The following is a 72,089-nucleotide window of genomic DNA, read 5'->3' as shown; positions in this document are numbered from 1 at the left end:
AAGTTGAAATTTCAAGATACTAAGTTGATAAGATAGCATCTTGTATTCCAAGATAGTATCTTGAAATTTCAACTCAGTATCTTGAAATTTCAACTTTTGTATCTTGAAGTTTCAAGATAGTATCGAAAAAAAATTAAAAAACACATGGCCCTAAAAGGCTTCCGTAGTCTCGTTTATCTGCCTAAACAAATTTCCATTTGGCCCAAAAGGCAAATTGTGGTGAAAGTTATATGAATGGACCACTGAAAATCAGTGCTGACACACGATGTTCGCGAAAAGTGTAAGCATGTCCTGCTCTACCGGTACCACATTATATATAGTTTCTCTTGGTTTCTTTGATTTCCAAATCCGGTGGGCAGATTGCATGCACATAAACATTTATCCTGATATTGTTGAAAGAGTCATCTATATATATCAAACTGTAGTGGACCAATTTTTGCATTGATGTAAAAAAGTGGTCAAAACATCCCATTCGAATGCAAATAGAAACAGATCAGCTTGGAGAGGGGAACAGGTAATACCCATGGAGATTCCTATCACTTGTCTACAATTTGCTTAATTCTACCTGTGTCATATATTGTATGACAGCATTAAATAAGGCCTTGCTTGATTGTTGTCAGAATTATTGTTAGTCGTGCTGAGGATTTGGTTGTTCATTTATTGGACACTGCAATATCTCCTTTTATAGGGATTCTTTGAAGGTTGGGACTCCAGTATAAAGCTGGTATGGATTTATTCATAGATACATTAAAAAATCCAAGAGTAGGTAGAACTGATTCATGATTTTCACACGTTTCCTTTTCAGACAAAGGACTGGCTTTGTATGTTGGATTAGTAGATTTCCAATGAATGCCAAGTGCATTGTGCAGATAATTCATGTAATGTCCCTTATATAACCTAATTACAAGTTTGATTATTTGTTGTTTAACGGCGCACTCAGCAGTATTCCAGCTATATGACAGTGGTCTGTAAATCATCGAGTCTGGACCAAACAATCCAAGCAATTGGGATAAGATGACATGCATCAACCAAGTCAGCGAGCCTGACCACCCGATCATGTTAGTCGCCTCTTACGACAAGCACAGTCGCCTTTTACGGCAAGAAAATGGTTGCTGAAGACCTATACCCCTTCATTTTTATAAGCGAAAGTGATGTTTTTTATCTTTGTCAGTTGAATCCCTTTAGCAACTGTATTATGTGACACTGATCCTTCCTATAACAACCATACGATGGGACTGGATTCAGCATACACCTCAACAGCATCCATGATTTTTTTGAAGTCATTGTCCCACTCGCACCGTGAGAAATAATTTTGCTGTTGTTTGACGCCTCAGTACACTATTCCAGGTATATGACTGGAAGCAAAATATTGAATCTGGACCAGACAATCCAGTGACAGTTACCGAGCCTGACCACTCGATCCATTAAGTCGCCTCTTGCGACCAACATAGCATTCTAACCTGGAATCACCACGTTGGTTGGTTGGTTGTTTGGTTTGTTGTTTAACGCCGCACTCAGCAATATTCCAGCTATATGACGGCGGTCTGTAAATAATCGAGTCTGGACCAGACAATCCAGTGATTAATATCATGAACATCAACCCACGCAATTGGGATTGATGACCGTGTATCAACCAAGTCAGCGAGTCTGACCACCCGATCCCATTTGTCGACTTTTACGACAAGCATAGTCGCCTTTTACGGCAAGCAGGAATTACCACGTAGTGACACTAGAGTTGCATATATATGACAGTTACTTGGTGTACATTATATATGAGTTTTAGAAACTGTGTTTTCTTGACCATAGTAACAAACCTGATTTTCGTTCATATGTCAAAATGAAGGATCATAGCTCAATTTGATGAATGATTTATGCTGCCTCGATCTCACCCTAAGACAGTTCCTCGCCTTTGGAAACGAAATGAACCGATCAATCAACAAATAGGAACATAGAAGTTGAAGGACTTTCTGTGTTGACAGTATCAGATCATAGCCAAGAGCATGTTATATTTACTGGAAGTTGGTTCTGGTACTAAGAATATGATATGTCGAAGGAGGCTGACAATATTGAAATTGCTTGAACCGATTCATATATTCTGTATCCTATGACTGAGGCAAATATTCTACTCAAGAAAGGAACCAAAAGATAACAAATATGCTGGAAGCAAAAATGAACGAATTTCAAAATACAGAAACAATGAAATAGTGAGACATATGCAGAGATAGAAGACAGTGAGGTAATGATACAAAGTAAAGAGCGAATTAAAATTTAATTTATATCAGCAGTATTTCAGCCTCTGCTGGTATGCAAAGGAAGAAAACAAATAGTCAAGAGAAAAAATACAATTTAGTAAGAGACATATATAACGAAAGAAAACATTTTAGTAAGAGGCATAAATAAAGAAAGAAAACAATTTAGTAAGAGACATATATTTTGAACGGAAACTAGTTAGTTAGAGGAATCTGTTAACAAAGAAAACAATTTAGTAAGAGGCATATATTATGAAAGACAATAATTCATTTAGAGGCATATGATAAGAAAAAGAAAGGAATTTAATATGAGGCAGGAGACCCATGCAAGGAAAGAATGCAATTTAGTTAGAGGCATATATTAAGAATGACGACAATTTAGTAACATACACGTGACAATAGGAAGAAGATTTTAGTAATGAGTCACGTAGTAAATGGACATCGATGTAAATTGATAAATGTATTTAGAAAAGTAAATGTTGGTGGAAGTCACTGAAATAATAACAGCAGTGACGTCATGACATGTAAAGTGAGTGAGGTTTGAACAATATCTCAGTAACATCAGCTCGCTTATTGCAGGAGGAAAGCCTCAAGGTCTTTGATGTTCACGTTGGTGAAGTCCACGAGCACATGTATGGTGGTGACAAACAAAGAATCATTGTCAGGTATAGTATGGGATTCCAATGCACGATCACATGCTTCTGGGACGCCTTGTACAAGGAACCCGAGTGCTTTAGACCATGTTTTCACCACCAGTTTTATCACTATTTTCCCTTTCATGCCCTATGGAATCTCAGCAGATAACCAAGATTGATTGTTCTCTGGCGTTGGTGCTTTTTTGCATGTAGGGTTGACCTATGTCATCATATCATTCTAGGGTATTTTAAAACTAGGTAGCTGACAGGATCAACAATATCTAGGTGCAAAATACATAGGATCAAGTCCGAAGTTTCTCCGCAGGTGCCAAATGTAAATTGATAAAGGGAATAATAACTTGATGCCAGCTGCATCCTTGCTGGATGTAAAACTTTAAGCTTGAGACACATTCCAACGAAATTACAAACCGTGTCCTGATTTCGTTCTTCCGTTGAGAAAGGATTAAGTTGCATCGTTGTAGCCCAGTATACATGTTCTATTCTGCTCCAATATTTGACATCTATATTAGAGATACCTTGTGCATAAAGTCATATATAATATGGTTTGGCATGGGGTGATTGCCACCAGAAACAGTTTACAAGGTGATGTAACTGTTATCCAATCATTCTACCATTGCATCGGAAAATACTCGATTCAAATTGGCCAATCACAGGTGTAACCTCACAATACACGTCACAAATACATGCTGCATAGTGATTGAGCTGAAATCTAACATCACTTCAGCGGTATCTTAGCCATACTGTGACGAGGATAGAACTATAAATCTGTATCAGACCCGTGAAGATCCGGGGTAGAATATGTCTTCAGCAACCCATGCTTGCTGTAAAAGGCGACGTTGCTTGTCGTAAAAGGCGACTAACGGGATCGGGTGGTCAGGCTCGCTGACTTGGTTGATGCATGTCATCGATCCCAATTGCGTGGATCAATGGTCATGATGTCAATCACTGGATTGTCTGGTCCAGACTGGATTATTTACAGACCGCCGTCATATAGCTGGAATGTTGCTGTGTGCGCCGTTAAACAACAACAAACCAAAAAACAAACCATCTATCTGTATCTAACTCTGACGGCACGAATTCAATTTTGAAATCGGAAGCTGCATGTAATCGTATTGATTGAACATACAGTAAATGTATCTGTTAGATATGATACCGATTATGGTAAATCTATTTGTTATCCATTTATTTACTTATTCGTTTTTATAAAAAAGAAATAAACTGACGACCACATTGATTTATGAGACCTTGAAATTGTTACATCGCAAAAATGTAGGAGTTGAAGTAATTTCATGTGACAGTACGATGACTGTGAAATCAAGCACCCAAATATTGCATTTGCGTGTGGTTATAAATACAAATACGATATTTTGAATATATTGTACATAGGCTAATGGTTATTCTGTCGAGAAGTATATTTGGAAAGCTTCGCCACATAGTTACCATGATATGATGCCACAGTTAAGGTTTGTTTGAGAAATGAATGAATTAAATCCTTTTTTTTAGTAACGGGTACTCAAAGACAGATTTACTCCAAGTTATATCCGAAATCAAAACTGACGATCAAATGTTTGTGGCAGCCAGCATTAGATAATTCAGGTATGTACTTTATCAAGAGTAATTTGATATTCTAAATACTTTCCATACTTCATAGTTATAGTCAGCTTTCAAATTTGTACCCAAAGTTACAGGACACTTACTTTATCAGATACACAAATATACTCACGTTCACAAGAAACTTGTATTTGAAAATAGAATTTCTAGAAATAAAAAAACAAAAAACATTGAACTTGAAATTACAGAACGATCACAACAACGCAGTCTGTTTCAAGAAAACAGTATTAGTAAAATCCGTGTTGTTCTTGAGAAGGGAGACACGTATCAAACACGTGACAGAGAGTGGGAAATTAACACACCGGCATTGAAGTTATAAATAAAGTTCAGAACAAGCGTAGAGAAAGATAAGTGTGGTACAACCACAACACAAATGATAAGGTAAAGTTAGGAGAGACCTTATCATGATCCGGATGAGAGCAAACCGCACCAAGGGGGTAAGAACTTTCGCTTGTTCTCGGGACACCGGTACAAAGCTAATACATCGCTACAGAGAGATTGGGTGGCCATGTGACAGAACGAGCATACACTGAAAGGTTGCAAGGCCACATGACGGTCAATATCTGCAAAAGCTTCATCAAGGGAATTGCTTCGTAAATGGGACATTTTCAACTTCAAATGGATCACCGTGACTGTGCACCAAAAACTAGGATGGAAAAACAATCATGGACTGCGAGGGCTTTGCGCTGATAACAGAGTAATTGACAAAAAGGACCTGCATTCCGATGAAGGCAGAATCCGTCTCTACAAGCTGATGGCAGAGGATATGAAATACTCTATCAATGTATATGGGACGCACGAGGTGTGAGGCAGATGAGATGCTACTGCCATGCACCTAACGACCTAACAAATCATTTATTATGATCCGTGATCTGTTCTGATCACATAATTCATCAACAGACATCAGGTCTTCTTTTTCAACATGATAACCAAACCACACGAACTGTTCGGAAACACCCGGAGCATTGAAGTGTTATGTACATGTACCTTGGCAAGCAAGTTCACCGGGCAAGTCCCCGATATGAGATATTTTGAACTAGATCGACAAATTCGACGTCGACCACGCACTCCTCCCAACAGGGTTCAACGACGCATACCTCTTTGTGAAACTGGATAATTGTAACGTAATACAAAAAGTAAATACCCTAGTTAAAACCTGTATACAAATCTCATTGACTGTTAGAATGATACGACCTGAATACCAACGTCTTTCCCGAATTTCTGCTGAATACCAGTCTTATACGCACACACGCACAATACCCGACAATAACTTCGACATGGAACGATGCGTTTATGTCCTATATCGAGAATATGATACGTTAAGGAGCACGATTTCCTGACCCGTGAGTTGCCTCGTTTCTGTCACACAGCCCATGCTTGGAGTGATGTTGGTCGTCAGCCCACTTACGATTATAGAAGTATTGATGTCTCAGGTTTTTAAAGAAGTATATGAGGCTTTATAAAGTTAGCACAGTAGACACGGTTGAAGAGGCATTGCTTTATGTAGATGCATCATGTAGCAGCGGGGTAAAAAGTTTATTCATATATATTGCTATAGTCACGTCTAAATTGTTCGAACACCTGGTATCATCATTATTTCATGGTGATTTATGAACACATTCTTATGATTGTACAAGGGGCGGTCGGGTAGCCTAGTGGTTAAAGCGTTCGGGCTCGATTCCCGACATGGGTACAATGTGTGAAGCCCATTTCTGGTTTCCCCCGCCGTGATATTGCTGGAATATTGCTAAAAGCGGCGTAAAACCATACTCACTCACTATGATTGTACAATGGACTCTCCTTGTTACCGAGATTTCGTATGATTATAGAAAGTGTTTGTTGATTAAATTTATTTGCTCTGGGGTCTGTAACATACTAGCAATATACCAATATGTCGGCGCGGACGCTGATAAAAGCAACCAAGTGATCGTTCGAGAAGAAACCTAAATTGAAATAATATGAGTGTAGATATCAACGTTGTGATTATGATGAAAATTTGTTTTCGTTTATATTATATTATGATCTTTCTTTGATATTATGTCTTATGTGTGATCATAGTACGTTTAAGGCGGCTACAATCATATATATTAATATTTATCCTTGGTAAAAGCAACAGGGCGCATATTCTACAAGGACCCATGTTAAGATATGTCGTATTCAACTGTCTTTACCAAAATGCTGGAACGGAATAATTTTAAGTGTAATTCAACACAACATAAAATATTAATGTGATATAAAATTCCAACGTCGGTGGCATCCTCCTTGACGTTGATGGCGATATTTGTTGACAGCAACTGTCCCTGTCTGACGATGTCAATGTTTCGCATTATCAAGATGGTTCGCATAACAAGAAGCGCAAATATGAACGGTAACAATCGGGTTTGCTGTTAGAGAAACTAGTTTTTAGTGCAAGTAAAGTTATGGATGTTCGGTGTGGTTGGTTTGTTGTTTAACGCCGCACTCAGCAATATACCAGCTATATGACGGCTGTCTGTTAATAATCGAGTCTGGAACAGACAATCCAGTGATTAATATCGTGAGCATCGATCCACGCAATTGGAATCGATGACATGCATCAACCAAGTCAGCGAGTCTGACCACCCGATCCCGTTAGTCGCCCTTACAGACAAGCATAGTCGCCTTTTACGGCAAGCATTGGTTGCTGAAGACCTATTCTACCCCGGATCTTCACGGGTCTTATGGAGGTGAAGTAATTTATGGATATCATGTCACGACTCGCACATATCGTGAGGTCAGACTGAATAGCATGATGAATAGTATTTAATGTTAAGAAGACCTGCGTGTACTTGTGTTCATATATTAAAGGATATTAATAACACGTGTACCAATACGCGTTTAGATCCTAAACATGTTTAGAGTTTTGTAACAATTTTAAACATGCGTTGTGATTCTAAACAATTTTGTTATGTGTGTGTGTGGCCTAGATTAAAAAAGGCAGTGGCCAGCAGTTGGCCTTCCATGATGGTTTCAAATCAAAGAACTAACCCGCTGACCAATCCTGGACACCAGGTTCTGAAGATGCTCTTCACCCGGAATCAACATGCCAATCAATCCATCAAACCCCAAATCACAAATGGAATCTTTTGTGGCAGATAATCGAGATAGAATATTCTCTGAGGTTGATGTTTTATATCTAATTAAAAACTAAAACTCTTTTAATATTATCTCAAATATACTTATTAATTACAATTAGGAACATTGTCTACACGTTGCGGAATCGTATCGGGATACTCGCAAGTCAGATCGTAGAGTAATATGCACTATTTGTTTATTCTCCCCGAAAGTCATAACAATAAAAGCGCCAAAATCATAAGAAGTCTCCGCTAAAAGCTAAACGAGATTATGCGAAGAAGTTAGATGTGTTACCCAAGTTAAAGTTTATTTTTTATAAAGTTTGACATTGGCGCGCCAAGCACTTGGGCGGTCACCACGTTGACCAAATGATATTTTCACTGATCTCGAAATCAGTCTGGTGTCTCGGTTAATCCGGATTAAGAGGGGGTCGTCTCCAAATCAAAGTGTAAATAATTCAGGGTTCAATAAATGTATATGCCATACTGCATAGCCTGCATGAGGGTATACATGGTTGAACGTTTTGAAAGCTGTATTGAGGCTTTGAATGTTATACTCTTGATTAACAACATTTGAGCAAAAGTCGTATGACACTCTTTGAAATCTTGGTTGAAAGAGCAGGCTCGACTGCACCTCAAAAGTTGACAAACGTAGACACGTTGGGTTTGCTGGAACATTGCTCGACATAAAGGGAAAGTTGACAATTGGACAGATAAACTCGGCCCTCGTCATACAGTCTTGTGGAGAGTTTGTTCAGGCGTGTAATAAATTTGAGGGCAATTGACATAGGACGATCCTTTCCCATGTAAATGAAAAGACATCATTGATAGAAATCGTTTTTAAATCATTAAAACGCTTCCCTTTGAAGGGCAGAAAGAAGTTCGAGTTGGTTTGATTTTCAGTCAATTCGTGTCCCACGCCCTGCGGCGACACAGCATTCTTTGTGTTGACAAAGGAGAGCATATCGACGAATTTACACTCTTTGAAATGTAGCACGTTAACCTGTGGTGTTAGTAGTAGTTGGGGTTGTCAGGGTTGTTGAAGATTAGTTTCTTGTGTAGATGGTGTCATTGTAGAAGTATGCTGTCGAAGTAGCTGTCGTAGTAGTACTAATAGTGGTAGGTTAATTATTGCTGCATTACTAGTTGTAGTTCGGGCACATTAGGAATCAAGAAAGGTCTATATGTCAATTTATTTATATGAGTAACATAACCACTAACATCGCTCCCTAGATGGCGCTTCAGTTTCATTCCGTTAAAACAACATTAGTTCACCGAATTAAGCATCAAATGATACCGCAATGGGACTTCTTTTGCTTTTATGCAGATTTAAGTATCTCATTTAATCTTATTACCAAATATTTGTATTTTAGAAATATCACCGTAAGCTAGAGACCACTGCGCGAATCAGACTATTTCATGAACATGCGTCTCAGAATCTCTTATCAAATAGTGATCATACATGACAGGGTGTTTGCGAAAACGTAAGCGCAATCGTCTCAAACATAGAAAGCAACTTAGTTCTTCCCTTTAAAACATACGGGGACATATAGTACAAGTCAAAATAGGGAATTGCAGCAAACATGTTTTTATACTGATGCGTCAGATTTGGAATATCCAACGAAAAGCATTACGTGTTACTGTGAATGCAAATAAACTGAACAATATAGTCAAAATTGTATATTAGGCATTTACTAATATATGTTCATAGACAGAATGAACCCATTCATCGACTTTTAGTACCATGAAATATTCATTCATTCCTTACAATTTATTACATATGCCTTTAATTATTCAGAAATCGTATTGTGGCACGTCTAAAAAGATACTGTCAAATACTGAGAAAGTCATATAATATCTATAGTAAATAGAACATACCATATGACCTATTCGGCCTTGGACCATGACACCCCACCAGTGTATATGATGGAGCAAAAACCAACAGAAACTCTCTGTGCCAAGAACAACAATGTGCAGAACGATAATGAATTCGCAGTTGTAGGTCCGAGGCTTTGAAACTCAAATCTCAAATGCTAAAAAAAACAGTATAATCTTTCTGCTGTCTGCTCAAACCATATTTCTTCAAGCGACCCATTACAAGTTTCTTACATTATCATCCATCACGCAATTGTTCAGGTTGGACGTTAGACGCTATATAAAACCAATATTAGCATACGGACATCAGTCCGACACCATAACTCGATGCATGATTAGTAAAACGACAGTCTTCTAATATACATTATAAAACGTTTAAATTTCCACACCATGTATACCCAGAACACGTGCCATTATTATCCATTGTGCATTCCAATTTTCATCCTCACTTAAGGAGTATTCTCCCAAGGCGTCCCGTTAGGCTCTGGAAGGCTTTACATTCGTTAATATGAATACACAATTCCAAAGATGCATGCTGCTGCAGTGGCGCTATGACTGCTTGCATGATCGGGACTAGTCCTGCAGCGCTTCTGTGATACACGCCCGTAATGGATTTTGGCAGTGTTTCCATGAATTACCCCCAAAAAACATTAATCGCGCGATCTTGGTTCAGCCACAGACACTACAACATCTAATAGGATCTGTGGACCTGTAGAGTTTTTGGAATGTCTGCCTTCACTATTTCTTAGACGTTGATGCGTATATTGACTATCAGTATCAACACACGTTCATTTATAGTACCCTACACCTGGTGTTAATGGGTCTTTAGGGCGACTCGAATGTAATTGAATTACTTATTACTTCCTATTACCAGTTAGGGACGCATACACGATTGGTTTATCGATCGTCTGTGATCGCATGGGTTACGATGTAGATTGAAACAGAAAATAACGGTTACCTATTTCGCTTCTAATGAGTATTTATGGCTTTGAAATAACAAAACAACTTCCAGACTGATATAATGCACAAAAGAACAAGTTAGACTGGCCTGTCATTAACCCTCCACTTTCTATTATGGCAAAGAAGTGCGTGAACTCCGTAGTCAGTAGTATTTCAGTTAAGCTGTCGGGCAAAAGACTGGAAAACTGCAGTTGACCAGAGGCAAGGTGAGGTGAAATTGGGTTTAACGTCTCGTCCAAGATTAATGCACTTATATAGCGACGTGCATGCTCATATATATGTGTGTGTGTGTGTGTGTGTGTGTGTGTGTGTGTGTGTGTGTGTGTGTGTGTGTGTGTGTTGCTGCTTGTACTAGTACGGACTGATGCCGATTTATAGTGCTAGCTCACTGAGATATATATAAAAAGCACAGTAAAGTTCTAACTCTCAGGCACAATATAGTAATAATTCAATAAGTGGAGTAAGATTGAACACAGTTTTAATAGGCTAGCGCTTTCAACTCGTGCCACGTACAAGTCTCATCAGGCCATGTTTGAAGAGTTATCGTTGTCGGAAGGTGTGAAGTATAAAAAGTAAGATAATTAGACCGTTGTAATGACACTGCTGTTCGGGTTTCAGAAAGTATCTACTGAAAAATAATAAGAATCAGTTTTTGTTTTGGCTGTGCGTTCAGCAGTGATGTAGGGGACATGACTCTCGTGGTTAGAATTGGTCCCCAGCTACAGAAAAATGTTCATGGAAGGCGACAAAATGCTTCGGGTTGTGAAGGTTGTTCATACTACATCAGACCCGTGAAGATCCCGGGAGAGAATAGGATGTCTTTAGCAACCCAAACTTGTCGTAAGAGGTGAATATGCTTGTCGTAAGAGGCGACTAACGGGATCGGGTGGTCAGGACCGCTGCCTAGATCGATGCTTATGATGTCACTCACTGGATTGACGCGATTATTTACAGACCGCAGTCATATAGCTGGGATATTGCTGAGTGCGGCGTTAAACAACAAACAGAATATAAGTTTAGGACACACAAACAACAAACGAAACTCAAACAAAACTCATGAAAACTCTTGATAAATGAAAAGCACAACCACAAATTATTTTTGAAACTCCCATCTTAATGCTAGTTATCGGGACTGAAGAATAAGCAACTCAATACATAGCATCACGTGGCCTTACATCGTACATCCGTCCAGTAAAAAACAACTTGAAACCATAACAAAGTGATCATGATAACATCAGGTATATTTTCAATATGGTGTGCATGGTTGTCACATTCGTCACCACTCGCCCCTTTCCGTAACCTGCAAGAAGACTCGTCCCCCTATCGATGATTGTTACGTGCGAAAATACGACAAACCAATCAGACTGCGCGTATGATTTCAAGTTCTTCGTCAAAGAATCCCTCAGAAATAATTTTAAATTTTACATATGTCTTGCATCTAGAAATATACACAAGACAAAGTTAGATGTGTTCAATCTTACTGTTTAATTCCGCACGTCCAGATGTGCTTTAAATTGCATGTGAAATATATATGATATATGGGGAAATATATGTGAACCATTACATAACGAGTTGACAATTGTTTTAGCCCGTTTGCGCTAAGACGGAGCCCGGTCGCAAAAATGGCAATGAGAGGGGCACAAGTCGCTATTCGGCTGGTCCCGGAATAACACGAGTTGGTCACGAATGTGGTTTTCACAAGATAAACTTGTGGCAAATCTCTAAACAATAATTTCCATCCCTGAGCCGTCGATGATAATCATGTTGCTCAAATAACAAGCGGCACTATTCATCATAATGGTTAATGACATATCATTGTTATCACTGGGGCTATTTCCTAGATATTATATATGAATCTGTTTCGGTGCATACGAACTATTTATTCGCTAATTACCGATAACAAGCTAAGCGAGAGATTGATGTTCACCTATCCAGTAATCAATTTACGGTTAATGACACACCATTGCTGTTAGTGCGGCTATTTCCAAGATATGTTAAATGCATAGGTTTTGCTGTCTACGAAATATGTATGCCCTAATTACCTATGAAAGCCAGGCGAGAGATTGATATTAACTGTATACTGGCAGAACAATATTGTATCTAAATACAATGTACTGAAACACCGTCGTAATAATGCACTCCAGTGTTTGGTCAACTGTTCAGCGTCGGTCGTTATCCTGTTTGAGGGTGGTACGTCTCCTGAGTCGTTATCCTGTGTTTGAGGGTGGTATGTCTCCTGAGTCGTTGTCCTGTTTGAGGGTGGTATGTCACCTGAGTCGTTATCCTGTGTTTGAGGGTGGCATGTCTCCTGAGTCGTTGTCCTGTTTGAGGGTGGTATGTCACCTGAGTCGTTATCCTGTGTTTGAGGGTGGCATGTCTCCTGAGTCGTTATCCTGTGTTTGAGGGTGGTATGTCTCCTGAGTCGTTATCCTGTGTTTGAGGGTGGTATATCTCCTGTGTCGTTATCCTGTGTTTGAGGGTGGTATGTCTCCTGAGTCGTTGTCCTGTGTTTGAGGGTGGTATGTGGCCTGAGTCGTTATGCTGTGTTTGAGGGTGGTATGTCTCCTGAGTCGTTATCCTGTATTTGAGGGTGGTATGTCTCCTGAGTCGTTATCCTGTGTTTGAGGGTGGCATGTGGCCTGAGTCGTTGTCCTATGTTTGAGGGTGGTATGTCACCTGAGTCGTTAACCTATGTTTGAGGGTGGTATGTGGCCTAAGTCGTTGTCCTATGTTTGAGGGTGGTATGTCACCTTAGTCGTTATCTTATGTTTGAGGGTGGTATGTCACCTGAGTCGTTATCTTATGTTTGAGGGTGGTATGTCTCCTGAGTCGTTGTCCTATGTTTGATGGTGGTACGTCTCCTGAGTCGTTGTGAAGTGTTTGAGGGTGGTATGTCTCCTGAGTCGTTATGCTGTATTTAAGGGTGGTATGTCTCCTGAGTCGTTATCCTGTGTTTGAGGGTGGTACGTCTCCTGAGTCGTTATGCTGTATTTAAGGGTGGTATGTCTCCTGAGTCGTTATCCTGTGTTTGAGGGTGGTACGTCTCCTGAGTCGTTATCCTGTGTTTGAGGGTGGTATGTCTCCTGAGTCGTTATCCTGTGTTTGAGGTTGGTATGTCTCCTGTGTCGTTATCCTGTGTTTGAGGGTGGTACGTCTCCTGAGTCGTTATCCTGTATTTGAGGGTGGTATGTCTCCTGTGTCGTTATCTTATGTTTGAGGGTGGTATGTCTCCTGAGTCGTTATCCTGTATTTGAGGATGGTTTGTCTCCTGTGTCGTTATCCTGTGTTTGAGGGTGGTACGTCTCCTGAGTCGTTATCCTGTATTTGAGGATGGTTTGTCTCCTGTGACGTTATCCTGTATTTGAGGGTGGTATGTCTCCTGAGTCGTTATGCTGTGTTTGAGGGTGGTATGTCTCCTGAGTCGTTATCCTGTGTTTGAGGGTGGTATGTCTCCTGAGTCGTTGTCCTGTGTTTGAAGGTGGTATGTCTCCTGAGTCGTTATGCTGTATTTGAGGGTGGTATGTCTCCTGAGTCGTTATGCTGTGTTTGAGGGTGGTATGTCTCCTGAGTCGTTATCCTATGTTTGAGGGTGGTATGTCTCCTGAGTCGTTATGCTGTGTTTGAGGGTGGTATGTCTCCTGAGTCGTTGTCCTGTGTTTGAGGGTGGTATGTCTCCTGAGTCGTTATGCTGTATTTGAGGGTGGTATGTCTCCTGAGTCGTTATCCTGTGTTTGAGGGTGGTATGTCTCCTGAGTCGTTGTCCTATGTTTGAGGGTGGTATGTCTCCTGAGTCGTTATGCTATTTTTGAGGGTGGTATGTCTCGTGAGTCGTTGTCCTGTGTTTGAGGGTGGTATGTCTCCTGAGTCGTTATGCTGTATTTGAGTGTGGTATGTCTCCTGAGTCGTTATCCTGTGTTTGAGGGTGGTATGTCTCCTGAGTCGTTATGCTGTGTTTGAGGGTGGTATGTCTCCTGAGTCGTTATCCTGTGTTTGAGGGTGGTATGTGGCCTGGGTCGCTATCCTGTGTTTGAGGGTGGTATGTCTCGTGAGTCGTTACCCTGTGTTTGAGAGTGGTATGTCTCCTGGGTCGCTATCCTGTGTTTGAGGTTGGTATGTGGCCTGAGTGGTTATCCTGTGTTTGAGGGTGGTATATCTCCTGTGTCGTTATCCTGTGTTTGAGGGTGGTATGTGGCCTGGGTCGCTATCCTGTGTTTGAGGGTGGTATGTCTCCTGAGTCGTTATCCTGTGTTTGAGGGTGGTATGTCTCCTGGGTCGCTATCCTGTGTTTGAGGGTGGTTTGTCTCCTGGGTCGCTATCCTGTGTTTGAGGGTGGTATGTGGCCTGAGTCGTTGTCCTGTGTTTGAGGGTGGTATATCTCCTGAGTCGTTGTCCTGTGTTTGAGGGTGGTATGTCTCCTGGGTCGCTATCCTGTGTTTGAGGGTGGTTTGTCTCCTGGGTCGCTATCCTGTGTTTGAGGGTGGTATGTCTCCTGTGTCGTTATCCTGTGTTTGAGGGTGGTACGTCTCCTGTTTCGTTATCCTATGTTTGAGGGTGGTATGTCTCCTGTGTCGTTATCCTGTGTTTGAGGGTGGTACGTCTCCTGGGTCGCTATTCTGTTTTTGAGGGCAGTACGTCTCCTGTGTCGTTATCCTATGTTTGAGGGTGGTATGTCTCCTGTGTCGTTATCCTGTGTTTGAGGGTGGTACGTCTCCTGTGTCGTTATCCTATGTTTGAGGGTGGTATGTCTCCTGTGTCGTTATCCTGTGTTTGAGGGTGGTACGTCTGCTGGGTCGGTATCCTGTGTTTGAGGGTGGTATGTCTCCTGTGTCGTTAACCTGTGTTTGAGGGTGGTATATCTCCTGTGTCGTTATCCTGTGTTTGAGGGTGGTATGTCTCCTGTGTCGTTATCCTGTGTTTGAGGGTGGTATGTCACCTGAGTCGTTATCCTGTGTTTGAGAGTGGTATAACTCCTGTGTCGTTATCCTGTGTTTGAGGGTGGTATGTCTCCTGTGTCATTATCCTGTGTTTGAGAGTGGTATGTCTCCTGTGTCGTTATCCTGTGTTTGATGGTGGTATGTCTCCTGAGTCGTTATCCTGTGTTTGAGGATGGTTTGTCTCCTGGGTCGCTAACCTGTGTTTGAGGGTGGTATGTCTCCTGTGTCGTTATCCTGTGTTTGAGGGTGGTATGTCTCCTGAGTCGTTTCCCTATGTCTGAGGGTGGTGCGTCATTTGATTGCAAACTTTCTCACGACATTCATGTTCACAGTGGGTTTTTTTTAAGTACAGACAGCGCGCACAAGGGCATTTGATTTAATGACATATAACCTAAGTTTATAACCCATCTCAGATAGCGAGTGCTTTTCAGACGACGTTGTTTGCTACCATGTGTTCCTTCAACCTTGGCGGGTTTTCTATCCTACTCTCCCCACGGTCAATGATCCATAGGACAATGATGAGGTGAGGTGAGGTGAAATTGGGTTTAACGTCGCGTCCAAGATTATTGCACTTATATAATAATTACATGTGTGTTTGTTGCTGCTTGTACTATTCTGGACTGATGACGATTTATAGTGCTAGCTCACTGAGATACCATGCCGCAGTTTAACATGAATACCCCACTCAGACACAGTATACTGACTCCGAGCCGACCAGTCCTTGTTTAAGCCCCTTAATGCCGAGCGCCAGACAGGGTTACAACAAGTACCATCTATAAACGTCTTTTGGTATGACGCGGCTGGGGATCGAACCCCGGACCTTCCGCTCTCCGGGCGGACGATCTACCACTAGACCACGGAGGCGGTGACAATGATGACAATACAGCACAATAACCTTATATTCTCACCGAACGATGCTTTATATCCATTCCAATTGGAGCAGCTGAGAGAGGAAACCTCCCATAGTGTGACAGGCTCCCTATCCATTGAGATGACACCAGTGGGGAATCAGTATTACATTATATCCTCGCCTATTTACATGTACGAGACGACGTAGTAGATCGGGATGTCAGGATTGATGACTTGGTTGATTGCTCGTAGTCTCAGTCACTGGTTTGTCTGGTACAGCTTCGATTATATACAGGCCGCTGCCATATACCGTAAACTACGGTTATAACGAACTGGAAGGGACCACTGATTTTAGTTCATAATAACCGTAGTTCGTTATAAGCATATATACAGCATGCAACAAATGGCCGGGACTAAAAAATAAGTTCGTTATATCGGTCAGTTCGTTATAAGCGTATTCGTTATAAACGTTGTTTACTGTAGCTGGAATATAGCGAAGAATGTGTCGTTATACAACTTAAAATTGGATCACATGGAGGTGATTGGGCGCGAAATTGGAAGCCGAGTTTGAAATCCGCTTTATTTGTCATTTTGCTTCATGTTCATTTTGCTTCATTTGTCATTTTGCTTCATTTGTGATTGATGAGTCGTGAACTGATGGGACACATTACTGCATCTGGTTGTTGAGCATCGACATCATTTCATTTGGTATTTGTAAGAACAATTAAAACATCACGTATATGCTGCGCGATAATTTTCAAACAACTAATACAGCTATGAGAGTAGCCTCTCTTTCATATTGTAAAAAGGTGATAATGGTTCCTAGCTTATTACTTGCCATTATCATGACATTATTATGGAGGTGAACGAATATGACATAGTTGAAGAGCTTAGAGCCAAAAGGGGTAGAGTTCTGTTCTTCTTGTAGAAAAATTATTGTATATTTTCACTGATAGGTTTTTGAAATATAGCTACTTAATATTCTGTAAAAGGGCCAAAGTCAAGTTCCAAAAGGGCCAAAGTCACTTTGCTGGATTTTGTCCCTTTTAGCTCTCATTGCTCTCATTTCCGTGTATGATTGAGACATGCTGTTCAAGAAATTTTGCAAGTTCGAACGCATTTTGTTTCAACAAAGTTGAGATTAGTTTAAATCATTTAAAAGACCTTCAATAGTATGTATTTGTACTTTCAGTAGTAGTTTATCAATCTCACATGTTAAATCCCATGCAAATGCCGGAGGGTAAAAGGGCCAAAATATAGACATTGGCCCTTTCCACCCTTACACAAATTAATAACGTAAGTTATACGTATGCTGTCAAAATATGTAAAAGTTTAGGAATTTGTCGGTGAATAAAAACTGTTCATTAGCATGCATATGGTTATTGTTTCCATCACTTTTCTCAAAACAGACTCCACATGACATTGGCCCTTATTGCTCTAAGCTCTTCAATTGCAATTGTGATGACAGTGTCATGACGTATCACAATGGGGTATGCAGTGAACATCGCGTCAATGTTAATCAACGTCGATAGACTGTATGACCATTGTAAATATGAAGCGTCTACGACGGACTCGAGTATCAGCTGGCGTCCCGGTATAAACTCTCCTCCGTACAAATTCTATCCCCGGAGATTTTATACTGGTACAGATTCTCCCCCGGAGAATCTTTTCTGAAATAAAATCTCCCCCGGGCGGATATATTTCGCGCCCCCCTCAGTATAAAGTCTCCCCCCTGATTATTCGGTTTGTTGCAATGTCTTTAAGTACTATATTCTTTAAATAGTTATCTTTAATGTAAGGAGGGTTAAAATAATAAATTATGAAATACGGTCATAATGAATTGATATTTCAGCATTTTTTATTTGGTAACTGTACCTTCAATCCTAAAATAATTATAAGACATAATCATACCAAACAAATATGAATGCAATGACTTATAAATACATGTAATTCAGAAATCTTATTAATCCTCGCAAACATTCGGTTTTAACACTAACTGCGGAAAAACTGTCAACATATCCACGTGCGCCTCCAGCTCAGGCTGTTCGTTATACTCTGATTTAAGATCCCAATGCGCGTAAAAGGTGTGACAGTGGTGGAAATTATATGAGTGAGTGAGTGAGTGAGTTGGGTTTAACGCCGCTTTTAACAGTATTCCAGTTATATCACGGCGTGTCAGCTTAATGTGGGAGGAAAGCCCGAAGTGATGCAGGTCTCAGACGTTTACCACTTTGGTGAAACCCACGAGCACGGGTATGGTGCTGACAAATTTAAAGCTAGAAACATAATTGGGGAGAACCGGGATTCGAACCCACAATCATAGGTTTCTTGCGTGCCCAAAGGACGCAAATCTGAACAGCGAATCGGAAATTATATGAAATAATCACTGAACATCTGATGACACCAGGCGTTCGCAGGAAAGGTAACCATGTCCTGCCCTACCGGAAGCATCCGCTACTCACACAATGTGCAAACAAGAACGTGTCTGTTGCCTGACGCTGCACAGCAGTACTCTTGTTATTCGACGGCAGCCTGGAAACTGTTGAGCCTTGAGTAGACAATCAAGTGATGAGCCAGGCAAGCCAGTCACACGACACAGCGTTTACTGGTTTTGTTGAAATTATAAATGAACACTCTACTAATATCATGAGCATCTGATACATTGTTGATGTAGCGTGAGGCAATAGTTCTCACCACACTGATTTCGAAAAGATGACTGTAAATGATTAATAACATATATATCTTTTATCTTGGAGGAACTTGCTTATGGCTCCCTGTCATGAGCCATGAAACGTGATTTGTGTGAGAGATCGAAGTGTCGACGTATTCCCTGTGTATGTACTTACAATCGGTGGGGCTGAGAGAGACAACATTATCGGCACAACGTTATCGGAACAAGGAGAGAGAAATAAGTTATAAACTTATTCACCAACCCCCGTCAAGAGGATAAAAAACAAATGTTGATTTAAGATGTCTGACATTTAGCGCGCCCAACAAGTAGAGGGTCAACAGGTTAAATCATGACAGCGTGATCAGCTTAGTCGCCTTTGGCACATTGAAATACTCGGATATATAGGAAAAGATATAATATGAATGAACTTCGTTTTAACAATTAAGAGAGACGTTTCGATGTAGGTTCTAACACCGTTATTAAGCGAGTGATGTACCGAGTATGGTTGACAAGCATATATACAGTTAAGAGGCAGTGTTTATACAGTTGAATTGATTAGGATGTGGTTACACTGGAGTGGAGAAGCCTGCTTGATAACGGTGTTAGAACCTACACCGAGACGTCGCTCCTAATTGTGATAAAGAAGTTGTTCATCCATATATCTTATCTTTACTTAGTACTCCAGTTTCTACATGCCTCTCAAAGAAGTTACTCTACTGTAATGCCAAAGTCTGAATACCATCGATCTGTTTTATAGAAATCCCATTTAAAGTAAAACCAGAGTTGGCTGTTGGCTAATACTGCCGAGGAAACTGTCCATTATTTTAAAAATAAACGATGAGTGGGAATTGTTTATCGCAAATAAAACACAGCAGGGAGAATAAACAATGAGGGGCACAGCCCCGAGTCGTTTGTCCTCCCTGCAGTGTTATTGCTAAATCACAAGCCACTTCCCTATCGAAAATAACGTTGTCCAATATATGGCGTCATCAAGTTGCGAGCGCATATTCGAATCTTCAGAAATGACGTCATGATAGGACAATGTTTTATCGTGAAATAAACCACACTTCGATCTTCATTGTTCAATGCGATTTGTAGCGTAGGTATCTTATATATGAAAATAAGAAATATCTGCTCAATTGAGTGTCCATTGTACGATTCCGACTCAATTATTAGCATGTGATCCCCGGCCGCGTCATACCAAAAGATGTTAAAAGATGGTACTGTTTGGCTCGGAGTCAGTATACTGTGTCTGAGTGGGGTATTCATGTTAAACTGCGGCATGGTATCTCAGTGAGCTAGCACTATAAATCGGCATCAGTCCGGACTAGTACAAGCAGCAACAAACAAACACACACACACACACACACACGTGCATGCACGTCGCTCTATAAGTGCAATAATCTTGGACGCGACGTTAAACCCCATTTCACCTCACCTATTAGCATGTGCTTATGAATCACTATCACATAGTGATGATGCCGGGTGTAAAGATGGGCGTGTCCAGCCCCATAGACATTAAGCTGTGCCAAGTTGCGTCCCATATATGCGTGATCGTGGGTTCGAATCCCAGATTCGCCCTGATTTATGTTGTCAGCACCGTACCAGTAGTTACAGGTTTAACCATTTCATGGTGGTTATGAAGTCGGAAAGGTACAGTCGACTCAGATTTAAGCCGATATATTTCATTATAAATTGGGGGGCACGGGTGGCCCAGTCGTCGATGGCGCCGCGATTCGCTGTGCAGAGTTGCGTCCCTTGGGCAGGCCAGAAACCTATGATTGTGGGTTCGAATCCCGGTTCGCCCCGATTATGTTTCTAGGTTTGTCAGCACCATACCCGTGCTCGTGGGTTTCACCGGAATGGTAAACGTCTGAGACCTGCATCACTTCGGGCTTTCCTCCCACATTAAGCTGACACGCCGTGATATAACTGGAATACTGTTAAAAGCGGTGTTAAACCCAACTCACTCACTCATTATAAATAGCAAAGAACAATGAAGATGCCGACGTCGGATTGCATGCAGGGAGCTATCGGTATTTAAATACGGGTAAATATGTTTAAAGCTTGTCCATTTTATAAACATCCATAAAGATGCGGTACACAATGTTGATATCTCATATAAGAATAAAGCGAGGAATTGTTGTTGTTTATCGTGCGACGCTCATGATTTATCAGCCTTGCAGTGTTTTACTGTACGATAAACAACTCCCATTCGTCTTTTAATCTAAATATAAGATAGCTACGTGATAAATCGCAAAGAACAACGAAGCACGAAGCGTGGTTTATGTCATGACGTCATTTCTGCCGATTCGAATATGCGCTCTCAACATGATGACACCATATATTGGCGCCCCTCATAGTTTATTCTCCCTGCAGTGTTTTATTGTACGATAAACAACTCCCAGTCGTCGTTTATTTCTTAATTAATGGGTCGGTTTCTCGGCAGGATCAAACTAACGACTTAAAACAGTATCCGCTGGGGTTCATTAACGGATATGTGTGCACGTAAAAAAGATCAGGTGGGTACTACACTCATTGTTTACAAACAAATATGGCGTTGAATTGATTATTGGGGACCTGAACAAACAACCAGAATAACTGTTATCATCGTCACAAGTCTTAGATACCAAAGATAGGTGTCTAAAAGGGCGAAGCTCAGGCCTTTCACACAACTTTGGAAAAATAAATTGCGAAGAAATTTAGCGAGGACGGTCGCGCATTCATACCTGTGTTTATAGATCACTGCCGCTCGGGGCTATTTCCCGAATTTATAACAATTGTATTTTGCCGAAATATGTCCGCAATTTAAACTTGTTAAATTGTATTGATGTATGGATAGACTGCATTTGGTAATCCCGTTACGAACATTGTGAGGCCAGGCAGACTCTGAACAAACGTGACGTGTCATAGACTATAATAGCTTCCCTTTGATAATGGACATTTATTTCAGATGGATAGCCGCCAAAGTTGAAAAAAACAAACCCTTATCTTATCCTACCTTATCGGATCTGAACCAGACAATCGCGTGATTGACATCGTGATCATCGATATACGGAGTTGAGATACGGTGACATGCATCAATGAAGTCAACGAGCCTAACCACCCGATCCCATTAGTCGCCTCTTAAGACAAGCACAGTCGCCTTTTATAGCAAGCTTGGGTTGCTGAAGACCTATTCTCATTTTGATGATAGAATTTTATAATGACATAATATAATAAAGAGTAACAGGTTATCACGCTTGTGTGTTTTAGGATGGTAAATATCCTGTATTAGACTCCTGTACCAGATATATTGAAAGAGTTCACACAATGTACTGTAAGTGTGGTGAGGTTAAAGATCAAAAGTACAGGAAGTATTCCATTTCTTTTTCGTCTAAAATAAAACACTCAATTAGCATAAATTTTCGACGTGACAAGACATATTGAAAGAGTTCACACAATTCACTGTAAGAGTGCTGAGGTTAAAGATAACAAATACAGGAATTATTACCCTTTTCTTCTACAATGAAGTATTCAAGTATAACTACCGCCCCCCCCCCCCCTCCAAGTCCGCTCATTGGATGACTCTCAAACCAAAAGAAAATTCATCAGTTAGATGTATACTGAAAATGACCGTGGAATCCCGTGAGCAGTAATGTGGTAACGATGAGTAAAATGATAATACCTTCATCCCACGTCATCCGGTATTGTCTCGATCCTACTTGTGTAAGACGTGATAAACCTCCACGAGAATAGTATTTCTTGCCGATGGTGGGATGCATTAGACACGAGCAGAAATAAGTAGTAAGAGTATTAACAAAGTCGTGGATTTGGATCACGATATATACTTAAACGCAAAAGAAATGTCACCGTGGAAAGATATATGAGAAACCTTATTCGTCCAAACACTGAAAACATACTTTGAGACATATTAAAAAGATGAAACTTGGCAAAACTGATCATCAAGGTTGAAAATAAAGTGTCGAAAGTTCTTAAAGTAAAACACAACACTAGTCTTTGAGAAAATGGCATCACAAGTCAGTATCTCGTGTGTCCGCCATGTGCATTGATGACTGCCGTGCAACGTCGATACATGGAATGGATGAGGCGGTTGATGAAGGCTATAGGCACTTGAGCCCACACTCAGAGGAACGCCTTGGTCGGACGTCATTCAGCCGTCTTTGAATCTCGTCCCACAGGTGCTCAATGGGATTTAAATCGGGACTGAGGGCAGGCCACTGCATGGCTCTGATACCATTCTGCTGGAGGAAGTCTCTTGTTGCTCTCTGGGCACGGGCATTTTCATGCTGAAACTCGTGGTTGCGGCGACGTGCCAAATGAGGTATTTGATCAATGTACCGGGCTGCTGTGACACCATTGTCTCTCCCAGGACCGATGTTCTGGAAAGACCACAGGACCGACCCTCTGTGCAAGACCAATTCCGGCCCACACCATGATGCTCGGACCACCCCATAAGTCTCTCTCAACAATACAAGCATCCGAATAACGTTTCCAACGGCGTCGCTAGACTCTCTCTCCCATCTGCTGTTGAGATACAGTAACGGCTCTCGTCTGAGAAAAGGACTCTTCTCCACTGCCTGTGGCGCCAATGCTGGTGCTGTGTTGCCCACTGAAGACGGTCCCGGCGATGACGTGGTGTCAGAATGGGTCCTAGGTGTGGCCCGTGACAATGGAGGTGTCTGCTCGTCAATCGTCGACGCACGGTGTCCGCAAAGGTGTGTCGCTGGTGTGTCCCCATGGCCTATCGAGCAGTTTCCGCAGCAGTAACAAAGCGATCTTGAAGATGCTGTCGCACGATTTGAAGATCCTTCGGGTGGTGACCCTTGGTCTTTCACTACGTTGTCGGTCATCTGTAGTGTTGGTGGTCTGGTACCGTTGCTGGAGCCTGTATATGGTCCTTACGTGGACTTGAAATGTATTGGCTACTTGCCGGGCGGTTTGTCCAGCTTGCAATCGTCCAAGGGCTTGGTGTCGCTGATTTCTTGTCAAACTTGGTATGTGGTAGCAATTTAATAACGAATGAATGTTATCTGATCTTGGTGGATTTTTATAGGGCAAGAAATGGGGGAACGCATTTGCATTTCAATTTGCACGGAACTCACGTGCATCGGGTTACCCTGGCCGTTGCCGTGATGCGTTTGGGCGATCGGTTTTATTGTCATCTGCTTTGTTTTTTATCATCAAATTTCATTTTCCGGACAAGGTAATTATATGTTAAATTTTAGAAACTTTGACAAAAATTATCCATATATTTAAATGACAACTTTTCATGCAATGTTACATGGGGTGGCGGTTTTTTTTGCGGTTCAGTATATATATCTAAAGATAAGATTACATAATTATATATTTTATGGACATTTTCAGATATTAATAAAGGGAAATGAATGTGTAAAGGCATTTAAATCTATACTTACGGTATAAAGTAACTGTGCTTCTTATAAAGTTCAATACACATAAATTTTACTTCTGAAACTAAAGAATGCATTTTTAAATACATATTCATGAAGAGATCTCCTCGACTTTAAGGTCGTGATTCGCAATTTGCACGTGCCTATTAATGCATGGCGCACAGTTTGGATGTTTGCGTGTTTTTTTGGGAGCATGATATCCACTCAGGTGTTTTTTGAATGTGAACAGCACACAATAATTGTTTAGTTTTCTGGTGCTCATAACAAAACAGTGTTTAAGCGTATTACGCTTACATCGTTTGAATTTATGTTTTGCCCTTTGTACAAATGCAGGTAAGTAAAGCCACGTTGCAGCAGAATAATGTCCGCCCACGTGTTGCACGTGTTGTAACAGGCTTTCTGAGCTAGGGTGACGGTTTCTCCCCAATAGAACGTGTATGGAATGAGATGAGAACGATGCCTACGACAGGATCAGAACCAGCAGGTAATGCCAGCTCAGTTGGACCAGTCTTCGTTTGATATTACGAACAACATCCCACAGGCTGTTTTCAAGCATCTGGCGTCTTCTTCAATTCGCCGCCTCTGCCTCCCCTATAACCACGCAAATGGTGGTCACACCTGATAGTGACATTGAGTTGTGTTACACTACCCCTATTTCCGGCGTGTCTCTCTGTCTCCTGGTACCAGGCATGTGTTTCGTCAATGAATGTGTTATAATAAACACTGATCAGAAGAATGACCAGATATTATGTCATGTCCAATGTCATACCATTTACACCACTTTATATTAATTTGTGAAATGACTATAATATTAGTGACTGTCATTGTTTCATTCGCTTAATGTTCTATTCCGTAAATCAAGTTAATCATTTTGAAACCTTGCTGTGGAAAAATGCCTCTTTTCTAATATCGCAATACCTAGGTTTCATAAAATATAAGGGGGCACGGGTGGCCCAGTCGTCTAAGGTGCCGCGATTCGCCGGGCAGAGTTGCGCCCCTTGGGCACGCCAGAAACCTATGATTGTGGGTTCGAATCCCGGTTCACCCCGATTATGTTTCTAGGTTTGTCAGCACCATACCCGTGCTCGTGGGTTTCACCGAAGTGGTAAACGTCTAAGACCTGCATCACTCCGGGCTTTCCTCCCACATTAAGCTGACACGCCGCGATATGACTGGAATACTGTTAAAAGCGGCGTTAAACCCAACTCACTCACTCACTCACTCACTCACTCACTCATAAAATATAATCCGGGATATCGCCAAAGAACAAGATGGATTATCCGAAATATACCTTCTACATCTGTCAGCATTTAAATATAAAAAAAAACTCACCCTAAGGCGGCAATGGATGACTTGAACAGTTCTGGGTACAGTGCTTCAGTCATTTAGTTTTAGGCTAAGGGTACTAGTTACTTAATGTCTATTTATTAGGAATTTGGCCATGGGCGCGATGGATGAATGGTGTCATGTTGAAGTCGGTTCTGATACTGCCAAAATTATCCTGTAAAAATAACCTGGTCGTAGACAAACCATACGTCCCTCTGTCGTTTCAATACATTTGCTGTTCCTATTATTCATTCCAACTTGGCATTCCCATTAAGTGAAATAACAATATCTGTTTGCTCGTCCATTTGATTACTGCGTCCACAATTTATGACACCTCAGTAACAACACAGAAGATGCCTTCAGTTGTTAAATCGGGGGATTAGTCCTTGACAGGCATTTATTGTGTGGAATTGTCGACCCTATTCGCAGTAGGTTAGTAATTTAATGCTAGTTTCCGATTATCAATTGTTTCTGTAATTATTCACAATGCCAAGATCAAAGGTCATTTACCACATTCAACAATGTATGCAATGATGTTATTTCAGTAGGATTAACAGTAATATCAGAAACAGTGTATGTATAACGGCTACGCATCACAAGATGATAAACGAGGCAAACATATCAGCCAACGAAAACCGTTCCCCCCGCTGCGCCGGTTGGTTTAGGGCACACCCCTAATTAGGTTTGTCTAGGAAGCCGATTACGGAGCGTCTGATTTCAGCACTTTCACTTGGAAATACTTTCCACAAATGTTATGAATTTTTCTCTCTCTGAAATTGACGAAATGTATCTAGGAAAGTGTATGTTCGCAGCAAAATAGCAATCATTTTTTCCAATTTACTTGCCTTTTAAACAACAAACAAACAAGACACTGGGTGATCAGGTTCTAAGGAAACGGGTGTACAGAATAGCGACGGAAAAGCAAACATCTCAGTTATCATTAAAAATAATCTTTCCCCAAAAGGCTGAGTTAGTCTTTGCAAATGGCATGTAATGGATAAGTCAGTGACGTGTGTTCCCGTGAAGATCCGGGTTAGAATAGATCTTCAGCAACCCATGTTTGCCGTAAAACGCGACTATGCTTGTCGTAAAAGGCGACTAACGGGATCGGATGGTCAGGCTCGCTGTCTTGGTTGATGCTCATGATATCAATCACTGGATTGTCTGGTCCAGACTCGATTATTCATGTAGCTGGAATATTGCTGAGTGCGGCGTAAAACAACCAACCAACCAACCAGTGACGTGTGACTGGATGTGTTTCCGAATGTGCCTTACTAGAACCATACTAAGGTGGATGAGACATGTTGAATCTATATAGAAACATAGGTAGGGATAGAGAATGCTGACAATGATGGCTTGTTAACTCGGTCACGTCGTTGTTTGGGAATGAAGCTTCCGTTCAATTTTGAAAACTGTTATCACTAAGATTATAAAGTTGGTTGGTTGGTTGGTTGGTTGGTAGTTTAACGCCGCACTCAGCAATATTCCAGCTATATGACGGCGGTCTGTAAATAATCGAGTCTGGACCAGACAATCCAGTGATTAATATCATGAGCATCGATCAACGCAATTGGGATCGATGACATGCATCAACAAGATTATAAAGAAAACAGAAAAGCCGTTTATGGATATTTGAACTTTTTTTAACTAATGGGAGTATACAACGTAAAGAAAGCAAGAGTTCACGGTCTAAGGCGTACCTGTCCTACACGAATTTATTTTCAGAGTGAGACATGCAATACTCTACTGGATCAGGGTCTGTGTTACCTTGTCATAGTACATTGACAGTGTAGTTTTGGAAAGATGGAGGTTACAAAGGAGATATGTTTGATTTTGAAATTCCATTTGTATTTAAGGCTGCAGACTGTATACATAATTTATATTGTTTATTTATAATATTTTGGAAGTTGGTATTTCATGTCCATAATAAAATGTTTAGAGGAGACGATATTTTACTTGTAAGGCCTTCCGTTATAGTGACCCTGTGTCATGGATGTTAAGGAAGCAAATCAGCTGCATACATATCAATAGCTGTCACTTTGACATTTATTGTTATTACAGTGTGTATTAACCTGCAGTCTGTATCTGTCAGGAGACAAAGATTAAATTCCAAAGATCGATGGTTGATTATACAAAACTTAATTCCCTACGGTTTGAGACATAAAAAATCTAAAACGTAATTAAAAAAGTTTGCATTTTCAGACAATAAGCACAGAACAATAATACCACTGCTTATCGACGAATTGCACAACAAGTTGTTGCGGAAACATTAACATACAAAAAAATAAAGTGAAAACTTTCTTTCCATATTCATCAGTCGGTTTCACGACACAGACTGTATCATGAGCATGTGTTCATAAATCACCATCAAATAAAAAATGTGAGCGTTTTCTGGCCCAACGGTGGTACCCTCACACACAAACACATGCAAAGCCAAGTCAATTGTTCACATTTTTGTTACCATGCATCAAATGTTGAAAAACTCCTCCACGTGTCTTTCATAAACGTTTTTTAAAGCCTTACGTATAGGCCTCGAATGTGTATGACGTTCTATGAAATCTTCGTAGAAAGAGCATGCTCAGTTGTATTACAAAAGCTGCCTGAATATTGCTCAACATAAAGGGACAGTTCACTAGTGGAAAGTTGAAGTCATCCCTCTTGTCAAACAGTCTTGTGGAGAGTTTATCTGTCGCTCTGACACTTTACGCTCAGATATAAATATGAAACAAACTAAGGAATGCTGTTGAACGGGAAAAGTGTTCTAGTATTTTTAAATTTTTTGTTTGTACTGATAAAGGAATGATTGAAAACACCCTGAAATGGTGATTTTGGTGGAAGGGAAATATACCCCTTCCTCACCCAGAAGCTTAAGGAATTAAGATTGCTATCCGACATTGAACATTAACTTCTTCATTAGTATTGATATGGTTTCAAATAAGAGATTTCTAAAGTACATTTTGGACTATAACATTTGAACATGACCAAAAGTCATTGATTAAAAGGTTCCCCTAAGAAGAACCTTTCCTTGAAACATTAAGTGTAGACATCAAGCTACTTACACCAAAACGAGGCGTACATTGTCATACTGGTAAGTAAAACACTGGCCCTATATGCGGAAAGGGAATTCCATTATGGCGTATAAAGGTCACGTGTTAGTTTACGTCTTCCAGCCTTTGAAAATCGTTCGATGGCTTTCATTAAATTCGGAGTGCAGAACACTATCAAGAAGTCATAATGTTCCATAATTTCAAGGAGTATGTTTAATCCCCGAGTGAATCGGGCACCACACATAATCCCTGAAATGTTTCGGGGATTATACATATTCCCTGACTATAAATACTCCCGGTAACCTAAACACACTTCTGAAGTGTAAATGTCAATATAACCGTGGCTTTGTACCGCATATCCATTACATTCCAAACAAAAATAAAAAGAGCTGGAATCAGTCCAAATTATCTAAGACTTTTATTTCGGTTTGTTTTATTAGAAATGCGCCACTGACAATGAACATTAGCGTCAATTACCACAAAATACGGGATTAGAATTGTACTTCCTTATAGCATGTGATTCGTGTAGTCCGGGTTGTTACTGGTTTGTGTACGCTGAATATCAGTTTTGTGGCGGCCGTGTGTTCTATATATGATGACTGTCCTACACGATTGTTGATGCGTAGAGGAGATGAGCGAGCACACGCGAAAATGTCAAAGAGCCACATAAATAAATTGTTTATTTGTGTACGAGAAGTTGGCATTCAAAACATTAAAAATATACCCCTGAACCAAAAAGATATGAATTTACGTGGTTGATAACTGTGGTGGTTCTGTTGTTAAGAGAAATGGACTTTTCATGCCCATTAACGTCCAGTTGAGTGTAGGTTGTGTTGGGGAGGCTTTTTTGTGAATAGACTGTTTTGCCTAATTCGTTTTAATATATTTAAAAAAGACCTATTCAAATACAACAGCAATTAGGGAGACGTTTTGCATTTCTGTTGCTTCGAAAAAATCACAAAGGGATAATTTACATGTATATAAACATGTTCACAGTAACATTTCGTTTTTAGTATCTCATTGCCATCAATACAATTGCCAATTTACGAGAATGGCTAAAATAGAAATTCCACTTTTAATTCATCATCAGGCCGTCTTGTGTTCTTGTATAGCGGCATGTGCATGGGCGGGACTCAATGTGTGTGTATACTTAGCATTGTACAGTAACGTTGTTGGCAAGTACCAAGTGTTGAGATAATGGTCTGTGACCAGCACTGAAACCACAGGAGTTCCATAGACGGACTAATGTCTTATTTGTTATGATGTACTCAAATACTGTCCTGATGTTTTGGCCATATTAACATTTTATGTTTAGTGTTATACATGACATAAAATATAGTGGTTTGCAAAATATGATAGCAAAAAAATAGTCGTTTGCAAAACATGATAGCACATACATTATAGCCATTTGTAAACATGATAACACATAAAATATGGACGTTTGTAAACATGATAGCACATAAAATATAGGTATTTGTAAACATGATAGCACATGAAATATAGCCATTTGTAAACGTGATAACACATAAAAATAAAATATAGACGTTTGTAAACATGATAGCACATAAAATATAGACGTTTGTAAACATGATAGCACATAAAATATAGACGTTTGTAAACATGACATCACATAAAATATAGACGTTTGTAAACATGATAGCACATGAAATATAGCCATTTGTAAAGATGATAACACATAAAATATATCCGTTTGTAAACATGATAGCACATAAAATTTAGGTGTTTGTAAACATGATAGCACATAAAATATAGCCGTGTGTTAACATGATAACACCTAAAATATCGTTGTTTGTAAACATGATAGCACATAAAATATAGACGTTTGTAAACATAATAACACATAAAATATAGCCGCTTGTAAACATGATAACACATAAAATATAGCCGTTGATGAACATGAAAGCACATGAAATATAGACGTTTGTAAACATGATAACACATAAAATATAGACGTTTGTAAACTTGATAGCACATAAAATATCGGTGTTTATAAACATGATAGCACATAAAATATAGACGTTTGTAAAAACGATAGGACATAAAATATCGGTGTTTGTAAACATGATAGCACATACAATTTAGACGTTTGTAAAAACGATAGAACATAGAATATCGGTGTTTGTTAACATGATAACACATAAAATATAAACGTTTGTAAAGATCATAACACATAAAATATAGACGTTTGTAAACATGATAACACATAAAATATAGACGTTTGTAAACTTGATAGCACATAAAATATCGGTGTTTGTAAACATGATAGCACATAAAATATAGCCGCTTGTAAACATGATAACACATAAAATATAGACGTTTGTAAACTTGATAGCACATAAAATATCGGTGTTTGTAAACATGATAGCACATAAAATATAGACGTTTGTAAAAACGATAGAACATAGAATATAGACGTTTGTAAACATGATTACGCATAAAATATAGACGTTTGTAAACATGATAACACATAAAAATAGCGGTTAGTAAACACGATAGTACATAAAATATAGACGTTTGTAAACATGATAGCACATAAAATATAGGTGTTTGTAAAAATGATATCACATAAAATTTAGCCGTTTGTAAACACGATAGCACATATAGACGTTTGTAAACATGATAGCACATAAAATATAGACGTTTGTAAACATGATAACACATAAAATATAGCTGTTTGTAAACATGATTGATATTTGTAGTTTCTAGTACTGTGTTTACTAACTGAAGTTAATAATTTTGGTGACTGTAGTTCAGAAATGTAGGTAATCATTTCTTTCAACAACAATTTATAAGTGGTTCAACCACATTTATGTACCGACGTTATAAGAAGGTACTTGTTACTCAGTCTAGCACTCGGCATTCAGGGAATAAAACAAGGACTGGTCGGCTCGGAGTCAGTATTCCATGTTCATATATTATCATAATCCCGTATGGTGACGGATTTATAGATTTATGTCATGCATCCGTGCGCTTTTCAACGCTTGGCTAAACCAAGGACATGTTAACATAGGAGGATCGATAGGATTTACTACCTTTACAGGTGCCACAGTATACAGCTGTCCTGCACCACTGAATATTGCTATCATGGACTATAGAATATGGACACCATTGGCCTTCAGATATCAATTGCATGGATCATAGGATATAGATTGTTCAAACAAGATTTCATTTTTAGTTTTTATTTACAGTAATTAAGATTGTTGTCGTTTTTAACTCTTTGTTATATTTCTAGGAAACATATAGGAAACGATTGGAGCAATGATCTGATCCGCCATGCAAAGAAAGCAAATGGCAGTGAAATGTATTTATAACTAAACAATAAAATCAATCTTGAAACAGAGAAATTACGGCTCAAGAGACCCACAGGGGAAATGCAATAATAAGAATTGACTTCAATATGCTTCTTTGCGTTCATAAATATTCATCCATAAACGCAAAAATATATCGACGTTAATTCTGTTGATAAATAAGTCAACAACGATTACTCCACACACTGCTTACTTAAGCACTAACACAGAAAACTGCACACACAAAAAACAAGCGCATGGTTTTAGCCAATCAAATGACTTCAAGTTGGAATAACTTATCACATGGATTTAATTATTAAATCAATGTAATGATCATTTTGGTTTTGAGAAGATTGACAGAATGTAGACTTCAGCTTGTAATTTGTACCTCTTTGGTAAATATGTCAGGTTTAAAGTAGTATAGCGTGCAGAGTTGCCGCCCTTCGTCTGTTCAGAATGTGCTGGTCATGGAATTTTCGCGAGTTCTGCTCCTTTGTCTGTCTAATAATGACAATAAATATAATAATAATAGTAGATCCGACCATCCCTACTCTTCCCCCAATCGCCTATATTTACCAGTTATAATGGAAGGGCGTGTTTTGATTAACGTGGAGGCTCTTTATAATAGAATTGTATTGTGTACGTTCGCACACATGCATTTGTCTGATGACCCTCTTGTGAAGCCAGCCAAGACACATGATGAAAACAAGGCATTCCACAGTTTTCTTAAACGATCCAAGGATGTGGGACAATCTCAATGTCAGTGTTGATTTTGTTGATGGTTCTTTATGGCTGGACGGTACAGATATGATTGTCAACCAAGCGAAGTGCAATATCAAATCGCCCCAGACTCCTTTTCAAGAAGAGGCTTTCAGGACGACCACTGCAGTTTGCTGAGACGAATAGCAACCCCGCAGAGTCCTTCGCTTGGATGAAGTCGGCTGGCCTGAAAAGTGAAATAGAATGATTTTCGTTTGCTGCTCAGGACCAGTCTCTTCCCACTCGAAACTGCCAATGTGTGATTTTGCTTCCAAATGTAAATATGAAATGAATTTTATGGGATTGTCCAACACATTGTCAGTGGATGCCCAGCTTTGACACAAACGAAGTATCCAGCCCTTCTGACAATCTTGGCAATGTAGAAGCCTGCAGTGTTGGGAAGTCTTCATATTCTGAGAAAAGGATTTCGATGCGACTAGGCAGGGCTTCCAAGGAGATGTTCCATTCGCTGTCTAGGCACTGAGCTGATGGTGAGCCAAACCAGTCGCTGTCTGGGCTGCGTGTAGAGGGAGCATGGGCCCTGAGCTGATGGTGAGCCAAACCAGTCGCTGTCTGGGCTGCGTGTAGAGGGGGCAAGGGCCCTGAGTTTGTGGTGAGCCAAACCAGTCGCTGTCTGGGCTGCGTGTAGAGGGGGCAAGGGCCCTGAGCTTGTGGTGAGCCAAACCAGTCGCTGTCTGGGCTGCGTGTAGAGGGGGCAAGGGCCCTGAGCTGATGATGAGCCTAACCAGTCTGACTGTGCCAGGATCACCCAAACCCTCTTTGCTGCATTTATTTATTCTAATCCGTTAAATAGGAAGAGAATGAATGAAATAAAGAAATAAACAAAAAGAAGCCCGTGAAACTGTCAGGAGTCAAGCAGCTGAACGCGGCCACCCATCACCCACGTGGTGAACACCGACATACGGCGCCAACACTCCTCTCATTGTGGTATAAATGATGAATTGTTATAGGCGACGTTACAAATAAGGCCGTCCCGTATTCTGGTATTTCTCTAAACTCTCCTTTAACTAAAGTATAGTGCTTCATTCAGCATGTGAGTGTAGTATATTCAAGAGGACAATTTGATTTGCATTTAAAAAAAATAAATATATGTTACTGTAGCTAATTGTCGTGGTGTCATTTAAGACACATTGTTCTTCACAAGCCTACTAAATTAGGCCTTATCACTTCAGGTTAAACTATTTATAAAAATCCTGATTCGGACATGCTTGATTCACCGATCCTTTTACCTCCCAAGAGATTTCGTGTACTGTTAAATCATTGAAAATGGGAAAATCACCTGGTCCAGATTGCCTAACTAGTGAGAACCTTAAACGTGCTGGTAGATCATTATTTGGCCATTCAACTACAATGTTCAATGCTATAATTAAGTATGAATATATACAATCTTCTCATCATGTAGACAAGATCTTCCCAATTCACAAAGGCCATGGTAAGATCAAGTCTGACCCAAATAATTGCAGACGGATTACGTTAACATCTGTCCTCAGTAAGCTATTGAACGCCTCCCGCTTTTCAGAATTGAAAAGTGGGTAAACAGAAACTTTTAAGTGTGTTTTCCCACATCCGTCACAATTCGCATAAATGCAGGGGCAGAAACAACTTGCTTAAGCCTACTTGAAAAGATTGCATACCATAGAGAATGAAAATCAGTTGTTGATTGTGCTTTCCTGATAACATAACGGCATTTGATAGAGTGTGGCTTGGTGGCTCATTCGTAAAGCTATATGACATGGGTATTACTGGTAAGACATGGCGTCTTTTGCGTAATGCCTATTCTTCCATGCATTCATATGTAACATACGCAGGCTATAGGTCAGGTGTATTTTCTATCTATCAAGGTGTTGGCCCTGTGCTTGTCAAACAAGAATTCTGTAAACGTATGCTGGGTTTTGCCTTTGTAACAGTATCTCTCAACACAGGAATGTGAAAACCTGAAAAGACTTATCAATGTAAACCATAACAATGGTTTGTATTTCGGTAGGTTGAACCCAATAGCAGGTGAGCGAATACTGCAGTACCACAGCACTAAAAAAACCTACAGGGTCAACCAAGACTTACATCAAGCCCAGTTGTATTGGATAGTCTAGATCTTATAACCATGCAGTCATACATTCATAAACAAGCTCTGCTTTTAATTGGTAAACAGTGTCGATCTAGCTGTGATTTTTTTTTTAAACAACTATTGTTTGGCAGATTAGGGCAATACAAATGTCAACAATATTTTGACAAAAGATGTTATAAATCTCCCTGTTTTAACATGCTGCGCCTTGTCTGTAAATACGACATTTTCCATGTCTTGAATGATTACACAGCTAATTGTCATGTAAATGTAGATTCGTTAAAGCTTGTAAGACAAATGTGCGACCGACAGGACCGGTTAAGATATAAAGATTACTACACGAGTGCCTGTCAGATACCATTTATCTTACGACGAGTTGATTCAAAACGTATCTAACGAGCGAAAGGCTTTGAAACAACGAGTTGTAAGAAAAATGGTATCTGACAGGCACGAGTGCAGTAATCTGTTTCTTACACACCCTAAAATCGTACCTTTGGAACATCGAATCGATGCATTTTGTGTGTTCTCAGGATGTAGTGGCGCATTCATACATAACACAACATGAGTATCGTCATCCGACGTACTGCTTACTATTCATAAATAATGTGACCCTACACATAAACCTAAAAACGTTTCCGCCAACTGTGGATTACAAGACGATGATGATAGTGCCAGATAAGATCAAAGAACCCGCATGATGCCGAGTTAAAAACATCACCTCAAAGAAATTGTCAAATATGTACAACAATGTTTACTACCGTGACATCACTGCCGGTGACCGACTTCTACACGGGTTTTTCGTTGATTGAGGGATGGTATATACATAAATGTGTCATGTAAGTAATAAGAAACAATCAGACAATTTGCGTACTGTTATTTGTTTTTATGTTTTCCAATGTAACCAAGAGAACTTGTCAGAAATGCAGACAACTACCGTCGTCGTTGTGCGTGACTTTGCGTCAGTCATGGCGTCACACAGGACGGGAACGTTTGCGATTTCTGTTGAATTTCCCTGATCATTGTAATGTATATTATAATTTTAATTCCATAAGTCGTGCTACGATACACTTCCCATGAATATTCTCAAACGCGTCAGCCAATGTATGCAACAAGTAGACGAATTGATCTCTCAAAATGGGAGAGTTAAAATCTGAATTTTGCTTTGTTTACATTTCATCAAGTACAGTTGTCCGAGCAAGTGTTCGTTTCCACTACTTATTTATTTCGCTTGATGTCACATCGATAATTTGTATTGGTGACAAAGACCATTTGTCGCTTGATTCTACAATGTAGGAGGAATTCAGGGATGCATGTATCGCAGCTGAGTTTGAAATGTACGTGATCTTATAGGCGTTTCATAACCCGCATACATGAAACGTGATTTTTGTCAACAATATACAATATTGGGGGAAGTGCACTTCGGCGTTCGTGTTTGGGTATTTTCCAAAACGTTCTAAACGATTCCAGGTTCCTCGGCGACGTTTCAGAATTATCATTGATGTTTTGGTGAAAAACAGATTCCCGTGATCACTAATGTGCTATTTTTGAAATTCAATCCTTCGACTAAATATCCGATATTAAGATTTCTAAACACACAGTTATTTTGCTGTCCCTAAAATGACAGTCGATGACATCACAGAAGGGAATTTCCAACAGAATATAAACTTATAGTGTGCGTGATGTATTTCGAATTTTAGTCGACTTCGAAGTGCGGGTTGAAGAGGGGAGACATAGATCTATATATCGTCGGATCATATATTTTCGGACATCAAAAGTCTCCAGACGCCGGCCATGTTATCGCGAATTACTCCCGCTATAACGAGGGTTGTGGTGTTAACAGACATTGTTCGTACCCAGATGATGGCTTGATTTTTAGATAAAGCTGTCATTGATAAGTGAATGAGATGTTTTACGGTTCTTGTGATTAGCGAATGTTTCTTAAGCGTCCGAAAACCCATAACACGGGAATATATCTATTTACATTTTAAAACCATAACGTTCAACACAGACGTAGGTGGACATTCGACTGAAGCACGAGCAACTTATTAATGACTCACGATCTGGAAAGTATTTCGTCATTATCTGACCTCAGGTCATCACCATGGAGTAGCCAGTCACGGGCCTGGAATTCGATCTCACACATATGATTGATACCAGTTATCTCAAATGGGTTTCCCACCCACAGGTGTATAAGAAATATTAGTATCAGATTAGAAGGTCAACTTGGTAACTTTACACTTTCCTTCAAACGTGTATGTTCTGTCTGATATGGTCAAAATGGGATGCTCTGAGATAGAATTGCCCATCACATAGTCAAAGAGATTTTTATGTCATATACTCTTAATATGCAAGAAAGAGATGAAATGTATTTTGATATTACCAATGCGAATTACTTTGTTGACCTTTGGTCGAATGATGATGATCATGTCTTTCCTCTTAGGCGGACTGCCTGATTGCATGAAAGACATTGAGCTTGATATATGGGGCGAAACTACATGTATGTTACTAGTATCTCATTATGTTAACGAGAGGCAGCATTTGTTCATACCCCCTTCACCGTAACACGTAACTACTTTGTTTAGTTTTTCATGTATTCTCACGAATCTATATTATATAATGTGTCTTCAGTACTGGAAGAAATACAGACAATCTGTCTATCATCTATTTATCATTCGAATGGAGGCGTCGATAGCACATTGCAACTGAATACGATGTTCACTGCTCTCAGACGGATGATCTACCCCCGATAGACAATACTAATTTTCCTGAAACTATCAAAAATTGCAGGATTCCCGAACAAATACGTTTGAAATTGAGAGGTTATGCGGACTCGCACTTTCATATCGCAGTATTTCAAGCTTCCGAGTATCACAAGTTACGTCGAAGCATCATGACACCATTATTAGTACAGCTGGACGGTAATTGCAATCAATGTCCTAACATATAAACTTCCTGATGACTATGAAATCTCACATCCAACATGACATGACTGGTTGACTCGATGAGTCGATCGTCTCATGGGCTCACTTCGCCTACTCTGAACAAATGTTATGAATGTTTTTAAATTGTTGATGTTTTTCTTAATACGTATTATTATCAACATGGTGTTTTTTTTTATCAGCATTTTGTGTTTTCTACCTATCGATCTCAGGAAATGCTACGTATTTAATTGCGAGGCTGTAGTTTGAGAAAAACAGTCCATAATCAAATCATCAGCTACGAATGTTGGATTCATGGATTCCTTTTATACCAGGGACGTCATTTATCAGTGTAGACTTTAGAAAATATGCACAGCTTAAGTGAGTAATAAATAAGTTAAAACACTTGTCCCCGTTAGATACCGTTTTTATTACAATTCGTAAAGCTTTCGAAAGTCAGATACGTTTTGAAATACACTCTAAACATAAAGTGTACCTACGGGGACTATATTAATGCACTTCAGAGGTCTGAGCGCGGCAGGATTTACATGTATGTACGCATAACTCGTAAAATACCAAACGAGCTGCAAACAATTACGGATGAAATCTGTGCCATTTGATTGAATATCCCATATTACAGGTAGTAAATAAAAGCATGTAGAAAAATGTGTCAGCTTAATGTGGGAGGAAAGCCCGAAGTGATGCAGGTCTCAGACGTTTACCACTTCGGTGAAACCCACGAGCACGGGTATGGTGCTGACAAACCTAGAAACATAATCGGGGCGAACCGGGATTCGAACCCACAATCATAGGTTTCTGGCGTGCCCAAGGGACGCAACTCTGCACAGCGAATCGCGGCGCCTTAGACGACTGGACAAACGTGACCACTGATGAGTAAATAAGAAAACATACAACTTTATAGATAATCACTTCTGGACACTCCAGTTTGATAACGCTGCAAAAATCTACATAGAAAAGAGGCTTTATTCAATAAACCAGAAGAAAAGTTGTTTGTAAAATGTACTTAACCAAACATGATATGTATTTATGTATTAAACAAAACATACAGACATATTCATATGCAAAACGCCGAGTGGTTCGGGAGGCATGGTTATACGGGTATACTCTATCAGAGGAGAATATGCAAGAACACAGACAATAATTAGTCTTTCAGAACAGGTAGATGATGACTAATAATTACACATTATGAGACCCGTGAAGATCCGGGGTAGAATAGGTCTTCAGCAACCCAAGCTTGCCTTGAAAGGCGACTGTGCTTGTCGTAAGAGGCGACAAAGCGGGATCGGGAGGTCAGGCTCGCTGACTTGGTTGATGCATGTCATCGTATCCCAATTGCGTGGATCGATGCTCATGATATCAATCACTGGATTGGCTGGTCCAGACTCGATTACTTACAGACCACATTTTCACTATTAAGCAACACAAACTACAAAGCACAATTTTAACAGTGTGAAGAAACCAAATCATATATAGCCTGGTCACAAACACTTCACCCAGGCAACCACTTTTCACCTTGTGAAGATCAGGGACAGAAGTGGCCTTCACCAACCAATGCTTGTTAGACGCGTCACACGGGTGGTCAGGCTCGATGAATTTCGTCATCTGAACATCCGCTGATGCAATCAAAGAAACTGTTCATTCTTGTTCGCATATTTCATCAGTTACGCCTTTGCAAAAAAGGTAATTGGTGATAAGTTAATGTACCTGTTTCCTGAATGATCTAGAGAGTGAGTGTGTAAGAATTTACACCGCATGTAGCAATATTACAGAAATATCATTGCAAAGGGTACAGTAAATTGGCTTTACTTAATAAAACAAGCCTGGGAATCGAACTCGAATCTGAGGCGTGAAGAATCAAAGTTAAAAACTTTAACTACTACCACCTCGCTGCAAAGTTAAAGATTTAGATCATACATGTAATGCCAAGGATGTAAAATGTTAGCCGTTATGAAGTATTGAAGCCAAGCCAATGGATTTAAAAACATTCATAAAAAGAGATTTTTGTAATACTTTTTTGAAAACTAGATGTGATTATTGCAATATTATATTGATAGCGCACGTGGAAAGTTATTGAGGATCGAACAGAGAAAAACTAAGCTTTACATAATTTATTAATATTTCAGTATTCTATTCTGAAAATCCCATACAAGATATACTGTTACAAGAGTTATGAGTATCCTAACTTCATCCATCCACCAGAGTTGGAAATCAGAGAAACAACTGAAAAACATCTGGATTTTATTCATTGGAATGCGCAATGATGGGAGCTTCAGTACCAAGCTGTACGACAAGGGTGATGATTTCAATTTTCTAATCGAGAATGTCCCCTTCAGCTCCAGCTTATGACGTCTATATTTCTTTACATACGGTACTTTCGATCATTTCTAATATCTTTTTCATATTTCACAGAAAGAGACGTTTTGCTTACAAATAAGCTATTCAGTGAAATGCTTACTTAAGAAATTTTGTTGTAGACTTTACTGAAAATTTTCACTTATGAGGTGCGGTGCACAGGGATTTAATGTCGCGTCCAAAATTATTGCCCTTATATAGCCACGTGCGTGAACGTGTGTGTTTGTCTGCTTGTACTAATTCCGATGTTATAGTTCTTGACCACTGAGACACCATGTCGTAGTTTAACATGAATACCCCACTCAGACACAGTATACTGACTCCGAGCTGACCAGTCCTTATTTTAGCCCCTTAATGCCGAGCGCGAGGCAGGGTAACAACAAGTACCATCTTTTGGAATGACGCGGCCGGGGATCGAACCCCGGACCTTTCGCTCTCCGGGCAGCCGCTCGACCTCATGTTTTTTTATTTAATTTATGTGCGTATTGGGTACTACCGATAGAGCAAGATATGCTTACCCTTTTCGCGAGCATTTAGTGTAATAACTGATATTTAGTGATCCTCCCATCTTATTATTTTCATCATTATTTTGCATACATGTAGGTCCTATGAAATTTGTTTGGGCGGATATAAGCGATTGCTTATTGTAGATATTATACTAACACCTGGTCTCTGAAATGCACATATTTCACAGAAATAAACAGATGTCGAATTATCGTAAAAAAAAAATCTCATAAATGGGAGCCAAGAGCCATACCCTACCTGAAACTGCAGTAATCTCGACTTACCAAATAGTATGGACTTGCGTTGGCGCTATTGGATATATTCGTTGCAGGGTCTCTATGACAGACTAATCTCTGGTGTTTTGAATGTACCAGTAACAGTCTTTGGCATCGATATGACAATATATTATAACATGAAACAGTACACACTTCAAACAACCTTTGTTACGTATCTGTCGCCTATGATGTTCGTTGTCATTCAATTCAATGGCTGGTTTTGTAGGGAGGATAAAAGATGACAAGATTATTATTTGAAGCACACAATATTGAAAAGCTGCATAAAAAGTATCTTGTAAATGGTAACTAAAATAATCTTCAAGGACTTATTCCTGTTTAAATGTAGAATCTATTTTCAAACAATGAGATACGACCATGAACAGGTATTTGAGGTTTCTTTCGATAAGATGCCTCTCCTCTAATCTTCTAACATCTCCGTGTTGCGATCATTAGCACTGGAATATAAATACCAATACACGACGAATTGCCACACTGACATTTTATACTGACGCCAAGTACTGGAGTTGTTCAGGAAGGCAACAACAACCTCTGACGTAGATCACGGTGTCTTACGCCTATTATTAGCTTACCCTCGAGCTTGAAACAGGACCTCATTAAAGCCTTCAGTTAAGGTTAACGGGAACACACCACGCATTATAACAACCTGTGTCTGTCTTTATAGCAGCGATATCTTAAGATGATGGAAAGGTTTGAGACGTTTTTATTAACAAGGTAAAATACTTAGCTGTTTGCTTCAATCTGGCTTGACCGATATTTCGAAATGCTTCTTGCATCATTATGAATCATTTGTAACAAAAACAATGTATTCATGTGGTGAACACGTTTATTTGATAGATTTTCTTAATATCACTATAGCACAGCGCCTCGAAAGAAGATATCGAAATGACACATTTATTTCTCGGGTGAAATGTCTGCTGAGGACTATTTATTCTAACGGTGCAATATTTTTGAAAAAGCATCAACTAAATATTGTAGTTATGTGTCTTGATCAATAATTCAAAATGCAAAGTTCAAAGAAATGTTAACTTTTTATTGATCAAGAATTACTTAGAAATACAGCAGTCTGTACATACACTCTTCATAAAAAGAAACGCACAGGTATATTTTTAGTAAATTTATTGTACCTAATAAAGTCGGCATATTTAATTTGATATGATATATACAAATATGAAATTTTGGCACTGACGGGATAAGTGCACGAATTCTGTCCTGCGGGATTCTGCTAGTAACGCGTTGGCCAGTTGTGGGAGTGTCTGCGACGTGTTCTGACGTTGACGTACACGTCGATCGAGTTCATCCCAGAGCTGTTCGATTGGGTTGAGATCTGGAGATCTCGACGGGCAGGGCAAGAGGTTGATGTTGGCATTATGAATGTAGTCTACCGTTACACGAGCTGTGTGCGATGGAGTGTTGTCCTGTTGAAACTGCTCCTTCTGGCGGTCAATGATTGGAAGAAGGTGAGGTTGATGAATTTGATTCATGTCGCGATTTGCTGTCAAATTTCCCTGAACAACAACCAAGAGTCAGACCCCCCCCCCCCCCCCCCCCCCCACACACACACACACACACACATACACACCATGACTCGAATTCATGTCGAATTCACTTACACAATGTGGGGCAAAACGCTCATTTCGACGACGATAAACACGTTGTCTTCCACCTCGCCGTTGAAGTAGAAATCGTGATTCATCGCTACACCAGACACGTCTCCAGTTTTTCAAATTCCAAAGCTGTAAGGTATGGCACCAACGCAAGCGACACGTTGAGGGACGATAACTGATCTTCTGGGTCGGATTCCAGCCTCGCGAAGATGGTTCCTGACAGTCTGGTCCGATATCCTCCTCAAACCAGGGATGCGTCCTGCAGTCTCCGTAGTTGTGGCATTGCGATGACGTAGGTGGAACAGTCGAATGCAGCGATCCTGAGCGGGGATGGTAACTCTTGGTCTGCCGGTCTAGGACGGTCTGCAGTGGAATTGAACTGTTTGTATCGGTCACAAAGGCGGCAAATGGTGCTGTGGTGGACGTAAAGTGGCGTGCAAAAGAATGCGATTCCCATCTTTGGATACGTCCTATGGCGACGTTTCGATCGGCAGCGCCGAGTCCTGGCATTTTCGAACTTGAAAAATGTTGACAATTGAATGACAAACTATTGGCTTGCCTTTTTATAGCCACTACCACGAGTTACGAATGCCATAACTTGCACGTGCATTTTGTTTTACTGTTTTCCTCCAAGACATTTTTGAACAAGTGTGAAAACAATGCCGTTTAAGACATTACAAATCAACAATGGCAGCGTTTTGACGCACCGTTTGTCGAATATCAGGCCACCAACATTTTCCAATAACATACATTGTATATCCAAATTATATACCGGACATTTTTTGTAGTCAGGTCAAAAAAACTACATACTACCAGTGCGTTTCTTTTTTTTGAAGAGTATATATTGACATTCACCATACTAAGCGACATCTGCTTTTCTCGTTTTTTTCAATTGCTAAATTCATGCAGGTATTATGACAGTCATGTAAACCATTCCAGACTTGACGTTTCCTTGTTTCGTTACGAAATGCAATGTTATTGCATTCTCCCTTAAATAAGCCAATCAATGTACTTCCGTCTCCGCCGAAGGTCGTACATATAATTATTTTTTTCTCGACTCCATGTAGCTTCGGAGGACCGAACGGGCGGAAGAAAATAATAAATGTGTTTAATAATAAACTGCCTTTGGTTGAAAGGCCACGTTTTGTACTATGCCAGGAGTTACGGGACGGCCTTATTTGTAACGTCGCTTATAACAATTCATCATTTATACCACAATGATTTGTTTGTTTGTCTGTTGTTTAACGCCGCACGCAGCAATATTCCAGCTATATGACATCGGTCTGTAAATAATCGAGTCTGGACAAGACAATCCAGTGATTGACATCACGAGCATCGATCCACGCAATTGGGATACGATGACATGCATCCATCAAGTCAGCGAGCCCGACCACCCGCCACCTCTTACGATATGCATGGGTTGTTCATGGTATGATAAAGACGGAATTGTCCAATGGTATTTCTGATCCTTGAGGAAAGGATTTGTCGCTTTTTATTACGACATGCCATGCCATGCCGTGCTGTATCAGATATCAAATGAAGACGTTTTGGGGTAACTTCCTCTATTCTGTCGACTTGTTTTACCCACTTGGAACTTAGTACATTATCATCCACTTCCTTGATTACATTCAACATGGTATACGGCCTGCACTGTGAATCAATATTTCTATTTAAATTAACAGAAGAGCATTGTGTTATTCTGGTATAGAGAGTATTGATTTCGCCATTTACAAAGCGATCGACCACGACGTCAGCAACGGGCACATGCTGCAATGAAGTGTCGATTTGAAGTAACGCAGAGTACATACATACGTGGAGAGAGTAATTATTTTGATACATGTCAAGGAGCACATGCCTCGAATTGAAACTAAATGTCTCATTTATCATGCAGAGTAAAAACACCAGGTTCATTTTAACATTCAGAATCTAAATTTAACGTATACTTATCACTATATTTGGAATGTGACGTTTGAAGTACAACCGTTATTCAGAATTTAGTCAAACGATTCAGATAATAGCTTCAAGCTTGCTTGGAAATATGTAATCATTTGATTGATCTTCCTTAACGCAATATTGCCATCGGTGGCTAAAACGAATAATAAACACTGAATACGAAGCCCCATATCAGTGAGCACCTTATGTAGCCTAAACTGTTGTTCACATTATATCCCCCACTGTGGTTTGGTTTGGTTTGTTGTTTAACGACGCACTCAGCAATATTCCAGCTTTCTGACGGCGGTCTGTAAATAAGCAAGTATGGGCCAGACAATCCAGTGATTGATATCATGAGCATCGATCCACGCAATTGGGATACGATGACATACATCAACCAAGTCAGCGAGCCTGACCACCCGATCCGTTAGTCGTCTCCTACGACAAGCATAATCGCCTTTTAGGACAAACATGGGTTGCTAACGACCTATTCTAACACGGATCTTCCAGGGTCTCCCCCACTGTGAAATATACAATATTACTTATGTTCTATCTCCAATATACGACACTCTACAGAATGGGAATTATTCATCCCTTTAAAAATGGTTATCAACAGTTATGTGTTTTTTCTTATGTCGTAAAACATTAACACCAAGCTGAGAAGATGAACATTCCTTTCGGAACCCCAGTTATGGTAAATAACAGTATTATCTATATTTGACATCCCAGAGCAAGGGTAATCAACAGCTAATAAATGATAATAATGCATTTTTACTTTACGCCCTATCCATGCCCACAAGCGTTGTCATGGCACTGTACAATCATTACCAGGTCAAAAGATAAAGTTAAATATTTACAATATCTACTTGAATGTACAAGAGTTGGGCAAAAGTCATAGTTTTAATGTCGTGACGTATCTGACATCAAGTGAATGGTTTCCTTATATATCCTTCAGGAGTGAGTGAGTGAGTTACGCCGCATTTAGCAATATCAGGGCGGGGGACACCAGAAATGGGCTTCACACATTGTACCCATGTCGGGAATCGAACCCAGGTCTTCGGCGTGACGAGTGAACGATTTACCAACTAGGCTACCCGACCGCCCCTATATCCTTCAGGAATATCGATGATCTGATATCGTTCAACAATAGTCAAATAGCTTATTCCCTTCCACTGACTTACCCATCTGAACTAGAAATACAAGAGACCATTGAGACGGTCTCACCTGTTTCATATTTAGATCCCCCCTGGAGACCCGGGGTAGAATGTGTCCCCAGCACTCCATTGCTGGTCGTAACAGGCGACTGAATTGGGCAACCTGTTTGCCGTGGGTTGCGTTCCTGTGTCGGCATAGGAAGGGAGTCTAGTTGCTGGGGGCGCCGGAGCCGCAATATTGTTCCTAAATCCACACACCACTTTGACCCTAACTTTGCCCAGACGGGTGGTAGGATGGGTCCGGGCCTATCAATCGGCTGGTCATGCCAAGCCATGTGCGTCATTATTGTCTTGTATAAGTTTGTCAAAATGTTCACTATATAATGTTTCACTATAATTTCAAATGTTTAGTTTCATTTTCTAATTTGCCTATATTTGTATGCCAAGAATGCGGTGGCCCATGGGCCAATCTAGTCCCCTATAGTGATGGTTTGCTGGAATACCGCTTACATAGGCATCGCCCTGGTTTGCACTCCGTGGTTGGCAGGGAACAGGTTTGCTGAACCAAAAAAAATACAACCATTGGTAAAACAATCCCAAATATCCCAAAACGGCAACTATCAGAATCTGACTCTGAACTTGATTCATTTGATGATGAAACAGTGATATTCACCATTCATATTCACCATTTCATTTTTTAAAAAGGACTTAAGGTTCAAGCTGGTGAGTTGAAAGATGTAAACAAAATACGTTCTGGTGCTCTTTTGATACAAATGTACTGGAAAATAACAAGCCATCAACTTGATGACTTCCACTAAATTAGCTGATATCGATATCCCCGTTAGCTTTTCTGCACAGAAGACCTTAAATTTCAGCAAAGGCTTAATCAGTCACCATGATCGCAGTCTAGCTGATGAGACCATGGACGAAATTGTATCAGAACTTCGCATTCAAGGTGTTATTGAAGCAATACGATTAATATATCACAAAGAAGGCCGTGTGTTTCCATCCAACAGGTCTCTTCTCAAGTTCAATAATAGTTGGACGTTTCTCTATCTGTAGACCTCTACACCCCATGACCTACTCGCTGTTTCAGATGCCAGAAACTTTGACATGGTCAGAATTCCTGTACACGTTAGGTTACTTGCTTCAGATGTGGTGAGATTGATCATGACAGTTATACCTGTACTCAGCCATTGAAATGCTCAAACTGTCAAGGTGATCATATGTCATCTTCAACTACAGTGAATCCATGGCATACACAAATAAATATGAACAAAACATCAGCCACTCCGAAACAAGCAAAACCAGTCACATCCACGACCACTACAGGGCATTCTCATGCTTTTGTAGTTACAACGGTTCTAACAACATCAGTTTACTGTCGGACAGGTCTGTCATGGACAGTAGGACATACATCGAAGCTCACCAACATAAAAAATGTTAGTGCTCCAATATCATTGCAAGAAGAATCAACATCAACATCACCTGAAACAACCCCGAAAGCCATGTGCATCCAATAATAGTTCAAAAAAGAAAAATCAAACTGACAGAGTGTCAAAGGCACTTAAAGATCCCATACAACTCTGCAATTAGTATGGGGCGCTCGAGGATATGGATACTTGGGGACACTTCGTCCTCTCATGCTCACATGAACACTAATGGCCGTACACGTGGCCACTCTCATAAAAAGAAAGGCAGGAGTCGATCCCCTGTTACTCAACCTTGATGAGTAACACACAATTTAATTCAGTTGAATTGCAGAGGTCCTAGGACAAATGTTAATGAGTTACAGCCAATAATACAAGACTATACGCCGTCAGCAATCTGGCTCCAGGAGACCTTTCTTAATCAGACTGACAACTTTGATTTGCGTCAGTACACTTCCTATCATATATTTTCTCTAACGGGAAATAAAGCTTCTGGAGGATCTACTGTTTTGGTGAAGGAGGGAGTGACCCACATCCCTGTTTCACTTCATAATAATCGTCAAGCTTGTGTAGTACGATTACCTTTACACATAACATTTACTTTGTGCTCTTTGTACATTCCACCTTCGTCTGCCCTTCAACAGTCAGATATTCAGAAGCTATATGATCAACTAATTTATGTATTTTTAATGACGACTCAAGCACCTCTTTCTATCCTCTCACTGATACTTATTCTGTCCTTGATCTGTCCCCCACAGTTTCTGACGTTTACAATGAATTTGAATATTCTGTATATGACGACCTTTGGAGAAGTGATCACACTGTAAAACCTGATGATGACCCATCCTCATCGAGGTCGAATTTTATAAAGGCCAATTGGTCCTTGTGTGAAATATTATGTGATGAAAAATTAACACCTGACAATTTCAGAAATGTACCAGACCACATCCAGTTGTTTTCGGCTCAACTTAATCATATGACTGTCCAAACAATTCATAAGTCCTCTGTAAATCCTCATATTCGTAAACCATGGTTTCATAACGACAACAAACAAACAAGAAAATGTAGGAAAGAAGCGGAAACATATTTCCCCAAAAATCCTACTGTTCATAACTTGAATAATGTAAAACTTACAAGTACCTAGGCACGACGTGCTCACAAACAAACTAAGCGCCAATATTGGTGAAACTATGTCTCCAAAATTAATTCACGCACACACGTCTTTGGTGCTGAACATGGTTCCAAAAGGAAAAGGCAAAGATTCCAAATCGACTGTACACCATCTTAAAGACGGTGGCAAATTAATAACTTATAAATTTGAAAATAAAAACTTTGGCGAAACTCTTGCCAAGAATTCCTCCTCCTCAAATTATGTCCCTGAGATTCAAAGAAACAACAGGAAAAGAAAAAAAGTTAATTTTGATTCTAGCAATTGCGTAGGTTACATTGAAGTATTTTCATTGCATGAGCTGCATACCGCTCTTGAGCATGCTCATGATACTGCAGCAGGGGATGATAATATTCACTATCAGTTGTTGAACCATTTTCCTGAATCATGTCTTGAGACACTTTTCAATATTTTTGACCAAATATGGACTTTAACCAGTTGCATTTGCAAAACTATGGTATGATGAATAATAGATTAGTTTGGTATCTGGAAACCAATAAACATCTCACAAATGTTCAGTGTGGTTTCCAGAAATATAGAAGTACCATTGATCATTTAGTACAATTAGAATCCAAATAATAATGCGGCGGGAAATAATCGACGCCTCGATTGTCTATCCGTCCGTCTATAATCATTTCGTTTCCGGAGCGCAACTCGAAATTCAATATTTTTCAACAAACATTGGTAGTTATATCAAACAGGTCCTGAAGTGGTACCTTTTGCTATTTACGGAATTTTCGCAATTTTATTTTTCTCAATTTCCATGGTAACAATTTTTGCTTAGTCTCATAAAGGGGTGGATTTGGGTCATTTTTATTTTTCTCGATTTCCATGGAAACAATTTGGATTTTGTCTCAAAAGGATGGGGATAGGTGTCGTTTCCGTAGCATAACTTGAAAACTGTGAAAGACTTTTCATCAAAATCTGGTACATTTATTAACCAAGAGCTAAAGGCCTTTTGGTATTTAAGAATTTGAGTTTTACCTGGTTCCGTGGAAACAAGATAGACTCAGCTGAAACGGAGGTATGTGTCGTTTCCGGAGCAGAACTAAAAAAACCTTGTCAACACTTTTCATCCAAACGTGGAACATGTATTAAATGAAGGGCTGAAGTGGTGCCTTTTTGCTATTTTGGAATTTTAAAACAATTTAAGATTCCAGTTTCCAAAGCAACAAGTTTCACTCTGGCACTGTTCATAGTGGTGTGTTTGTCTGGACCACATCTCCAAATCTAATAGGTACACTTTCTTTAACTTATGCACACACAAATAGAAGGGTGTCAACTGGTGCCTTTTGCTATTTAGAGATTTTTATAATATATATTTGTATGGCATTTTAAAGGATTTACATAATTGTGGCTTGAAAGGTCGATTGCCTAATTAATTATCACAGTTTTTAACAGGCAGGAAATTTCAAATCCGAGTGGGTGAGACCATGTCTCACCATTATAATCAGGATGTCCCGCAAGGCAATATAAAGACCCTGAAGTATTTTTGAATGGCAACCCCATCAAAGTTGTAAAGGAGGCCAAATTCTTTGATATCCATTTAACTTTCTTAACACATATTATATCACTTAAAGCTAAATGTCCGAAGGCACTCGATTTGTTGAAAGTTGTAGCTAATTGAAAGTGTGTGTGTGGGGAGATCTGACATCCCTCTTACTCTTATACAGGTCAGTGATCCGTTCAAAAGTTGGTTATGGCTCCATCGTCTATGGTGAAGCATGTCAAAGTAATTTACAAAAAAAGAAAAGATACTGTCCATAATGAAGGCCTAAGGCTTTGCCTTGGAGCCTTTCGAACTTCTCCTATTCATAGTCTATATGTGGAGGTAGATAGCCATTTCTTAAAGAACGCCGTCTGAAATGGTCACCAAATTATAATCTAATCAGTCAAATCCAGCTTTCAATTGCGTATTTAATTCTCTTTACGAATATATTTAGAATAAGAAATCATCTCTTGTTCCACCACTTGGAATCAGAACCAAATCTGCCATTTCTGCTTTTAATATTAAAGTGAAAGATATCGCTCTCCAACTGAACTTTTTCATCGCATACTAGGCAAATGGTAAGGCCAAATGTCGACCTGACATTAACTAAACCAGACACAACCCCACTAATTTATAAACAAGATTACAATCAATTAAGAAAAAGATCCATATGAGACTTATAAATCTATATTTACAGATGGACCCAAAGATTATGGCGCAGTTGCTAGTGCCACTGTCATTGGAGCCAGAACATTATCTTCACGATTACCACATAACAGTTCCATATTCACAGCAGAAGCAAATGCCATTTTAACAACACTAAATATATATCAATAAGCAATGTACTAAAAAGCAATTAATTATTTTTCATGCCTTCAGTCTATTAAAACAGGGCATTTAAACAGACACTTTTAATCCAAACTCTTGAATTATTTAACGATCATACTACTGACCAATATAACATCGGCTTTTGTTGGTTACCCAGCCATGTTGGTATCATTGGTAACACATTGGCCGATGCTGCGGCAAAAGCAGCACTCAACAAATCTTTGACACCACTTCCTATCCTATACAATGATTATAAACCTGTAATTAGATGTTACATCCAAGATCTGATGCAACAGACTTGGGACACCCAAGTAGTTAATAATAAATTACATGACATTAAACCAAATATTGGTTACACCTACCTGGGTTCACAGTCCAGATTGAATAGGTCTTTATGCGAGGATATCGTATTGGCCACAGCCGATATACCAATGAGTATTTATTGAAAGGTGGGGATCCTCGGTTTACTAATTTCATACTTTGAAGTTTACACTGATTCTTTCATGCTTACTGGTTGAATGGGTAGTCACGTGGTCTGATATTTGGAGGTTTTTTTGTGAAATTGATCGTGTGAACTTTTGCCTGAACTACGTCCCGGGGTTTCCCTGAATTCTCGATCGGTGTTTACAATCAACTAGTTTTTCTACTTTCTTTTTAATCCCTGCATTTATAAAATTAATTTAGTATTTTTGCCTGGTCTTGTTACATCTCATCTGTCTTAAACATAAATAAATGCTTTGGTCTAGCTGCTAGATCTCCTCTTGCTGCTAGATGAAACGAAATGCATGGATTGTCCTTACGGTGATTTGGATATGGAATGGCTATCTATCAATAGTAATAACGCAAGTGAAGACAATGAATTCTGTAAAATTACTGGTTGAACGAAATCGATTTATTGAGAGATATTGACTTTGATGCTTTGTTTTCGGAAATGATAGACATGTTTTCAGATTATGGTGTTTATATTCAAAGAACTATTTCTCTTTGTCGGCGAAAATGCCGACAAAATAACATTGTTGCAATGTTCTTCGGCGAAACAGATGACTTCAATTTTAAGCAAATATTGTTACGATATTATTCAGCGAGACCAGTAAACTGCAAAGTATGAAATTGTAAGAATTGAACGTCAGTTTGGATGGGTTCATTGAAGTGTGAACGATTTAAAAGCGCTAGTTAAACTTCCGTTTGAACCTCCGAGCTTAGCTTGCGAGGAGGTTCACACGGAAGTTTAACTAGCGCTTTTAAATCGTTCACACTTCAATGAACCCATCCAAACAGACGTTCAATTCTTTAGTATCCCTTGTAATGACAGAATAATGGTCAAGCATGGCCTGCTTGACTGTATTGAATTTTCCACCACAAGGGATAAATATTTCAGTGTAAAAGCAGTCAAGGACCTTTTTTAGTCAGGTAAGTTCTCATTTAAATATTGTGCTTTATTCACAAAATAGAATTAATTCATAAATGTTGATGTACATACTGTGTTAGTTTATATATTGGTAGTGCTAATTTAGTAACTGGCTGTTGCCTCGAGGGAGTTGAAGTAGCGTAAAATTATTGTCCCCCTAAGAGGGTATGTAAGTTCCACGTCTTTAAAAGTTTTTTTAATGCATGCCAAACTTTTAAAAGTCGTATAGTTGCTATTTTACTTTGATGGCTAAACTTACATACAAGCGCCAACAGCTGAAGGCATGGTGTACATCCTGCTGGGGGAACCGTGCAGGTAGCAGTATTGTTCGTCCCCAGGGTCCCTGGTATGGTGACCTAATTTTGGTTGATGACGATTTATAGCCCTTTTTTACAGTGTGCTGTTATTCTATAGATTATTCTTTTACATGCTGTCAACCCTGTTTCAATTACAATCTGTGATAATCTAGTTATTGAGCTGTCCTTCGATGGCAAGATTTTAAACACTATTCATAAACACATGCCTATGATATAATAGGAATTATACAAAGGAAGCTGCTTTTACCAGAAATTTCTTATGATTATGGAAATGGTTTATATACAAATATAATCAAGCGATGTATAACAAATATCAATGCATAAACTTCGTCTAGATAGTGTGCATACTGTTTCTTCATTTGTTTCAACAAAGTCACAAAATGACATGACTAGCTTCTTATTCAATTCATCTGATGTGATTGATGACACAGCCTAATTGCGCGAAGCAGTCGAACTGCACCCAAATTGCTGGAACATCTAACGTAAAACGTAACCGCAAACGTCACAATGGAATTCCTTTTCTGTAAAAAGGACAACAGCCTCATTAGTACTATCTGGGATTCAAAAGAAAAAAAAGAAGTTTTGATTACTCAGTGCTTATAATGAACGCTCGATGACACGATTTATAAAACCTGCTATTACTCTTTATTGACAAGTTCAGTGGACTTACTATTGTGTTTTGACCCGTGAACATCCGGGGTAGAATAGGTCTTCAGCAACCAATGCTTGCCGTAAAAGGTGACTATGTTTGTCGTAAGAGGCGACTGACGGAATGGGGTGGTCACGCTCGCTTACTTGCTTGATGCATGTCATAGTTTCCCAATTGCGTGGATCGATGCTCATGATGTCAATCACTGGATTGTCTGGTCCAGACTCGATTAATTACAGAACGCCGTCATATAGCTGGAATATTGCTGAGTGTGGCGTTGAACAACAAACGAACTATTGTGATTTACTTATTAGTTTAACATCCTGAGTTTTCAGTGCAGAGCTGTTACCTGAAGACTTCACCTCAACTTTCATAGGGTTTATTCTGTGACCAAATAAAAGGCGAATTCTTCGGTATTATCAAAGGTATTGCGCGACGCTGGTTCAGTGGGCTGTGTACGGTATAATACTGAAACGTTCGTTCATTTTTCACTGTTATACTTCAATCGAAGCATACAAGGGGTGATAGATATGTTCTGAGCTAAAGATTTTAAAATGGTATATTTCTTTTCAACATAATCCTCTCCCACACTGGTACACGTTTGTCAACGATGTTGGAACGATTGCATTGTTCTTTGCGACTTTGTGCGAAGCTATCTTATATTTATTTACAAATGTCTCCCGACAATGATTAAGAAAGAAGCATTTTCCCTTCAATACTATCTTCCTAGGTCGTCGAATTGGCTGTTTCAATCAGACGTGGTTTGTGATTTGATACATCTGATTTGCAATTCAGTATCAGAAAATATATTTTAGAATAACAAATAGTAACTCTGTTATTTTGAAATATTTTTTTCATTTGACGTATACACGATATACGGCTTTACCAGTGGACGAGAGGTCGGTCACATGACAGCGAAATTGACGTTCATAAGTGTATGAACGACACAATTTGACGTTCTTACGTTTTTCGCGAGACCGTGATCTTATAATGACGTAAACACTGACGGACTATTTCCACATCCCTGGGGAAACCCCTGCGAAATCCATAGCACGAATACATACAGAAGCGTTCTTTCTTATCATTTAGACCATTTAACCTTGAACTCAGCGTTTTAGTATACATTGAGAAACGTCAGAGTTTGACGGCACGACCGCTCACGAATATCCTCGCTACGACCCATTCCTACTGAACAACACGATGAAATACACATCCAAACTATGGCAGTATCGCCTCGATCCGTGTCTACGCTGGTAGTGATTGTCTACAGCAATCTGTGACTTTACCTTAGTGTCTATTTGACACATCTTTAATCACCTTTCAATGATCAGCCAATCGAATAATGATGACTAAAATATGTAACATGCCATGGGTTTATTAGGAACACCCGAAGTCTCTCCCGACACGTTTATCGTGTCGGCCATTTTGACGTATTGTACTTGATGTAAATGTAGTACGACGCGCTGTCATTGTGACTGACTTACTGAAGTAGTTCTTAACAGACCTTTCTCATCTAATGGTGGTATCATTTAATTACGTCTGTTGCGTAAGATATCTGAAGGGCAAGTTGTGCATCCATACGCTCATGTCACCTCTCTTTTTGAGGATCTATTTTATTCCGCGATATAGCTGGTTGTTGTATGGCTATCAGTAAACATGAAGTCACACATACTAAATAAAATTGTGTATAGATCTTGGCCTACGTCCTTTTTGGTAAGAAATTGTGATAAACAATTATAAGAATTGACTTTCACTTTGTGTGAGTTCATTGGAGTATGAACCTTCATAGAGTGAGGGTCGCAAGCTACGACCTTCATACAGTTTGACCCTCACTCTATGAAGGTTCATCCTCCAATGAACTCACACAAAGTGAAAGTCAATTCTTAACTGAAATAAAATACCTCTGTTATCTGTTATTCTTTCGTAAATTTACTGTTACTCTGCTGAAAGTCACTAGTATTTCTACTGTAAGTCAAATGTTATTCTAGAATAAATCTATTCCAATACTGAGATTATCGTGCCCATATTCTACTGCAATTCTACTGAAATTATACGTACAATGATAATTCTACCCTAACTGATCCGGAGATGATATAACGACTTTTAAAGATTTGGATGAATGTTTTAAAAGTTTGACCCTTCTATTTATAACTTTGGACGTCATTACAAATTCATTATTTAAGTTGATCATAAGAACATAAACATCATCTTCAAAACTGAATTGTCTGCAGTGCAAATCCAATGCACTTCTTCGTGCTACAATGTGTTTCAGTGCGGTCACTGGGTGCTTCAATATCACACAACATCAAGGAACAAGGAATGGTGTGTTTTTTAATGCGAACAATCAGTGCAACCTGCCTGGGTGCACCATGAACTTGCGTTCAGTTGGTGCTTTCTGTATGGCGACATGCCGTCCATTAGTGTCGGAGGACATACACACACCCGTTGAAGAGACATATCTTTCTTAAAAAGCATGTTTTGACTAAGTAATGTACATGTATACCTGCCACTGTAAATGGAATTTGTGTATTGATTGCTTGGGAACCCTTTGTGGTGCGCGTAGACAACATGTCAAAACAACAAAAGCTAGGTCATCAAGGCCAAACAACAACACAAACTGTCAAGCAACACTGAACACAAAGGGAGGTTGCGCAGGCTCTGACGTAGATTGGGAATACGGTGTGCTTCGTGTATAGTACAGAACAAGTCCGTACATATTTCAAACGCCAGAAAAATATCTGTCGAAATATCTGTCGAAAAGTCCGTACGGTGTAAAAGGCAAAATAGTGACGAAATTAAATGATTTTTGTTTGTTTGGTTTGTTGGTTAACGCCGCACTCAGCAATATTCCAGCTATATGACGGCGGTCTGTGTAAATAGTCGAGTCTAGTCCAGACAATCCAGTGATTGACATCATGCGTATCAATCCACGCAATTGGGATCGATGACATGCTTCAAGCAAGTTAGCGAGCCTGACCACCCGATCCCGTTAGTCGCCTCTTACGACAAGCATATTGTATGATTTTGGCAACGTGTATAATGAATTGCAAAAAAAATTTGCGACGGCACCAGCCAAGCGGGATCAGTTGCTATATCTGTGTTTGTAGATCTTGGCGGCTTGGAACGTTTTCGACAAATTAAGACAGTTGGAGTTGGCCGAGATATGTCCAAATTGTTACCTTGTTTCGTTTTGTCCCTGTGCGTACATCTGAATGCACTTCGTAACGTCTGACGGTGGCCCTGACGTCTCGTAGACTAGGGTTAGAATAGCTTCCCTTTGATAAAGGGCAGTTACTCCAGCGGACAGACCCATGGATTGTCGCAAAAGGCAAGGAGAAACAATTTGTGAAGGCAATTGTTGTTTAAGAAACAGGTTTCAGTTGGAAATATATATATTGGCTACTGTCACTGTCCGACTGATATATCACTTACCAACGGACGTAATATATACTAATTCGCACATTCGATGAAAAGTTACAATGTGTGGGTGATGTGTGTGAAAGATTAGAAGAGATTTTTCTAGTACAGAATTGAAGAATGACATTATATGATAAAGAGGTAATGACGCTTGTGTGTTTGGGGATAGTGAATATCCTGTATTAGGAATAAACACTGTGTATTCCTAATACTGGATATTTACCAGTATTACGCGAGCCCTGGCGAGCTAAATACACAGTGTTTATTCCTAATACAGGATATTTACCACCCACAAACACACTCGCGTGATAACCTCTCTCTCTCTTCTCTCTCTCTATATATATATATGATTCTCTCATCTCAAGGGATACAAAATGGAGGATCCTCACCTTTCAATAAATATTCATTTGCATACCTGCTATGGCCAATTCGACATCATCGTATTATAACCTCTTCAAATCTTGACTGACAACCAAAGTAGGTGTAGCCAATAGTTGGTTTTATTTCATATAATTTATTGATATCTACTTTGGTGTCCCACTTCTTTTGCATCAGATCTCGCATGTGACATCTGATCCCTGTATGGAACCTCTGTATGGCATGTGAAGTGGTGTCACAGATTTGTTTACAAGAACCTTGTTTATTTTAAAGGAACACGACATTGTGTGACTGTAAAAAAAACAATTGGACATAATATTTAATCTGTTGTGTTCATGCTTTGATACAAATCCACTGTGACCACTTACATAAATACCAAAACCACAGCTGACATGGACTACTGTTCGTATAATTGGCTAAAAGTCTTTGTGCCCTTATGACAATATTTGTGATGTAGTTCATTATTCATTATCTTGGAAACAAAATCTTGTGAAATACCACCTGTTTCCTATTGTTTAACCCTTAGCCAAGCCTGACTGATGTATATTATGTATATTTCAGACTCCTTCATATACAACTGCAACATTAACTTAATACTTAATGTTTGTTGTATTCGTATTAAAATGCATTAGTTTAACTAGATGCGCACACATAATTTGACGACGTTTCATATGCTGACATATATCATTGTGACATGCAGTTCATATCGAAATAGTATTCAAATATGATTCTTAAAGGCTTCTTATACGAATATGACGTGGCAGAAACATTTATCTGTCAGGGGTCAAGGGATATCAGTTCCGGTCTTTCCAGACACAGCTGGTGTTACTCTTTAACCAAGGATTGTCTCCGTGTATATGGTCTTCCCACATGAGATCGATACATTGCTACTTGACTACTCAAAGGTCCTACTTCATAAGACAAACTTACTTCAAACAAAATGTTAACAGCTAAGAGAGTAAAATTGCACTCCATTTTTCCCTGGTCAGACTGAGGTCAGTAAGTCCACAGCAAGGATATGCCTTTCAGTACACGTATCGCATTGACCTCCATGTCTTGTTGTTAGGCTTTGTGTGGGACAAAGGCCATTGTTACCATCTGACCACAATCAGTGAAACCTGGTCATAAGTACAACGACAACCAAATGACCAGCACGCTTTAATTATATTGACCCCATATTTCATCAGCTATCCCCACAATTTAGAGTACATACAACTCTGATAAACCACGCTTTTTCACAGAAACCATCTAGTAGAACAATAATGTTTCTAAAGACCTAGGGGGCAGAAGTGAACCATCGCGTTTATGGCAGTGATAATTTTCCTTTACTTTGAATACTTTAAAACTGTTTGAGCATATACTCCATTGTTAATACCAAGAATTTGCTTGGCTATTAGCCTACATGGACATGAAAAATCACACGTAACGAGTATCCACGGTCCTGTGGACTTTTGAACACCTATCTGTAATTACTTATGAAGTTTGTCTTAATCATTGATAATGACTTCACATCAACAATATGTTGAATCAATTTGTGTTGAAGAAGCCTATATTACATTATACTGGTTTTGTCAGACCCAAATCGTTACCAAATTGAGATTGTGTATTCAACTCCTGTAAACACTAATTACAGAAAAAATGATAGAAATGTCATAAGCGTAAATGCGCGAATGCATTGGTTGTCTAATACCTCAACAGGCTATCTCGATATCACAGACACAGAGGTGATCAGACCACAATATCCTTACAATATCGATAATATGCACTAAACCTTTGTCGTATCAGCAGTTATCACAGCTGTATAGGTGAGTGATTAATGTTTAACGCCACTTTAAACAGTATTTCAGTTATATCGCGGCGTGTCAGCTTTATATGGGAGGAAAGCCTGAAGTAACGTAGGCCTCGGACGTTTACCACTTCGGTGAAACCCAAGAGCACGGGTATGGTGCTGACAAACCTAGAAACATTATCGGGGCGAACCGTGATTCGAACCCGCAGTCATAGGTTTATGGCGTGCCCAAGGGACGCAACTCTGCACAGCGAATCCGCCTTAGACGACTGGGCCACCCGTGCCCCCTCACACGCAACTACTGAATACATAACTGGACACTTCCAAAATAAATATAAATACCCACTATTATTAACTTAGGACGGACGATCGGCTTGGATGGATACTATTTCATGACGTGTTCATGACGTAAAGGGAGTTTCCCCGGGTACAGTGGCACCAACGACCTATGATACCAGACATTTTTGGAATTAAAAGTGTGAAAGTGTTTGTAAAGAATGTCTATGAAAAGGATGGACCATGCCTCTTTGGAGAATCAAGGTGTTTCTGCATCATTCCCATACAAGCGAGAGACAGAACTTGCTGTGACGATTCTTCTGCAACACTGGAAAATGAACAGACGGACTTTATTGCATCTTTACTGAACATACTTTCATTGTGGTCAACTCAAAATATAGGCCAAAATAAGTTATAAAGGTTATAGTACAAGCAAAGTGTTCATATGAATGTTATCTAGCAATGCATTATTGTTGTTCATGAACGTAAGCACTTAAATGTTCATGTTTACTTGCATTTAACGCACAACGTTACTGTCTTTTTATTTCTGCGTCAAATGTCCACTGTCATAATGTTACAAACAAGCCTTAACTTTCCCATGGCCACATGCAATTAAATATCCCTCACTAATGTATTGAGTGAGCATCCTTTGTTTACAGACTTTACAAGGATAGTGAAATGTCCATATATTTCCAAAGTATATCATAAGGTTTGTTTGAACATTCATGCCTGTATATTGTCATGAAAGGAAATATAACGTGTTTGTTTGAACAATAGTTCGTTTGTTGTTTAACGCCGCACTCAGCAATATTTCAGCTATATGACGGGGATCTGTAAATAACCGGGTCTGGACCAGACAATCCTGTAATTGACATCATAAGCATCGATCCACACAATTGGTATAAGGTGACATGCATCACACAAGTCACCGGACCACCAGATTCCGTTAGTCGCCTCTTACAACAAGCATTGCCACCTTTTACGGCAAGCATGGGTTTGCTGAAGACCTATTCTACCCCGGATCTTCACGGGTCAAAACACAATAGTAAATCCACTGAACTTGTCAATGAAGAGTAATAGCAGGTTCATAATCGTGTCATCGAGCGTTCATTACATGCCCTGAGTAATCACAACGTTTTTCTTCTTTTAAATCCCAACTAGTAGTTATGAGGCTGTTGTCCTTTTTGCAGAAAGGGAATTCCATTGTGCCGTTTTAGGTCTCGTTTTACTTTAGATGTTCCAGCCTTTTGGGTCATTCTTCACCACTCGCCCCTTTCCGTGAACTGCAAGAAGACTTGTCCCCCTGATGAATGTTATGTGCGAAAATACGACAAACAAATCAGAATGCGCTTATGATTTCGAGTTCTTTGTCAAATTATTCCTCAGAAATAATTTTTGATTTAACATATGTCTTGCATCTAAAATTATACCCAATACATTTAAATGTGTTCAATCATACTGTATAATTCCGCACGTCCCGATATGATTTAAATTGCATCTGAAATATATATTATATATGGGGAAATATATGTGAACCCTTACGCAACGAGTTGACAATTGTTTAAGGTATGCCCGTTTGCGCTAAGACGGATCCCGGTCGCAAAAATGGCCACGAGAGGGACACGAGTCACTATTCGGCTTGTCCCGGAATAACACGAGTTGGTCACGAATGCCTTTTGGGTAAGTCGCCTCGTACGACAAGCATAGTTGCATGTTACGGCAACAACGGGTTACTCAATACCTATTCTACCCCGGGTCGTCACGGTACGCCACGTAAGTATCAGGCCGGAAATACTCGTAACATAAGTGAAGCAGTATGGCTTCGTTTAAACCAATTGCACCAAATCAGACAAGCTCACAACCGAAGACGGAAAATAGGTAACGTCAGTGATAAATGAACGATGAGATCGATTAATACACCATATGTTTGATATCAATTTCTATAAAAATGTTTATCCCGTTGGCATTCACTGCCATCATAAGTAGCGGTCGGGTAGCCTAGTGGTTAAAGCGTTCGCTCGTCACGCCGAAGACCCGGGTTCGATTCCCGTACAAGGGTACAATGTGTGAAGCCCATTTCTGGTGTCCCCCGCCGTGATATTGCTGGAATATTGCTAAAAGCGGCGTAAAACCGTACACACTCACTCACTGCCATCGTAGTAGACTTGGTATCCGGTGATTATAATAGGGCTTTGAACTTTTCAGAATTTGTTATTTATAAAAGTTCTCCATTAAGCGTCCGGACTGACTGTTGAATATCCTCGGCACATACAGAAGCATACTGATGCTTTGTACAGACAGGTTTTGACCTATTGAGGTACCCGAAGGATTTTGTATGCAATAAGATCATGCTTTCTTCTTAGTTTTCTCAATACTGAGCTTTTGAGTTGTTTCTTGACCGCAAAATAACCACTGATAGCTATAGTGCGTTTAGTTAATAACAAGCCCGATAATAATCCTTGTTTGGGCAACACTTCGAAAGGACGTGGTAGGGTGAGGCTCTTTTTTCCAAACGGGAATTGACAAGCTTTACAATGCGGAAGAATTAGAAATGTTGGAATGAAAATGATCAGACATTGTTCAAATGCCTGAAGACTAGCCTTCTTTTATTTCTTCGCTTGCACGTTTTGGACTGACATGATATGCGCGAAATGGTCGGGTTTAAAAACTTACTTACTTTATCGTGGTGACCATAGATATAGTTTCTTCTCCATCTTAAGAGACTGGCGACAATTTGTTAAAGCTGTTATCTGAGGTTTACTGGGAAATCAATAATCACTGGTCTTATTGCTGAGTGCGGAGTTAAAAAACAAAGAAAGAAAGAAAGAAAGATTCGTATGCATAAAGATCAGCTGATTAGTAAGAAGGTGAGCACAATTGGTACGTCTTCCATAAATGTATTGTCCTCAAATTTCATATAGATGTTATATACGATTGTTTGTTTGTTTGTTGTTTAACGCCTACTCAGCAATATTCAAGCATGGGTACCGCAGCACGTTCATTACTCAGCACATTCTTTTGTTTGTGTGATTGTAGCCCTATTGTCTGTTGGACCCAACGTGTCCAAATTTCAGTTTGGTCGCGTTTCTTCGTCAAATTATGTTATTTGTTTCCTCATTCTCAGAAATAAGAAAATACATTCCCAGAGCAGTTGTGAGTACAAACATGTCTAGCTGACCAGTTTTCTGCAAATCTGAGAAAACCCTGCACACTTGGCTTGTTCTACACACGGTGTTGTAATATAGTCTTTTATAATACAAAAATGCTGTATTATACTGCTGATACTATTATATTTTCAATGTTTTGTTTACAAATCACCTACATCTGTCATGTTTTAGTGAACAGTGACATTTTTTACCATTCTCTCCATTTGTTTTTATAGGCGGTGGGGGTAGCCTAGTGGTCAAATCGTTCGCTTTTCACGCCGAAGACCCGGGTTCGAATCCCTATATGGGTACACTGTGTGAAGCCCGTTTCTGGTGTCCCTGGGGATTTTGCTGGAATATTGCTAACAGCGGCATAAAACCATACTCACTCACTCCCTTCTAAACATGGCTACACAATATTTGGTACTATGTGATATATTGTGTTGTTAATTCCAGTATTGCCTTCATCAGCACTCTCTAAAGATACATCAGAGAGCCTAATTACATCTTAAACATTCATTTCAAGTTTCTTATACGAGCAGGTGTGTCATTCTAATTTTACAAAATGAGTTTCAGAACTTCTGTATTTTCCATACTCGCTCACTCACACACTCATTATTGAACAAACTATAATTAAAACAATGCGAGTATGTTGATACTGTTGAGATTAGCAAAACAAATCTCATCCTCTAAGATTGATGAAAAAACAAACATGACTCTACCCAATAAACTCGTCCGCCCCTAGATTTTATTATAGCTGTAGATTCTTACCGATTCATCTAACAATTACTAAGCTTAAGGGCAAAGCACTGCTCACAAAACTCAGGAGTTAATACACTAACTGCAAGTGTGATTGCCAACCAGTATTGAGTTGCGTACTTTATCATGCCTGGCGTAAACCAATATTGAGTAACATACCAGATGACCTCATTGGTAAACGTGTGTGTTATATATTCTTCTCTCGTATTCATATTTCACTATGTCATGGTTTGGTCATATGTGTCTAATACACCGGTACAGGCTAGATAACCCTGACAGTTCCGCAGTAAACACATGAGGTCTGTTGATAATAACATTTGATTGTTTACTCGTGCGTTTGAATGACCCCTTTAAAACAGTTATACAGCAATGATAATAATCAATACTATTGCAGTTAGAGACCTTTATATTCGATGTTACAATTTAGGAACAGACAGTGCAATTTATATCCTTTGACCCGGTCAGGATTACGGATTATAATAGGTCCCAAACCTATACTGGTCGTAAGAGGCGACTTAGTAGATCGGGTGGTCATCCTGGGTAGCTTGGTTGATGGCGTGTCATTGTACCCTGGCGGGATGGATCCTTGCTCACAATATCAATCATTGGTTCTTCTGGTCCAGATTTGTCCATTTACAGGCCGCAGACATATAGCTGGACTTCTTCTGAGTGCGGCGTTAAACAAGAATACGCACATATATACACACATATATACGCACAGACATACACACACTTCCCTTTGACCGGAATTAGGGTGTCCTTGATATGTGATGTGATAAGCAAATTGAACGTTTTAGTCGTTTACGTCTCGTCTGTAAATGTCTACGGCGCCTAGTCAGGTAGATTGAAAGCCCTACAAAAGGGTCTGAATGTAGCTCTGGTTGTATTGATTGTCGTCAAATTATCGCTGGTAAAGTGGGTCGGTTTACGCATGGCTGTGCAAAGAGACCTTTGTACTGTATATATCGAGTCGCTGCGTGTACAATACCGTTCTCACATTCTAAGTGGCCTTATTGCCCGGAGAACAATTCGTTTACCGCTGTTGCCCATAACAACACGACCATCGCGTATGGTTACATCATACAACAAACTGCGTTTAGAAGTAAATAGACATATATTATTGAGATATATTATAAGATGACATTTAACTTGGGCATAGGTTAGAACGAAGGGTCTGTGCGATATATTAATTACTGAAATGTACTTCGCTTAGGGCTTGTTTCAATATTATAGATACAGGGCGTAGGAGCAGAACGAGGGTACAGAACTAATGTAGGGTAAATATATATAGATATATATATGTGTGTGTGTATGCATATGTTGGCATACAGCAAATATAGGGCGTCTGTTGTATATACATGTGTAGTGCAGCAGAACATGGGTGCAGAACTAAAAGTAGGGCTTCACTAATTATACAGACATACACTGAGTGTAGTTATAGAACGTGGGTGAAGTGCATATGGGGCGTGTCTCAACTGTAGTGATATATGAAAGGCTTAGCGTCAGAACGCGGTGTTGAACTAATGTAGAACATAACTCAATTACTCTCTCCCTCTCTCTCTCTCGTACACGCATTGAAAATAATGTACCCGTATTTAAATAATGATGACATGGGGGGGGGGGGGGGGGGGGGGGGGGGGGGGGCTGAGTTTGGTATTTCACGCTTTAATATGTACCTTTTCTTCTAATACAGATTGCCATATCTCACCCACTTTAAGATGCGATCGTTCGGCCAAGGCGCTTTTCGTTTGTCTGTGTTGCCCAGCTACATCTATGGGGAACGCCTATGTAGAACACGTATGTAGAATTTATGAAGAACGTCTCCACTAGTATGCAGATATACATAGTATAGCGATTACAACAACAGTCAAATGGCCATCTTCCCTAGTGTGGTACTCTTCATGGATGGCGTCTTGGTGTTAAGCTCTTATTCTCCAGTGCTTGATCACTGCACGTTTCTCAAGTTTGTCCATTTTTCAAAGACTCCATCTTAGTGTACTGACGTGTCACAAGCGAAGCAATTTACACAGTTGACTCACGTTTTTGAGGATATACCTATATGACATCATGTAGTGTCCACAACAAAATATTCCACTATTATGTAATTAAGTCTGAGTGAGGCTCAGAACCCTCGCATGTTGATGTTCTAAATGGTTGATCAGTTGATGATCATGATGGTAAATTCCTGGTGGCCTTAACATGACGGAAAAAGATTGGCAAACGATTAATCGTAGCCCCCACAGATATAATGTGTCCTCAAAACAAAAATGGTTCCAATACAGTATTATTCATAGAATTATACCAACAAACGAGTTACTGTACAAAATGGGATATGAAGAATCATTTCTTTGCAATTTTTGAATACGAGAAAAACAAACCTTAGTGTACATGTTCTTTGAGTGCAAAATTGTAAAACATATCTGGAACAACCTTACAAAATGGATCAAAGACAAAACTGGAATAGAACTAAATATGTCAAAATTGACAATTTTATTAGGATATCAACAAAAACGAAATGATGTATTAAATCATATTCTAACTGTTTCAAAGCAAAACATATTCAAATCAAACATTTCCGACTCCATACCAAATTTCCCACACATCAAACAAGAAATAACCGATTCATATTACATCAACAGAAATATATCACATTCACAATGTAAATACACACAGTTCATGACATTTTGGTCTTTCTGGCACCACCTATTCATTTAAAACCACGAAATTGCACAATCCAACAATATGACATTGGAATAGTTTTTGTTTGTTATCATCTATAGATATACTTTGTAACTTGTATGTATTTAAGATTGCATGTGAACTATATTCTGTAAACATATTGTTTGTGTACTCCAAAAAGAAATAAAATCATAAATAAAGAATACTAAACGAGCTCCCGTGTAATACCAATTTTATGAAACGAGTGAATAGTTTTGGTATCTGACGAGCGAAAGCGAGTCAGATACCACAACTATTCACGAGTTTCATAAAATTGGTTTTACACGAGAGCGAGTTTAGTATTTTATTTATTACTTGTCATTTATAATGTTTTTAGAATTATGCTGTTGAGTGTAAATAGGCTGACACCTGCACGATCCATGGCATAATTCAATTGAGCTTAAAAGGAATAATACTTCAAACACGTCAAAAGTTGAAACGTATGAATTTAATATCATACAATGGTCCACCTTTAGAATTCAGGCGTTCGTCCCACAAAATTATCGTAGTGCTAAGGCTATCACTAAACTCACATAATTTAACTTAGACTAACGACTGTCGTTGCGCTAGAGTACGATCGCCTTGTGGAACGGGGCCTTGCACCTCAAAGTTTACAATCACGTCACAATACCCGATGACGTAATTTGTTGAATTTTGTTGCAAGATCCATCGGCGAAACAATGCCATGTGACGTCAGCCTAGCAACAAGGTTGCTGGGGTCATCGAGTGTGCATAAGCTCCTCCCAGTGATCTATCATCTCCACACACAATGTCGTTGAATACGCCAAGGGATGTTGAGAGCTTTCAATATTTGTTCGTGAAACGTGTTCCGAGAGTACATAAGCACGCGTTTTAGTATTACACTATGTGTAATAAAGCTGTATGTTTATTAAACGGGTGATCTCTTCACGGGCAAGTAATAAAAAAGGATGGTAAATCTAACTTTTTCGCAAGGTTGATAAATGACGAGGTTGCTTATTGTTTGGTTTCAACTAATCTATATGCATATTTCAGCAAATTCTGTGTTGTCTATAACTTAATCAGCTACCAATTGAAGCACGAAACACTCCTTAGCGCATCAAGTGAACCACGTGATTATATTCCAAGCAAACGGGCAGAGATGCACGTCGACACACACACTTGGCGCCCAACAGACTCATTTGCAACCGAATGTTATTAAACCTTAACTATCAATATACAGGATGTGGTTGACAATCTAAATGGGTTTTTAAGCTCGTGTTTATCAGCAGTGTCTATACTGTCTAGTTCTCGGCTCTACTTTTTCCCCACAAGACGGTTAAGCCCAAGCGGTTAAACGTGATCATTTGTAAAATAGATATATGTGTAGGTTTTTGAATAAATTCAGGAAAACAAACAGTAGCGATCGCTGTAGAAGTTAACTTGAAGCGAAAGAGAATGTAATATTTTAATATGTGCCTATATTGTCGATGCAACATGTGATAAGGACTGTTAACGATTGTGTTGCTGCTCAAGGGAGAAGAAGTCAACTATCTCTTTGCCGGAATGACATGACTATTCTAGAATATTGTTAAATCCTGAAGACACCACGGAGTTAATGGCATTGTTAAGGAATTTATCTCAAATCATTTGTCTCCTAGCGAAAATGGTATCCACTCGAGGCAATATAACACCCATGTTTCATGTTATTGCAATTTATTAGTATTTTAATCGCAAACAGTTCCCCGATACTTTGAGAAGACGATTTATGTTATCATTAATTGAAATCAAAATTGCCCCAGCATTTATTTTACTTACATTAATAGTGAGTGAGTTAATATATATTTAACGTCACATCGGCAGTATTTCAGCCATATCGTGGCGAGAAGTACATTAATAATACATATATTTAGAATGAATAAAAACCTGTCAACGATGGACAGTAAAATAACTAGATTTATCACAGATTATATTTAAAACTAGTAGATAGCCAGAAAAGTATAACATCATACGTAACAATACAAGATAAAAATGAGCCATTGATCGCCAGCCACTGAAGAGAGATCACCATGCTAGAGGCCATGGGGACTTACAGTACTTTTGCTACCTGCATGGACCCCAGCCGGATTTACATCATCCCATCAGCTGTTGGCGATTATTGATAAAGTTAGCTAACATTAAAACAACACATATGCTACGATTAAAAGTGTGGTACAAATAAATATACTTTGAAAGACGTGGTCTTACATACCCTCTCAGGGGGACAATAATTTTACACTACTTTAACACCCTTTGAGGATACAGCCACTAACAATCTCGGTTATTAATTTTATTCAACCAATAAACACTTAAAAAACACTAATTATATACAGAAGATATTATTCACAATTTATGCAATAATTCAATTTCCTTTAAAAAACCCGATGATTTAATGAGAACTAAGATTAAAAAGATCCTTGAAGAATGAAACTTTAAAATAGTTATCCCTTGTGATGGCAAAATCAATACAGTCAAGCAGGACATGCTTGACCGTGATTCTCTCATCACAAGGGATACAAAATGGAGGATCTTCACCTTTCAACAAATAGTCCTTAGTGTGCCTTATAAAGAGAACATTAGCTACTTAACTATACTGTTTATAATTCAACCATACAACAATGTATAGAGTTAAAGCTTATACAAACAGAAAGTTAGTATTTACACTTTCTCTTCTATTGTTTTAAATATTCAAGCATTGACAATGTATCAAGACGCTCATATATTGTGAATGCTGTACGTGCTTATTTTGTTTCTGATTTTACATAGTCTAGCTTGCTGCACAGGGATGTAGAGCAAATGTAGGGGGTCATTCAGTAGTGAAGATACATACACAGAGTACTGTATTTGTTTGTTTGTTTGTTGTTTAACACCGCACTCAGCAATATTCCAGCTATATGACGGCGGTCTGGACCAGACAATACACTAATTGACATCATGAGCATCGATCCCGCAATTAGGATCAATGACATGCATCAACCAAGTCTGCGAACCTGGCCACCCGATCCCGTTAGTAACCTCTTAAGACAAGCATAGTCGCCTTTTACGACAAGCATGGGTTGCTGAAGACCTATTTTACCCCGGATCTTCACGGGTCACAAAGTATTGTATGCGGAACGTGGATGTACATAGCTATAGAGCCAATTTAAGGGTTTGTCAATATTAGAGCGACATGACTTTGCCCGCGGAACAAGGGCGCAGCACCAAGTGGGACGTCTATCAAAATTATTTCGAATGCTTTTTAAATAATAATTTGTATCAGGACATAGCGCCTCGGGTTTAACAAATAAAAGAAATTGTAATGTGTTCGAATTTTTGGTTTTTGGAGAAAATATTTAATAATCCATTCCTCGATATTTTGCAGAGAATCCAACACATTATGACAATTGCTACACTGAGATTTATGAGCGGTGTGGTTAAAGGGTTCGTTCATTACACCGATGATCCGGTTTGAAATACACATAAACTACGGTTATAACGAACACGCTTATAACGAACTAAAGGATATAACGAACTAACTTTTTAGTCCCGTATATATGCTGTAGTTATGCTGTATATATGCTTATAACGAACTACGGTTATAACGAACTAAAATTAGTAGTCCCTTTGAGTTCGTTGTAACCGTAGTTTACTGTACCTGCGTTTGTACAATGTGTGACGTGTCCGCTGTGACATTTTTTTTGAATATTGCTAAAAGCGCTGTAAAATAATACTAACCCATAACGAGGTTCACACTGTTAAATAATCTAAGAAAAGATTTCGGGTTGTAGGAAGTACTTTTCAGCACGTAATGACGTCATCCCAATTAACATGTGCTGCTGAGAGCACAACAAATACGAAACCCTGCCATCGTTTAGAGGAATAATGAAACGCAAGCCACACCCATCCAATTATCGGCCAATTAGAAAACTGCAGTAAGAATACTTCAATGGACGTGGCATACTTATATTTCGATTTATGGAAACATTAACAGAACAAAGGTTGCTTGTTTCGCCTTTCAAATTGCTTGAAATATATATACAAATGTATTTTGACAGGGTGTCCACGATGAAATATATTAATTAGATTCATTCCACATTGTTTGTAGATTTTTAAAAGTAATGTTGATAGACCGATTGAAATACAGGAAACTATTTTCCCCTTAATTACGACTAAAATAAAATTTAGTTCGTAATTATGACTTGTCCAGGAGTTTGGTTGTTGATTTGTATAAACAGATATAACTCTTTTCACACGTGGAGGTGGACAAGGTGCTTCAGAAATATTAACGTAAGGATCGACTACCCATTACCCTTGCAATGATTTACCCACTTGAACTAGAAATAAAGGGATGAGTGAACCCATCTCATCTGTTTCATATTTGAACCGAAGAAAAAAGATGCAGAATGACAACAAACTGTCAAACAACTGTATGACAAGAGGGATGACTTCAATTTGACCGATGCAATTCCCTGTGTTAACTTGTACTATATGATATCGTGTTTTGTTCCGGTGAACATTTGACTTTCCTTTGTATGTGTTTTTGACGGTCGCTAACAATGGGGCAGGATATGCTCGCCTTCTGGCGAACACCTGGTATCACTGATTGATATTGACTGATAAGCAAATGCTTATAGTAAAAGGTTGCTTATGACATGGTCGGAATCGTCCGACGGAGAACTGGATATTTCGTATGATCCTGTCCGCACAAAGCTATACGTTCGAAGACGTATGATGGTTATTTGCGAGAGGTTCGTGGAGGAGTTCGGAGTTCGGAGTTCGGAAATGACCTTAAACTAATCCATTGTCAAAAACACGGCATTACTGTTATACGGATAAATGTATTATCAAATGCGCTAAATACATTAAAGAACCTGTCCCTAGGTTCTTCATTTTCATAATTCTAATTGTACTTTAACTACAGGTTTTACACCTTGTTATTGTACCACAACTTTGTATATTATCCATCCATCTATACTGTACTTGGGCCTGTGGCCGTTATACTGAAATACACTGAACTGATCTGAACTACGGACATTAAGTGTGAGGGTGCCATCATGAAAATAGATACAACTTTGCCTTTATTATCTTCATTATGTTGTAAAAAATGTTCAAAGGCGTGATCCAAATTCAAAATTTACCCTTTCCAAATGGAGTCTATGTACATCATTCATTAATTCAAACTAAGTTATTCGTTTGAAATATAAACCAATGCATGAAGCCCCCATACCCTCAAAAATATGTCATGTTTCAACAAGAATGGTGGTCGTATAGAAAATATCAGCAAAATGCTTAATTATACTTATAATGATTTACTATGTTTAATTACTGATGTTTTAGTTTTGAGTGGTGATCGCAATCTAGAGAGGATTGACACGTAATTGGGCCCCTATTATACAACCAGTTAACACGTATCACACCGTAAATTTCATCATTATATTGTAAACCGTGTGGTATATATGTTGTTAGGTTCTTGGGATGTGAATGTCAAAAGTAGGATTGCCAGAAGAGTTCAAAAGCGATATATGCAAGTGGAAAGAAGTAATTATGCTTAATATATAGTTCAATAAAAATGATTTTATTCTGAAAATAAATAATGTATCTTTCAATACATATTCATGAAAACATCTCCTCTACTTTAAGGTCACGATTCCCAGTTTGTACGTGATTGTTCATGCACGGAGCACAATTTAGATGTTTCCGTGTTTGTTTGGAGCATGATTCTCACACACTCTGTCTTTGAATATGAACAGCACACAATGATTGTTTAATTATCAGGTGTTCATCAACACATTTTTGTTTGACCGTAAATAACGCTTACGCCATGCCACATCTTTTTCAATATCAACATCTACGCTTCGTGGATATGCCACAAACAGGAAACAAACAGCACAAAGATAATGTTAATCGAAGCTCAATATCCTCTCTTTGAAGACATTCATTCATTCATTGTCTTTTATATAGAGCAGGGCAAAACTCATCACTTGCCACGAGCCGGTCGTCTACATGTGACGTCACGTCAATAAGATAGCCATGTTTGGTTGATTTATCTGAGGAATCGACACCAAACTGCCACATTAACGGCTCGGACAAGTTATGGGTTAAGACCATTTAGTGGTATAACCGAACGCAACCGATTAATGGAGCACAACCTCCGCCCCCGACGTCCAGCGATACGCCAAATGTTTCTTTCACGTCACCGTCAGGCAAGCCTAGCTTGTTGTAGACAACATTTAAGGTTCATAAGACAAGACTGGGACAGTATATTGTTCACAGATTAGTGCAGGTTTCATCTAGACCACTCGATGTCCGTACAAGGGTCTACAGGCGTCCAGGAGAACGTTTTAGCGACGCTTACGTAACGCAACATCGTCAGTTTGGAGGTGGAAGTGTAAGGTATTGGGTGGCATGACAACTTGCATGGCGTACGCTACCGGGACGACATTGTTCGAATTCATGTTCTTCTTTATGCAGGGACGTAACGTCACGTTGCAGCAGAATAATGTCGGCCCACACGTTGCAACAGACTTTTTAAGAAAGCATAACATTGCTGGGCTGCCATTGTCGGCTATTTCACCAGACCTTTCCCCCACAGAACTTGCCTGGGATGAGATAAAGCGACGCCTACGACAGGACCTGAACCAGCAGGTAACACAGGCTCAGTCGGTCCAATCTTTGGACAAGATCCGCCAAACTGTTTCACTGCAAGAAATAGTGCATTTCCATATGTCC

The sequence above is a fragment of the Haliotis rufescens genome, unplaced genomic scaffold (genome assembly GCF_023055435.1).
Source record: "Haliotis rufescens isolate VD_foot unplaced genomic scaffold, xgHalRufe1.0.p SCAF_15, whole genome shotgun sequence".
Classification (NCBI taxonomy): Eukaryota; Metazoa; Mollusca; class Gastropoda; order Lepetellida; family Haliotidae; genus Haliotis; species Haliotis rufescens.
Note: the sequence above shows the minus strand (reverse complement) of the source record.